This window comes from Antechinus flavipes, chromosome 2 (genome assembly GCF_016432865.1).
Source record: "Antechinus flavipes isolate AdamAnt ecotype Samford, QLD, Australia chromosome 2, AdamAnt_v2, whole genome shotgun sequence".
Classification (NCBI taxonomy): domain Eukaryota; kingdom Metazoa; phylum Chordata; class Mammalia; order Dasyuromorphia; family Dasyuridae; genus Antechinus; species Antechinus flavipes.
The window spans coordinates 113,296,213-113,368,301 of record NC_067399.1 but is presented as its reverse complement, the minus strand read 5'-3'; the positions used below and the strand labels follow the sequence as shown (position 1 = coordinate 113,368,301).

At 35.1% G+C, this 72,089-nt stretch overlaps 1 pseudogene; it reads right to left on the bottom strand.

Moving 5' to 3' along the window:
• Positions 1–12,519: 12,519 nt before the first annotated feature.
• On the bottom strand, positions 12,520–46,054 carry LOC127546471 (SCY1-like protein 2; annotated as a pseudogene).
• Between the last annotated feature and the right edge of the window lie 26,035 nt (positions 46,055–72,089).

Sequence of the window (72,089 nt, the reverse complement as noted above, 5' to 3'; positions counted from 1 at the left end):
TTACTGTTGCCTTCTCTCAAAGAGAGAGAAAGGCAAGAAATAAAAATCTTGGGAAAGTAAGAGGCAAAGATTTAAATTTAGAAACCTTTGTTTTCCTTCTTTCTTTTTTATAGTTGCTTTATAAAGGGAAGAAATCTCATAATCCAGGAAGTTGGAAGGTATGTGAAAAGACTCATCAGAAAACTCATATAACTATTCAAATGAGACAACAAGGTTGTATTTTTTCAGCCCCTTTGCATGAATATCATTACAGGATGTTTATTTTTGTATTACCTGAGCTTTAAAAGCTAGCCAATACAGCTCAGTGTATTGAATACTAGAGTGGTTATAAAGTGCTCATGAATTCAGAGACTGGTGCATCTGTCATGCTTACTCTGCTTTATACAATTAACCCTTTTAGAAGGTGAAATACAGAGAATGCTTATATAAAGAAGGGTCAGACTTGTGTTTAAAATAATGGATGTTAAGAGTTCTCAGGCTCAGAGCAATTTTTTAATTTCCTAAAATGAGAAAGCTATAAAAGTTTAAGGGGTTGCACATTTTTTTTTTTTTATTTGCTTCTCCCCTATCTACTGAGTTCTCAATGGCTCTTAGATCTGAAGGAAAGCAAATCAAGGATGTACTATAGCCAGCTTGGACTGGTTTGAGAGAGCTGATTGTTAAAAATTTATTGTGACCATAGTTTCCACCTCAAAATTCAGAAAATGCAGCAAAACAAGGGATTGATTTATTCTTTTTATTTTTAATGTCTGGATTTAAGAAAGCAATGGAGAAAATGCCAATAATGCAGATTGAAATGAAAAGTATATCATAGGAACATTAGTTCCCTTCCCCTTCCCCATTTTAATCCAAAACCCTGTAAATAGAAGACCATGCTGGTGTAGTACGCCATGCTAGATGCTGGAGAAGACAATCAATTTAATTACAACATAGCTCTCCCACTAATAAAACTTAGAGTTTAGTATAGGAATATGAGCCATATGTGTGTGTGTATGTGTATAAGTATATGTGTGTATATACAATATGCACATATACACACATATTTACATATATTTTATACATACATGTATATATGCACACACATATATACATATGTGATACACATGTGGACATATATAATCAATCTATTGCCTATATTGTAACTATACATACATATATACAGATACACATACCTGTGCAGATGTGCATATCTGTGGGACAATAGAAAAAGCCCTGCTTCTGCAAATCCACCCTCTAACATTTACTACATATGTGACTTTGGATAAATGATTTAACCTTCATGGACCTCAGTTGCATAATCTATAAAATGGCCTGGACTTGATAGTCTCTGAAGTTCAATCTTCTTCTATAATTCTACTTTAGTGAATCCCCTAACTCATTATTATGGGCATTTTCTTTATTTATTCAGACTGCAATCCATCCTTGTCTTTTTACCCTGTGTGAGTCTTATACACATTCTCCTATATGGTCTTCACAAAGTCTTCAAAGTTGGTCTCAACAACCTGGATGCCTTACTCTATATATGTATGCATGCTTGTGCACATATATACATCTGTGTATATGTATATTCCAATGTAACATCAGCTTACTTGTCCATCAGTTATCCCCTCACTTGACACATGACCAGTTCATCTCCTTTTTGGATCATCCATTTTTCTGATTATTGGGTGGTACAGTTGCTAAAGTGCTGGGATTAGAGTCGGAAAGTCCAAATTTGGCTTTAGACTCTTACTGTGTGACTCTGGGTAAGTCATTTCATACCTGTTTGCCTCAATTTACTCATCTGTAAAATGGGGATAATAATAACACCTATCTCCTAGAGAATAAACTAAGATAATAATTATAAAATGCTTTGTACATTCACATAGTGCCTATATAATAGTCTTATATAATAGATGCTGTAGGTTATTCCACTCCTTGCACGTAGGTCGTTGTTGGAGAAATATTGTATCCAGCATGCATTCCTGCACTATACTTTGTGTCAGTGGCAACATTGATTCTTTGGAGATAAAAATGCTTTTCCAGGTTTCACAAACAATACAACACAAATGAAAGGAAATTAGCATTAAAAAGATAGGTCTTTGTATCAGGGAAAAACCTCAGAAAGTAAAAAGCACTACAATTTCCCAAGTAAAATCCAAACAACTCTCTTCTTCATAGTCAATTCAGGGCCTATCTCAAGCAGAAATAATTATCATCCATAATGATATATGATAATCACACTAAAGAGATATCAAAAAGCACTTTCTGGTTTCTGAGGGAGAAAACCATCTCTCAGAACCATATATCCAACTCTAATCACATTGCCAACTATGTGTTAGTCACCTCCACACAATTGTCCCATTGACTTTTAAAACTCAATATATCTAAATCTCTTTTTTTTCTTTAAAACTATCCCTTCTCCAAACTTACCTATTTCTGTTGAGGGTTTAGCCATTCTCCCAATCAAGTACTTTTATAATCTTAGAGTCATCTTTGATCCTTTCCTCTACTTCATCCCAGAAATCCAATCTGTTGTTAGGTCCTATTGAATTTTGCCTCCATAACACTGCTTGCATCATTCCTTTTTTCTCCATTCATATGGCTATTACTTTATTTCAGATCTTCATTACCTCTTACCTGGACTAATATAATAGTCTTAATGGTCTTCTAGTTCAAGTATTCCCTTTTTCTAATGCATTCTTTTTCTTATTCAATTGTCAAAATCATATTTCCAAGACAGGGATCTGTCATTTCCTTGTTCAGAAAACCTTCAGTGCCTCTCCACAGCCTCTAAGACAAAATAGAAATTAATTAATTTGGTGTTTAAGCTCCTCCAAAGTTTGATTCTAACCTTATTCCATGTTCTTCTTTTCACTCTTTATTCTAGCCAAACTAGCCTATTTACTACTTTCTCAACTCTGTAAGTCATGCCTCTGCCTTAATTTCGCTCTTTCATCTCTAGTTTTTTAGAATTTTTACTTTCTTTTCAGGATCATTTCAGAAATCACCTCCTTTCTGAAGCTTTCTTTGATTTAAAGGAACTAATTAGTATTCTCTAATGTCTCAAATATTCCCAGAGTGTTTTTTGGTCTTTCTCTTGTCCTCTTTACTCCCTACCCTGTACCTTACTTATTTGGATCCATGTTGAATTCTCCCATAGAATATGAAGCTATTTCTTTTTGTTTGTTTTTATATATATTCTCAGTATCTTAAATATAAAATAGTGGTGTGCAATAATTTTGATATGGTTCCACTTTGTGATAACAAAGTGTGTACTTCTCCTAATATTAGGCTGATTTAGAACATCTGACCTTAACCAGATGAAACTGGATTGAGCTATCTATATTTCACATCATTAGTTAGTTCTCTGTGAGGTAAGTTCTAAATTTTGTTGTTCCCTTTTGCTGTATTTTTAATTCTTGGATTTTAAAAAATGGATATTAGTTCAAAGAAATATGCAAAAGTTTTGGCTCTTGAAGAGCATAATTCAATGACTGTTAAAAATATTGCAGTAATTGTTGCTGTAGTAAAGTTAGAGATTTCAAGAATTATTCAATCCTACAAGGAAACCAAACTAGTCATAACAAAGTACAAATGTAAATACAGTTGAAAATAAAAAACAACACCAAGAATGACAAACTATTGATAAAAAATACTCTAATTAACCCCTAGAAAACAAACTAAGACCTTCAAAGGAATGATGTAACTGGAAGGGAAGTTATTGATTCTTATGGAGAGCAGCAAATAATTCTTGAAATTAGAACAACAGTAGATTAAAAAACAATCAATAATAACTATTTCTCTGAATAAAAAATGTTTGTCACGGCAAAACAATGGAAAGACTAGAATTAAAAGTTTGAAAGTGGTAACTTTTTACTGATAAACTCACTTTTTCATTTAGGGCTGTCCTAAAATTTATGGCAGAAGTAGTCCAAATCTGGGTATCTCTACAAAAAATAAAGCATCCACCCCCCAAAATCTTTTGGGGAACTTCCACTTGGGCCTGGAAGTCTTGATTTCTCTGAGGGGATGCTGGACTTTGAAAAATATATTGTTATTCTGAGAACTGCTCCAGAATTATGGAGATTCCCAAACAGTGGTGAAACACTACTACATGGTTTCACTCAATGCTACATATCATGCAAGATTGAGAAATTTATTCCAGAGCAGGAGATAACTACACTTTAGTGACTAGAGAACTCTCTTTACTTAAACTCCGTTGCAAACTTTTGGTTTATAATTAAAGCTAAATTTGGAAAATGAATTATTATATGATAAAAGTGTAGTTTCATGTTAAAGAACCAAAAATGTGTCAAAAATTGTGAGAACTTAGTGCCAAGGAATGTAAAACAAATCACTCCAGCAAAAGGAGAGCATATTGCATATAAAAATTGTTTAAAGATATAGAAATTGTAAGGTTTGTTGTAAAAGTACAGAAGTATAAATATTTTTTTTTGTCTCAAGAAATTCATGAACAATTGCAAATGCTTAGTAAATGTCTAATTGAATAAATTGAACTGAAGTACTTACTGTACCAAGGAGTAGGGAGAGCAAGAGAAAGGCTTTAAGAAGGAAATGACATTTTCATTTATCTTTAAAGTAGGAATGAAAATTTCATAGGCAGAGAGAGGGAGGCATTCCAGGAATAGGGATTAACAGAATGAATAACAGCAACAACAGAAAAAGCACAAGGAATATTTAGAAGGGACAATTGTTTGGCTGGAATTTCAAGTGTGTAGAGGAAAGTAATAAGAGATGAACTTGCTTCAGATCTCCCTGCTCATTCTGGGTTGATCTTGGATGTCCAATGCAAGTCCCCAGACCAGGTGGCCTATTGAGAACTGTCTACTCAGGGGACATGGCAGGCCAGAAACCTACTGGTTAACAATCTGGGGGTTGGGCAAAGGAATGGGTTGATTGGATAACCTATGTTGTGGTAAAGTGGGGAAAGAAAGAAGTAGAGGAAAGAAAATTCAAAGTTGGTGTCTGAGGCAAAGCTCAACTGGATGTATGTGTGGGGTGGGGAATTACAACTTGGTCCCAAGAAATAAAAATTGGGCCCAAAGAAGAAGGAAATGCTTATTATAGTCATCTTCAACTAGTTAAAGAGTTATGATATAGAAGATAAATTATTTGCAATCTATCTATACTGATTAAAAATAAGAGAAAATTATTTTAAACTCAAGCATAAAGTATTTAATTCAGAAATAAGCATGAACTTCTTAGGAATTAAAATTATTAATATCACCTTCTTTAGAGGTATTTTAATTCAAATTCTTATTTATAATATGGGTGACAGTAGAAAAAAACACTGACCTTAAAATCAGAAAATTTGTATTTGAGACCTGTATCCTCTTTTTGCTAAGTTACTGGGGAGGTCATAACTCATGGAAGTTTCCATTTCTTTTCTCCCATTTTTTCTCTCTAACTCTCTATCTTTCTTTCTATGCCTGTGTCTCTTTCTCTCGAATTATACACATATGCATGTGTATATGTGTATGTTTTTCACTCCCTTTTAATTCTAGTGCCTTCCCTCTATTGATTACTTTCAATTTAGCCTGTATACAATTCATTTATATATAGGAATATCACATTGTTTCCACCATTAGAGTATAAGTTCCTTCTTGAGAGTAAAGATTGTCTTTTACTTTTCTTTGTACCCCTAGTACTTAGCCCAGGGCCTAGGATACAGCAGGTATTTAATAAATGTTTCTTAACTGACTGAATAATTCTGAATTTAATGTTCTTTACTTTTCTCCTATATATCCCAGGATATATAACCAGCATATATCCTGGGCAGGGACATAGGTAAATTATTCAGAGCAATCATTGTCTGACCTTGTCCCAAATGCCTTCAGAACAATGTTTCCCACAGTCTTTATAATCACAAACTTCTTAATGCAGGCTACGAATCCCTCTGTCATTTGAAGCTTGTTTCCTCTTGTCATTTCCACAATGAAAAGATCACAAATAGTTCTTGTGATATTCCCACATGCAGGTGAAGATTGCTACTGACTTCCTTTAGCATCATCTTTCTAAATTTCTTGTATTTTTCTTCATTGGACCTGCTTCCCAAAGCTTTTGTTGTTTTGGTTGCCTTTGTGATTTTGTGATAAATCTCGCTATTCTTCCTGGACAAGTAGCCTACTCCATCTTCAGCTCTGCCCTAAGCATGTAGGGGCTATCATACTTCTGAAAAGAAATAGTCATTTTTCTCCTGAAGATCACCAATTGCAATATTCCTTTTAATAAAAAAATGGAAAATCAATTTTCTATTGAAAATATAGTTTTGTGGAGCATGAAAGAATTTAATCCAGAGGCCTGTAACTGTCAGAGAGATGAATGGCTCACATATTTGAAGTAGCTGCCAGCAAATATGGAGAGAGTGTATCATTTATTTCTTTAGTGCACTGGCAGGCTTTTCTTTACTCATTGGACATGTTATAGGTAGCTGAGGTAGCTCGCACTGTCAGAAACTGATACCTGGCAAATTGCTAGTAGTATTTCCTCCAGGTTAGAGCTTGTAGCTTGATTGCAGGAGATGATATAGTTGAATGGGCATTCTGAGCTTAGCTGTGCTGGATACAGAAAACTGATATATTTGCCACTTAAAAGGAGAATGTGTGACATTGATTAAATGTAGCCATCACAGACCAAGTCATACTGACTGTCAAGGAAAGATGGAGAAACTTAATCTCTCAGGTGGTATGGGTTCCCTGAGGAGCTGAAATGAACATCATTACCTGCAGTGATGGTATTTATCTGAGCACTTCCCACCTAGAAACTGATGGATATGTCAATGGATTTATGATCTCATAAATGTGGGTAAGTCCTTCCATCAGTAGAAATCACAATTTTTCTCTGTTCCATCTTATGCAATTTGCATCCATGCCTTTCTATTAAAATGTAAGCTCTCTAAAGACAGATATTGTCTTCTTTTTGTCTTTTTATCCTCACTATCTAGTATGGTGCACATACAGGTACACAGCAAGTAATTAATAAATGCTTGTCACTTGATCCTTAATTCTTCCACAGAAGATCTACTGGCTCTATTGGAAACCTTCCATTCTTTTATGGGTACTAGTGCAATAACTGGGCCATCAATCTACTTGCTATCCCTTCTTTTTAATTTTTTTTAAAAAGATAAAAAAATCTTGTACTTTTGTAATCACCTAGATTTCCCCTTTCCACAGAGGCTTATTTTTAAAAGGCAGGAAAGAAAACAAAAGGCAGTGAAATCAATACATACATAGAAAAATCTGATATATGTAATATCTCCCACTTTTGCAAAGAAGCAAGGATAGGTTTCTTCTCATGCAACATGTTTGCAGCCAATCTTTCTTTAGTTTCACAGTATTGAGTTTCAATTGTTTTATAGCTGTTATCTATCCTTTCCCCCATTTATAGTCATTTTTGTACTCATTTTGTGTGTATGTGTACACATACATATATTCATATGTGTATGTATTTTTCTGATTCTGTTTACTTCATTTTTCATTGATTTATGAAAGTTTCCTCATGCCCTTTGCATTCATCACACTCCTCATTTTTTGACAGCACAGCAATATTCCATTGTATTCATGTGTGATGACCACCCATATTTTAAAATCAGCTGGAGTTAGGAATTCAGGTTAGGGGAAAATCGTTCATCTTTATTCTTAGTAGAGGTGAAGAAGGATCAAAGGTGAAGGGGAATCGGAGATGAATGGGGATGGCGATCCCAATGTGAGCTGCTATGTCAAGAAGCCAGCCAGCACTCTCTTTCCTCTTCCCTCTCCACCCCACTGCTTCCACCCACCAAAATCGTCATTTCCTATACAACACATCAGGACTTGCACAAAGAGTGGGCGGGGCCATTCTTTCTCCAAGCATATATATTAATGAAGTATGGTTCAATTACTATTTAGCCTCATGTGCTTGGGACCTCAGTGCATCAACTCGAGCCTCAGCCCATTACATTCATGTATCACGATTTCTTAAACCATTCCTCAATTGATAGGGAACAGTTAAACACTTTTTGTTTCCCATTCTTTGCAACAACAAAAACCCTGGTATAAATTTTATTTTGGTGTATTTGGAGACTTTTTTTTGGTCAATGACCTCTTTCTTTTAATATAAGAAGCAGGGCAGATAAAGTACTAGCCTTGAAGTCAGAAGAATCTAGGTCAACATATTGTTCTTTGACACATATTAACTTTGGATAAGTTGTCTAACCTCTTGCATCTTAAGACAAATCACTGATGCTCTAAATTTCCCATCAGTATTGGTAAAGGGAGTTCTCACTACTGAAGAAATAAAAAATCTGGAACAGAAAAAAACAACAAACACAAAAATGTAGGCTCTTACCTCCTTTCCCACTTATTCAAGTCATTCCTCTCTTTCTAGGATTCTCATACTTTATTCCCTTCCATGAATTAGGCCATCCAGTTATACCAGCTTACTTGCTGTTTCTCACACATGACACTCCATCTCCCAACCATGCACCTCTCGTTCTGACCATCTCCCATGCTTGAAATGCTCTCCTTGAACCTCCCAGCTTCCCCAACTGCCTTCAAGACTCAGATCAAAATCCTCTTCCATAGCAGACCTTTTCCAAACCCATCAAAGATGTGTCCTTTCCCTGCAAGATTATCCTTCCATTTATACTACATAAATTTTGTATGTTACATAGTTATTTGTATATTGTCTCCTGCATTTGACATGAGTTTCTTGAGAGCAAGGTTGTGTTTTTGCCTTTCTTTGTTTTCCCAGGGTATAGTACAGTGCCTGGCATGAAAGTGCTCAATCAATCTTATTGATCAAATGATTCGATGATGATCTTTTATGTTACTTCTCCACAACAAATCATCATTTGTCACGTGCTGTGGTCTATACTCAGCCATCATGTGTCTTTTCATTGTTCATTCTCTGACCTGCAATTTAATTCTTCCAGCAACTGAGTATTCAGCTATATGACTTAACAGAGAGAATACTGTTGTTTAAAAGATAGGCTTTTTGAATCAGGGAACAATTTAGGATGATTGAAAGCATTGTAGAATTCTTTAAATGTAATCCAGCCTATTTTTCTCCTGCTCTTTTCTAAGTGTATGTCATCGTTTATCCATAATGCTTGTCAAAGATCTATGTATTGGTAAATTTATTTGATTATCCCTTCCGACTGCATGACATAATCTGGGCAATATCATTGGGGGGAGCACAGGTGGCACAGTAGATATATTACTGGATGTGATATGAAGAAGAGGGAAGTTTAAATCCCTTCTCAAACACTGTTGACTTAATGATCCTGAATAAGACACTTATCCTTTCTCTATCTTAGTTTACTCACCTTTTTACATAAAAAGGAGATGGTAATAGATGGCAATAGAACCTACTTCCCAAGATCTTTGTGAGGATAAAATGAGGTAATATTTTAAAAGTGCTACATAAATGTTAGTAATTATTATTGTTTATTTCAACTTTAATTGTTATAATGGGAAGAAAAGGTTGTTCTCTTCAAATGACTGTAGATTTCATGGAAGCCAATAGAACCACAAAAATTCTGAGAAAAATATGTGAATATATATGTATGCATGTGTATATACATAACTTATAAGATATACACTCACATGCACACACATATTTTATATATACATACATATTGTGTGTATGTATGCATGTATGTTTTATGGCAAGAACCTTTCTATAGATGAAGAAAACCTCAAATCAGCACAGTTCCCTGTGGAGGTCTTGCTGTATTCTATGAAGTGCTTCAGTCGGTGCTTATCCAGAGCCCTTTGGCTTCATCACTACCCTATTATTAATCCCAAATTTAATTAAGAGTATTGTTTTAAAGAATGAGGCCATGCTTAATTCTGCAGAAAGCCTGAAAATCATTTTTCAATTAATAGAAATGAGGTTGATGTTATTCTTTTCTAGTCTAAATAAAGCTGTGACTTCACTATTTTTAGGAAATTAATTACCACCTAATTTTCACTTGGGGAAACATTTGTCTGTTTTATACAAAATATTCCTCCTACATGGGCAAAATTGCTATTGAGATCCTCCAATTTTTCTACTGTACAAAAAGACTGAGCCTTTCAAAGCTGAATCTGATATTCTGATTTCTCCAAAAAAAATGCTATCTTAAAATTTCTTTGTGTTCTCACATGAACTATGCTTATGTAGGCAATTGATTGAGTCCCTAAATTAGTGCTCAACTTAGGAGCCATTTGTTCTAACCTGCCATGAAAATGAAAGGTTCAAAGTATTTGGAGTTCATGCTAAAAAGAATAATGAACTACATATACCTGTTACTGAATACAAAAAGCCAGGTATGACCTAGTGGTTAGTCTTGTAGTCAAATGGAACCTTATAGTCCAGAAAACTTGAATTCAAATTTTATTTAGATTAGTTATGCAACCCTTCCAGGAAACAGTCAACAAATTAGCATCTCTGCATTGATGAAGAGGGACCCTATACTGATAAAACCATGGGTGGAATAAATGCATCCCAACCAGTACCACCCTACCTTTACCCCCACCATAAATTTAATTCTTGGTAATATGTGAAGTATTATTCATGATGATGCATAATGGACTTGTTTCCAGCATAGAGAAAATAGAAAAAAGAGCCCTGGACTGAGCAAATCAGGAATATATGGGCTTAAAACTTATCTCAGATGCTTAAAGGATCATAGGGATGATGGGCCTTGAGTTGAAAGGGACTTTGGAGGCCATTTAGTTCAATCAACTCATTTTATAGAAGAGGAAAATGAATACTAGAGAGGTTAGGTGAAAGTCACAATTTTCTTTTTTTTTTTTTTTCACTTTACAATTTTTTCTTCACTTGTAAAATAAAGATGTAATAGCAATTTCTTCACAGGATTATTGTAAAAATCAAAGGAGATCATGAATATTTTTTTGTTTTTTTAGCAATCCTTAAAGAATGATAGAATTGTGAGCTATTATTATTTTCTACATAAAACCTCCACCCACTCAGGATGAGCAGTGTCCTGAAGGACTTCCATATAATTGTGCTTGCTGCATATATATATATATATATATATATATATATATATATATATATATATATATATATAATGGGATATGATTCTGTTGTCAGAGAGATGCTGAGCTGTGATTCTGCATATATGCACGAGTGGAGAGGAAATTTTTCAGATGGTTGATGGTCTTTTGAAAGGTAGTCGAGAGGCAGATAGATAGAAAAAATATATAGGGATAGAAAAGGACAGAGAAAGACAGAGACATGGGGGGGGGAGAGAGAGAGAGAAAGTAAGAGAGAGAGAGAGAGAGAGAGAGAGAGAGAGAGAGAGAGAGACAGAGAAAGAGAGAAAGAGAGAGAGACAGAGACAAAGAGAGAGAGAGAGAGAGACAGACAGACAGACAGAGACAGAGAAATAGAGACAGAGACACACAGAGAGAGAAAGACAGAGACAAAGACAGGGACACACAGAGAGATAGAGACAGAGACAGTCAGATAGAAAAACAAAGGAAAGAGATATGAAGAGAGAGATGGGGACAGAGAGACAGACAGAAAAAGGGAAAGAGAGAGAGAGAGAGAAAGAAAAAAAGAGAGAGAGAGAGAGAGAAGCTTAGATTATTAGATTGAATGGCTATTAGTAACTTTGAGCTATAGTCATGTAGGAGAAGTCAGTCCCCAACTATGTGTCTTGATTTCATCTCATCTGTAACCTTAGAGATTCCCTATAGAGAGTGCATCTTTCTTGATGAGTTGGTTGCCTTTCTTCTTAGTTGAAGTGAGATTTTATTTCATTTTAATAAAGGTGAAGAGCACCTTTATTCTTATGTATTCTTTGTTCTAATACAATCTGTATAATACCCTCAATTTCTGTTTAATGTTTTTTAGTTATTTTGATCAAGAGGTATGTGTACTATGGTGATCTTTTGTGAGACCAGTGTTTGCTGGGAGAGAGCTAAGCTGGTGATAGTAAGATAAGCAGGGTAGCTAGTGGCATAGTGTGCAGAGCTCAGGATCAGGAGTCAATAAGCTCTGCATTTAAACAATTACTAACTGTGTGACTCTGAGCATGTTGCTTAATCCTGTTTAATTTACCTCAATTTTCTTATTTGTAAAATGAGATGGAGAAGGAAATGGCTAACTGCTCTAGTGTCTTTGCTAAGAAAACCCCAAATGGGTTCATGAAGAGTCAGACAGGACTGATATGATTGAATAATGAACAGTAAGGTAAGGATTACTCTGTTCTACATAGTGATCAAGGAAAGTGATATTTATCTTAGACCCAAAATAATCACCAGATTGACAATATTAGAGGTACAGAGCCTTAGAATTTGATTACGCCACTGGTAAGATTTCTGTTGAGATAAATGATTCATTGGTAACTTTGGGTTTCTGAGGCCTAAAGAGATTGTCCAGAGCAGACATATAAATGAGTTTATGTTGGTTTAATTGTGATATTTCAGCTGAAGCCCTCTGAGGAGCAAGGCTTGGTAACTAGAAGGTATCCCCAGAGTCTTCTGGAGCACGATGGTATACCTGGACCACTAAAAAGATGCTGGCTTACTCTGGCTGAAGACTGAATGTTGATGTCTGAAAGCCATTTGCCAAACTTTTCTTTATATTATCAACTGATGTGGGGGAAAAAAAAAAACCATACTCAGCCCAATGGAGGGGACTGAAGAGAAGTTATGGAAGCCAAAATTTAGGGAGTGTTAACAGAAAAGCTGGTCACAGAAGACATATTATCCAACAAAGTTTCTGTCAAATCTTTCATCTGTTTGATGAATACCAAGGGGTATAGGCTTGGGACTTCAGCAGCTATTGATTTTTCAACTTCTGGGCCTGTTCCTGTTCCTTTGCTAACTTTTACTTCTTTTTATAATCAATGATATTCTTTTCTGACAATTCTATACCCTATTCTTTTTACTGCCTGATCCACCCACCAGTTAGAAGATTTGCTCCAATATTGTTAAAGACCTTGTCAATCTGACTACCAGTATTTGGAATTTTTGTCTCTTCAGACACATTCATTTGATTGGTGGTATAAACATTCCTGCTATTCTTGCATTATGCACAGTTGTTCCAGTTTGCTTTTTATGTTTCACTTCACTTTATGGAACATTTCTTTGATGACTGAAATAAAAGAACTGAAATTATTTCAATAAAGTTTTTTTCAATTCTCAGAAGAATCAGATGAGGAAATATTTTCCTAGCAAACTGCATTTGATGATTCTCAATTACTTATAAGTAAAAGTATGTTTGTAAACCTAACATTTCTATGAGAACCACAGGTTCCTTGGATGGAATATTTTATAGAAAGAGTAGAATGTCATCAAGTGCAAATCACTTATCCATATATTCCAAACTCTTTCCTAAACACACTAATGAATTTACATGAACAGCAAAGAAAGACATTTGTAAACATGAAATTTTAAATTCTTGATATCAAAGAACTTTTTATGAATGGATAATCTAAGTGGTTTGTAAAGATTATAATGATATCCAAGCAAAGTTTCTGGATTTGAATGGAAGGGGTTTTTAAGGCTCTCACCTCAAATTTTAACTCAATTTCCTCCTTAGATATAAAGGAAGAAGGATCAAGTGCTAGTTATGGTCCACCTGCTCCCCACAGAATTGGAAATGGTAGGATCTTTTGAAAGGGGTTGGACCAAATCCTAGGGCATATTTCTGTCCCTGCTACATGTGAGTTGAGCTATAATGATATATTTGATAGTAACTAAATCCATATATTTTATATGTATTTCAAATATAGGCTAATTCAATTCAGCAAGCATTTATTAAATGCCTACTATATGACAGATACTGTGAACATAAAGACTATGACAAGTAGCTCTTGCCCTCCAGGAGTGATTTCTGGAAGCTGGTGAGGTAACAAGAACACAGAGAAAGAAATACAAAATATTTTCATAACACTGACTATTCTGGCCCTCAAGACCTGAAGGTAGGTAGGTTACATTTCACACCTCCTTCAAGGTTCTCTGGTATCCTTAAAGGGGACTTAGGAGCATTTAGGCTATTTGCCAATGGCTCCATCTTCAAACTGATGGTATTCCTATAAATGTAGGAAATGAACCTTCAGCATCCCAGTTCCATTTAACCTCTTAATGGTTAGACTACCTTTTACAAAGGCATATTTACTTTAAAAGGTACAATCACAAATACATAAGCTTGCTCCCAACATATGGGGTTTAGTCTTCCAGAGAGAACTGTGGAGACTGAAAGTGGATCAAACTATAGTATTTTCACTTTTTGTTGTTTGTTTGCTCCTCCCCTTCTTGTTTTTTCCTTTCTTGTGTTTTTTCCCCTTTTGATCAGATTTTCCTTGTGCAGCATGATGAATATAGGAATATGTTTAGAAGAATAGTATATGTTTAACCTATATTGGATTATTTGCTGTCTTAGGGAGGGAGGAAAGAGGAAAAGAAGAAAAATTTGGAACACAAAGTTTTGTAGAGGTTAATTGTAATGACCGCGTATTTAAAATCAGCGGAGTCAGGAACTCAGGTTAAGGGAAAAATCTTCAGTCTTTATTGAAGTAAAGAGGTGAAAAAAGATTGTGATAGCAATATGGGCAGCTGCGACAGGAAGCCAGCTAGCACAGCGAGAGACATCTGAGCTCTCCTCCCCTTCTTTTTTCACTCCCTTGCCTCCACCCACCAGAATCGTCATTTCCTATACAACACATCAGGACTTGCACAAAGAGTGGGTGGGCCCATTCTTTCTCCAAGCTTATATATTAATAGAGTATGGTCCAATTACTATTTAGCCTCATGTGCTTGGGACCTCAGTGCATCAAATCAAGCCTCAGCCCATTACAGTTAATGTTGAAAACTATCTTTGCATGTATTTTGGAAAAATAAAATGTTATTAAAAAAAAAAAAGAAAGATTGTCTTAGCATGGCCAGTTTTAAAGATTCTGTCTTCTGCTAAACAGGTCATCAAAAAAAAGACTACACTCATCAATATGGAGGGTGTCATATTATCATATTAGGTAATCTGGGCATGTCCATGGCAAATCTTTTACATGAGGTAAATACAAAATAACTGAGGAGGGCAAACAACAACTCTCCTCTGCAAGTACAGGAGACGGTCCTTGAGCTAAACCTCAAAGGGATCTTGGATCAAAATGCTTTATTCCTTCTTATCTCTAGATTGGTTATAGCCCTATTTTCTCTAAGAAAATTTGTCTGAATTAATGCAGGATAATAGAAATAGTATCAATAGAGGGACTTAGATGCCAGTAATCAAGTCCCAAGAGTACACATATGAAGTTTAAGGACTCATTACTTGGCAACTAATTCACTACAAGCTATTCTAGTTCATCCACCATCCCTGATGTTTTACTGCCCAAGTTACCCGTTATCAGTGATGATGCAGCATATCTAAGCAGAGAGGGCAAAGAAGGTCAGAGGCACAGGACACTTAGGGATTTGATTCCTTCCAGTTCAATTTATTAGGCATGTACTATATGTAAAATACTGTACTAGGCACTGGGGAGAAGAACAAAAAAAAATCTAATGAATATATACTCATAAACTAAGTCCAAGCTATTATAAAATATACCCCAGGAAGGTGTGTCTTGTATTCTCATTCTCTATCCCATGAAAGAGAAAGAGACACAGAGACACAGAGATACTCATACACACACACACACACACACACACACACACACACACACACATAAAGAGAGAGAGAGAGAAGAAGAAGAAGAAGAAGAAGAAGAAGAAGAAGAAGAAGAAGAAGAAGAAGAAGAAGAAAGAGGAGGAGGAGGAGGAGAAGAAGGAGGAGGAAGAGGGAAAAGAAGGAGGGAGAGACAGAGAGAGATCTACTTGATGAATACTGGGAAAATCCTAATGAGGTAATAATGATTCACTTTGGCTTGTGGATGAAGATTTCCCTGAAATGAGCCTTTTGATCCTACTTATGCTGTAAATGGTCAGATTAGAAGAAAAGATTCTGAGACTTTTAACTTAAAACATTTCCAGAAAGCACTAGTTCATAGTGGAGCTTTTATGACAATGATACATTTTCCCCAGGCCATCAGTTTAGAATGGCAGGTTAGCTGGACCCTTAAAGGTAGACTCAAACTATCCACCCTTAGAAATGCCATAGTAAGAATTAAAAAATAGTATGAAGTATATCTAATATTGTCTTCCTTAGTTTTTCCTAATTGAGTTGATATTATCAGAATATTGTCATTTGTTTAAAATGATAATAACTGATATTTATAGAGCATTTGTATTACTTGAACCTAACAACAACACTGTGAAGTATTAATAATTCTATTTACAGATGGGGAAACTAAGTCTCAGAAAGATTTGATGTCCATTATTACACAGCTAGTGAGTTCTAGAGATAAAATTTGAGCCCATATCATCCTATCAGGGAATCCTGGGAAAGTTATCTGATCTGAGTTAACAATACACAGAAGTATTTCTTGACAATGTAAGTGAAAGTGGAGCTTCCTGGGTACCTCACTTCTCTAATCTGGGCTCAGGCCCTGGCTCTCCTACCACATTAAAGATTGGAAAGAAAAATCCTTTTAGCTGGCACACAAAGTTCTTCCTCCCAGCCAACTTGAAGAGCAGGTTCTTGGTAAAGTCACAAAGCTCAAATGACTATTGAGAATGCATTTGGCCAGTTACAAGATCCTGAGTCCTTTATACCAAAATAGAAATGAGTGCATCATGACAACTTTTTTAAATCCTCAAGAGGTTGTGCTCATCTCAGTGACAGGGAAGGTGACGTGCAGAATCTTCATGTTAAAGACACAGAATGTAAAAGCATAGGAATTGTCAAGGGCAGTCAGACATGTGCCCTGGATCCATCCAAATCAACACCTGTCTCCAGTCATGGCACCAATGGACATGTGGTAAAAGCATGTGACTGGTCTCTCTGATATCAATCTCAAAAGGTCAGGCAGTGATGAACCTGGAAAAATCAGTTCCTTTCAATAATACTATGGCTCTGCAATGCCTGTTGCATTTTAATCTTTTAAAGGTCAATTGTTCTTTCAATCCATATCATCTTTTAGGGCATAAAATCCCAGAAGTTTACTGCCTAATGTTCAAACCAGTTATTTAAAGAATTTGCATTTGAATTTAACTTTTTCAGACTTCAAGAAGAGCCCAAAGTTCTAGGATTTTATAACTCAGTGATCATGTCACCCCCATTCTCTAAAAACATTTCCAGGATTAAATATAAAATCTTCTATTTGATATTCAAGCCTTTCATAAATTGCCCATTTTCCCAGTTTTTTCACAGTTTATTCTGTCTGGACCTGCTCATGGGGGGATTTCAGAACCAGCCCAAATCCTAATCATGGGTGAGGAGTGATGAGGTGGGAATGGTCAAATAGGAGTACATTTATTCAAAAATCCCTCAGCCTTATATACCTTATGCTTACATAATACACTTACATAACTCTAGGATACTACGCACGCAGGACCACATAAACAATTTGCTATTACATGCAGATGTTTCCTTGCCATGTTAGCATAACATGCTCCAAGTACAACATAGGTTGTCATACCCTCTGACTTCTCAGGAAAATCAAGATGCCCTTAGGGGAGAATGGGGAGCCAAATCAGACAAGTGAGCAGAGTTTCACTGGATTAAAGGGTCTTATACCTCAACCAGGGTTCTCTACTATCTATGGCCCTCTACATTATTCTCCAACACCTTCTCTTTGATCCAATGATATTGTTTCTTGCTTTTTCATAAACAAAATATGTCATCTTTCAGCTCCAGACACTGTCATTGATCGACTTTCATACTTGAAAAGCTTCCATCATCTTCATTTCCTTTTCTACCTTTCCTGGCTTCCTTTAAGTTCCAACTAAGTTACACTTTCAATAAGAAGCCTCTCCTGATCCCTCATAATTCTAGTGTCTTCCTGCTATTAATTATTTCCTATTTATCTTGACAAGGACTATTAAAATGCCAATGTTTGCTGCTAGGGTGCATCCACGAAGTTTTATGGCATTTAGGTGTTTGGTCTGCAGTAATAAGTGACCATTGCTATTTTTGTTTTCAACTCTATTCTTCCCAAGGATTCTATGTCTGATACTCATGGCCTATCCTTGGGCTAAAATCACCCAGAATCTTATTCTCTTTTGGCACATTAATGATGAGGGTCTATAGGTCTTTATAAAATTTGTCTTTGACCTCAGCAGGATTCCTCATGGTGGGATCAAACATACTGATGATGGTGGTAGGGCATTTCCCTACAAGTGGTCATCACTTTGTCATGAACCTTTCATTCACTCCTTTTGGGAGGTTTGCAAACTTGTTGATGAGATTAGTTTTGATTGCAAATATGCACCAGCTTCATGGCTCATTCCATCACTGCACCCATTCCAGAAAAATGTCTATCTAGCTCTGATTCTTCTAGGTTGTCTTTCATTTACCAGCTTTGTTTCACTCACTTATATGGATGCTCTATCTATGGAGTTCTCTCACAAGAGCTATTCATCTTTCAGATTTATTGAAAGCCTTATGTTGTCCATAAGCATGAGCACATTAAAATGGAATCATCCTCTCAAATGTTTTTTGTACATTTTTGGTGTGTGTTTTGACCAAGGGTGGGATCCCCACCTGCTACTGTAAACAGATCAGGACTGGGTGAAGCGATAATTTTTAGGGCACCTTTTCTAGTCCCTTCTTCACACTGGGTGGTGAGCAGTGTAATCCTTAAAAAAGAGGCTGCTTAGACAGTCAAGGGGCTGCCAAATCCCATTGCTGCTCTAGTAGATGCTGTGGTCTAGGCTGCTTGTGTGCAGGGTTGTGACCCAGTGTATCTGCTTCTGCTGCTTCAGCACTTATATACATAGCTTATTTGTACATATTTGTTTACTTGCTTACCCAATGAGTTTGTGAACTCTTCCAGCACAGAAACTGTCTTTTGTCTTTCTCTATATATGTCTTTTCTTTATCCATATACAGTGCCTGGTACACAGAAAGTGTTTAATAAGTATTTATTGACTGACTGAATAAGTCACCTATGACTTTATAAACTTTTGACCACATCCCTTATCAGATCTAGCATATCCTCTTCTTTGTTTTTGCTGTTGTTTTTTCCTCTAGAGATACATCTACCCAATCCCCTGACCACCATATCTGACGAATGTCTTTATCTTGTCATTAGTATTTCTATGAACCTTCCTGATCATTTTGAATTGAAATTATTTCTCCCTCCATTCCAATCTTATTACATTGTATCTAATACAATCTTTGTATCTTCTAATTTCATCACATACTTTCTCTGATTATACATAGTTATTTTGTACTCATATATTATCTACTTTAATAAACTATAATTTCCTTGGGTTCTCTGGAGGTCACCTTGGAGACCTTTAAGCAGAGGCTATACAATTATTTGTAAACATACCAATTGCTTTGGTAGTGTATGTTATAATGCGTTTTTCTTTAATCTTGTGATTCTGTCAATATGGACTCAATCTTATTTCCCTGGACAAGTAACTTAACCACTATCAGTCTGAGTTTCCTAGTTTGTAAAATGCAGATTAAAAAAAAATACAACTAATACCTTACAGGATAAATGAAATATAAATTATTTTGCAGAAAGACCATAAAGTGCTATATAATACACACACACACACACACACACACACACATATATGTATATAGCAACAGCTAATACCTTACAGAATAAATGAAATATAATTTTTTTTTTGCAGAAACACCTTAAAGTGATACATATATTGTTAATAATAATTGTATTATCTTAAAGACTCAAAGTGACTTGCACTCAAAAATGTATGGAATGAATGACTGAATAAACTGACATTCCTACAGAAATAAAATAGTTTCACAGTTTTGATTAAGAATTAGAACTATTGGTTCTAATGGAAAACATGATCATTTTCCTTTTTTTGTTGTTGTTTATCTAATTTTTTTCTCCTTCCATTTTGAACTTGCTTTGTTCTTTTAAAATGTCTTCTACATTCACTTTACAGTGTACTGGAGATTTTTTTCCACCCCAGTTATTTCTGTAATATCTCAAGCTGTGTGAGTAAATTGGTTCAGCAACATTCTTTGCAATGTTTCCTCCCCTAAACTCATGTGCCTTTGTGACAATAAGAATCGGGCCAGAGTCCTTGCTCACAATTGGTATGAAATTCTATAAGTTGAAAATTACAGATGAAATGTTTATTTGGGCCCTAGTTCTACTGCCCAGAATAAATACAAGACATTTATCTAATCAGGGCTAATGGTCTGATTAATGACACTACTTTCCTCCCTTCACATCTCTGGGGCACAGTTTCCAGGGCCCCTTCTTGCTCTAATGTGCTATGAGTCAGCTCAAAATGCTTCTACTTGGTGTATTGCAGAACAGCCTTCAGAGCATTCTACTCATTCCTACTAATGAGCTTAAATCTTTCCTTTTTCTGAGGCAAAATTTCTGGCATGGTATGATAAGGAGATGGTCCTACAGGGAAGTCTTGGGCTAATGCTTGGCAACATTCCAAGAGAGGCCACTCCAAAGCTTTCTCAGGAGAGTTGCAGCTGCTCTTCATGTGATCATCATTTCCAGGAGAGCTTTACTGAACAGTGACAACTGTAGACTTGACTCTAAAAGGAATGGAATTTGGTTTTTTTGGTGGGTAAATGTAAGACAGTCAGTCTGGTAGAATAATCAAAAAGCATATATAGAGTTGAGAACTATAGGTATGAAGAATAAGACCAAAGGCCTAATTTCTTTTTTTTTAATTTTTATTAAAGCCTTTTATTTTTAAAACATATGCATGGATAATTTTTCAACATTAACCATTGCAAAAGCTTGTGTTCCAATTTTTCCACTCCCTTCACCAACCTCCTCCCTTAAATGGCAAGTAATCCAATATGTTTGTTAAACATGGTAGAAATATATGATAAATCCAATATATACATACATATTTATACAATTATCTTTTTTACATGTTAAAATATATATTAAATCCAATACTGTAAACATATTTATATGGTTCTCTTGTTGCACAAGAAAAATCAGATCAAAAAGGAAAAAAAAATGAGTAAGAAAATAAAATGAAAGTAACAACATAAAAAAGAGTGAGAATGTTATGTTGTGATCCACATTCAGTTCCCACAGTTCTCTCTCTGGGTGAAGATGGCTCTCTTCATCACAAGATCATTGGAACTGGACTCAATCATCTCATTGTTGGAAAGAGTCGCATTCATCAGAATTGATCATCATATAATACTGATGTTGCCTTGTATAATGATCTCATGGTTCTGCTCACTTGACTCAGCATCAGTTCATGTAAGTCTTTCCAGGCCTCTCTTGAAATCATCCTGCTGGTTGTTTCTTAGAGAACAATAATATTCCATAACATTCATATACCATAACTTATTCAGCCATTCTCCAATTGATGGATATCCACTGTTTCCAGTTTCTTGAAGACTCCAGTTTCTTAGACTCCTAAAAACATTTGGTTATATGCAGAAAAATATAAATTCATTGAGGACAGAGGCTATTTTTCATGTTTCTTTTTGTATCCCAGCACCTACTACAGTGTCTTACATCTAGCGAGCACTTAATAATTATTCATTGAATCTATTGTGCTTAACTTATAAGCTATTAGGGTCATTATATTAATAATAGGAAACTTAAGAAGAAAGAGCTAATCCCCCTCCTTAAATAAATAACCTTCATTATAAATATCATTCCTCCAAATGGTTTTTATTAGGGTATTTTGGGGGGCAGTAAGTGGGATAGGGTAGTTCACTTCTTGTGTGGGGTTGGGTAGTATAGCTATACTGTTCCTTAGACTAATAATTACACAGGCAGTATAGCCTAGTGGAAGAACTTAAGGCCATAAGAACAAATGGTTTAGTTTTGCTGTCGCCAACTAATTTCAGTTGTTGTTTTTTTCAGTTTGTCAGATGGAAATGAAAATACTTACCCTATTTATATAATATAGTTATTATGAGGATTAAGAGATAGCATATAAAAAGCATTTGCTACCACTTTGATAAGACTTTGCCAGCAAAGGCACAGTTAATTCAATAGGTGCTAGAAGGCATGGCTTACTTCTGTTGCTGTTGGTTTTTTTTTTTTTTTTTAAGTCATGTCTGACTCCATTTGAAATTTCTTAGGCAAAAAAAAATTTGTTGGCCATTTCCTTCTCCAGCTCCTTTGACAGATGAGGCAAGTGAGCAAACAGAATGAAGTGACTAGCCCAAGGTCACACTGCACTAAATGTCTGAGGCTAGATTTGAAGTCGGAAAAATGAATTTTTCTGACTCCAGGCCTAGTACTCTAACCACTGCGCTACCTAGATGCCATTTCTTTATGTACCAAAACATAAAGACACAAAGGCAATCCTAATAACTGAATATTGCTAGTTGGGTTGAACTCTGTGTTGAACCCAAACACTCTCTGCTCTCCTGGCGTGAGAATTTTGTATCTGCCCCCTTCCCCCAGCCTAGACCATAATAACTCTTTGCTGTTGGCCTTGACACTCACCTGATGCTTCTCCTCAGGGACTTCTCCTCCTGCTCCTGGCCTCTTGTCTGACCCTCCAGTAAGTGACTTCCAGATTTATGGGACTAACGTGAGGTTCTGGCAATGTTCCTTTCCATCTGGGAAAAAGTAAAATTTGTGCCATGAGAAATATTCAGGCCTAGTCTATATCAAGTCTTTTCTGTGAGTGAGACAAGGAAGAACAATTATGTTGGAAAATTAAAATGATTCCCAGATTTACATACTCTGGTCAAATCTCTCTGCTGAGTTCCAGGCTCCACAGCCAGCTTGCTTTTCAATTTTTGAAGTGGAGATCCCATAAAATATACCAAACTCAGCAGATCCCATACAAAAAAGATTGACTTTCTTTGAATATGTTCTGTTTTTTTAATGCCCTTACGAAAGTGTGACATCTAGGTAGTACAGTGGATAGAACATTAGACCTGAAGATAAGCCACTTAACCTGTTTCCCTTAGCTTCCTCAAATGTAAAATGGGAATAATAACGGCATCTACCTGCAGAGTTATTATGAAGATCAAATAAGATAATTTTATGAAGCTTCAGTACAGTGTCTGGCATTTAATAAGAGTTATGTAAATGTTTATTTCCTTCCTGTCGTTCATACTCCAAAATGTTGTACAGACACAATTATTCATTGAACTGGACATTTCCCAAAATGTGTTCTGTAGTACTCTACAGAACTCTAATAATGTGAAGTATGTTTCTCAAGGGCAGGGTCTGTATTTGTCTCTTTTTGTATCTTCAGTGATTAACATAATATCTAGCTTATCGTGGGTGCATAATAAATGTTCACTGATTAATTGATTATATTGACATAGTTATAAAAATAAAACTTAAAAACCCAAATTCATAAATGTCAGGTCAAAAATCCCTATTGTAGATAAATATAAGAATAATAGAGAAACAAAAAAAATAGAAACCTAAATATTCTATAGCTTGTTTCCATTGATGATTTGTGTGCAATAAGAAGAATAAGAGATATCTTTGAGGAAATATGAGAAGAAAAGGACTGATCACAACCCATTGAAGAATGGAGAGTGAAGGATAATAGATAGATTTACTTAGTGCTGTCTCTGAAATATTAAAGAATTAGACAATGGATTTCAGCATTTTCTTTAGATCCACATGGACAAGAATCATAAAGTTTGAGAAGGCATGTTTTTTTTTTTGTTTGTTTGTTTTTTGTTTTTTTTGTTTTTTTTGCCATCTATACCAAAGAAGAAAATGTCCATATTGATGAGATCATGGATTCTTTGATGTATATACCAATATAATATACCAAGATATCATCTAAAATAACAGAACTGCTTTATTTTTTATCAACATGTAATAAGTATAATAAATGCTGTCTAATATATTGTAGCTATCATTTAAGCACTATATAAGTGTGTTTGTATAAAGATACACATATATGTATAAAAATACACACATTATATATATGTATATATATGACATATAATTTTGGTATATTTTTGAATTTATACTATTAAAGCATATCTAAGTAAATCAGAGATATTTTATTGCTTTTGGAAAGATTCAACTAATTTCTTTCTTTTCATATTAAAGAAAAAATAAAAAAAAGAGGTCTGTATTTCATGAAAGAATGATAAATGATAGAAAATAAAGTGTAAAATGAATGGGAGATGAAACTAAGGAAATTGAAAAAAATCTTGATTTTCCCATTTTCCCTGTCCCTCTCATTTCTTATCTCCCCTTCCCTATTTGAAATGAATTCCTTGTTTATTCTTTTATTTGTTTTCTTCATTCAGCTTTATGAATTAGAATAAAAGAAAATTCTTAGTTGGTTGATCTAATCTGTGATTTCATCAGCATAGTAAACTGATCTTGTAGAAATTTCTTCTACTTATGCATATCAAAATTCTTCTCTAACTTTCAATGTTGGAAATTTGCCTGGGACAGAGTTTAAGTGACTGGGCTATGGTCACATTGCCAATAAGCATCAAAGGCAACTCCTGAAACCAGGCTTTTCTAACTCCAAGGTTGGCTTCTATCTACTATATTGTGTGAAAACTCTTCCACATCATTACTGGATTTGGCCTTGCACGTCTATGATTTGGACACAATCACTTCAACTTTAAGCTTAAAATTCTTAAAATTAAATTTAAAATTTAAAATTTAAAAATAGTTTTCTCACTGTTTCTAAAAGCTTTGCTATTAGTTTTATCTGTTTTTTCACTTTAGAGTTTCTGCTCTATTTCCTCTTTTTTATGTTTATAGAATTTTGCTTTTAATCAAACCAATTTAACCTTTGACCAGTTAAAGTTGAATTGTTTTCAGTATGACTAGTGTTTTTCATGAGTTTTCTTATCTGTAGGGTCCATAGGCTGTTATTTTAACCTTTAAAATATAGATTTTGGTTGCAAATAGTCCATGTTTTTTTCTTCCCCCTATTTTAACTAATGCCAACCTTCTGGTATATTTTAACAATCAAACTGTCAGATATTTACCAAAACTTTAAAGATTCCACCATTCTAACAATAACAACAAAAATAAAACCTTGGGAACTAAATAAAAAGTGGCTGAATAAATCATGATATGTGAAAATGAAATAAAATTATTTCACTGTAAGAAATTATGAATATGAATAATCTTGGTAAGACTATAATGAATTGATGCAGAGGCAAATTAATTAATGGATATAAAGAAAACAATAGACATAACAATAACAACAATGTACATGAAAACAACTTTGGGCAACTGAACTCTACTTGTCAAAAACCAATCTTGGTCTTAGAGAAAACATAAAGAAGCTTATTTCTCTTCTTTTAATAGAGAGGAAAGGGACTATAGTATAAGTAAGTCATATTGCACAGGGTATCTAGATATAATCATTGATATGTGAGTTTTCTTTAACAGCTCTGTTATAAGGAAAGGTTTAATGCATGTGTTGTTTGTGTCTATGTTTGTGTGCCTCCACAATAGATTTACTATCCTACTCACTACAATGGCTTTTACTTAGTTTTTCTTCTCTCCCTCCCTGATTTTCCCTTCCAACCTTCCACTTATCATCTTAAAACCTTGCATAATATTTCACAAAAAAAAAAGAGTGAGGATTCACAGAGAGCTTCCTCTTATTCTTTTCTGTGGCCTTCTTCCACTATCTTCTTATCTCAAATTGAGAAAATGACCTTTATCCTTTCCAAGGCTAAGTTCTCTACATGCAAAAGTAATCCAATTCTATTCCATTTTGCCCAGGAGACTGCCTACCTAACTTTCTCACTAATCTTCAATAGCTCCCTCTCTACTGACTGGTTTCCTACTGTCTACAAATCTACATATCACTTCTGCATCCTCAAAAAAGTTTCACTTGATCCCCACCAGCTATTATCCTATATCTCTCTTCTCTTTTGTGGCTAAATTCGCTGAGAAGCCATCCGTAATCAATGCTTCCACTTCCTTTTCTTTCATGCTTTTCTTAATTCTATAGTCTGGCTTCTGACTTCATCATTTAACTAAAATTATTCTCTCCAAAGTTTCACGTGAGCTTTTACTTTCTCCTCAATCTTTCTCCTTATTGATATCTTTTGATACTGTTTAGTACTCTTCTCTTCATTATACTCTCTTCTCTTTAGTTTCTACTTGATCATTTTGGTTCTTTTCCTGTCTGACAACTCCCCAGTCTTCTTTACAGGATCTTTATCCAGGGCACTCACCATGGTGGATGTCCCCCAGAGATATGAATTAGGCCCTCTTCTCCTAATCTATTTCATTTGGCTACTCTATCAGCTCCCATATATTCAAATATCATCTCTGTGCTGACAATGTTCAGATCTACTTATTTAGTTGTAATTTCTCTCCTAACCTCTTGTCTTGCATCTTTCATTGCCTTTTAGAAATCTTGAGCTGCACGTCCTAAGACATCTTTTTTTTTTTTAATAACTTTTTATTGACAGAACCCATGCCAGCGTAATTTTTTACATTATCCTCACTCACTTCTGTTCCGATTTTTCCCCTCCCTTTCTCCATCCCTCCCTACCCCTCCCCTCCCCCGATGGCAAGTAGTCCTTTACATGTTAAACAGGTTACAGTATATCCTAGATACAATATATGTGTGCAGAACTGAACTGAACAGTTCTCTTGTTGCACAGGGATTCAGAAGGTATAAATAACTCGGGAAGAAAAACAAAAATGCAAGCAGTTTATATTCATTTCCCAGTGTTCTTTCTTTGGGTATAGCTGCTTCTGTCCATCCTTGATCAATTGAAACTGAATTAGCACTCTTTATCGAAGAGATCCACTTCCATCAGAATACATCCTCATACAGTATCATTGTTGAGGTATATAATGATCTCCTGGTTCTGCTCGTTTCACTTAGCATCAGTTCATGTAAGTCTCGCCAGTCCTCTCTGTATTCATCCTGCTGGTCATTCCTTACAGAACAATATATTCCATAATGTTCATATACCACAATTTACTCAGGCATTCTCCAATTGATGGGCATCCACTCATTTTCCAGCTTCTAGCCACTACAAACAGAGCCGCCACAAACATTTTGGCACATACAGGTCCCTTTCCCTTCTTTAGTATCTCTTTGGGGTATAAGCCCAGTAGAAACACTGCTGGATCAAAGGGTATGCACAGTTTGATAACTTTTTGAGCATAGTTCCAAATTGCTCTCCAGAATGGCTGGATGTACTCACAATTCCACCAACAATGTATCAGTGTCCCTGTTTTCCCTCATCCCCTCCAACCTTCCGCATTATCTTTCCCTGTCACTCTAGCCAATCTGACAGGTGTGTAGTGGTATCTCAGAGTTGTCTTAATTTGCATTTCTCTGATTAATAATGATTTGGAGCATATTTTCATATGTCTATAAATAGTTTCAATTTCTTCATCTGAGAATTGTCTGTTCATATCCTTTGACCATTTATCAATTGGAGGATGGTTTGATTTCTTATAAATTAGAATCAATTCTCTATATATTTTGGAAATGAGGCCTTTATCAGAACCTTTGATTGTAAAAATGTTTTCCCAGTTTATTGTTTCCCTTCTAATCTTGTTGGCATTTGTTTTGTTTGTACAAAAACTTTTCAATTTGATATAATCAAAATTTTCTATCTTGTGATCAATAGTGATCTCTAGTTCTTCTTTGGTCCTAAATTCTTCCCTCTTCCACAGGTCTGAGAGGTAAACTATCCTATGCTTTCTCAATTTATTTATAATCTCATTCTTTATGCCTAGGTCATGAACCCATTTTGCCCTTATCTTGGTGTACGATGTTAAGTGTGGGTCAATGCCTAGTTTCTGCCATACTAATTTCCAATTTTCCCAGCAATTTTTGTCAAATAATGCATTCTTATCCCAAGAACTGGGGTCTTTGGGTTTGTCAAACACTATATTATTAAAGTTATTGGCTATTTTGTCCTTTGAACCTAACCTATTCCATTGATCAACTAGTCTATTTCTTAGCCAATACCAGATGGTTTTAGTAACTGCTGCTTTATAATATAATTTTAGATCTGGTATAGCTAGGCCACCTTCATTTGATTTTTTTTTTCATTAATTCCCTTGAAATTCTTGACTTTTTGTTTTTCCATATGAACTTTCTTGTTATTTTTTCTAGGTTGTCCTAAGACATCTTAAACTCAAGTCCAATCTGAACTTATCTTTTCCTCCAAAACTTTCTATTTTCCTTACTTCCTTATTTCTTGTCAAGAGTATCACCATCTCCCAGTCACCCAAGTATCATCATAGATTCTTCACTCTTTCTCACTCTGCCTTATTCATCCATTTGTCAAATCTTGTCATTTCTACCTCATAACATCTTATGTATATGTCTTCTTTTCTTCTCTGATAGTCACCACATCAATTCATACCCTACCACATCATTCCTGGACTATTGTAATATTGATTAGTCTACCTAGTCTAGCCTATTTTAGCTTTCCCCTCCTCCAGATCAGGGTTTCTTAAACTTTTTCTACTTGTGACCTTTTTTACTTGAGAAATTTTTATGTGATCCTGCATAAATAGGCATATAAAATAGGATTACAAATCACACATTTACTGATAACAAATTACAATTTGTGACCCCCTACATTCAGTTATAAGACCCCCATATAGGGTTGTGAACCACTATTTAAGAATCTGAGCTCCAGACCATCCTTAACTAATCTGTCATGTTGAATTTTCTCAAGTACAAGCCTGACCACATCACTACCCTTATTCAATAAACATCAGGGATTCCCTGTCATCTTCATGATAAAATATTTTAAAATCCTCTATTTGATTTTTATGCCCTTCATTACCTGGCAGTCTAATGACACTGACTTCCATGTTGTTCTTCACACTAGAAATTTCCTTTTCTAATGGTGCATTTTTATGGGTTTTCCTCTATATCAGGAGTACTGTCCCTTTTCTCCTCTGCTTCCTGTCTTCCTTTTAGTCCCAACTAAAATAAGTCTTTTTCCCTGGTCCCTTTTCATGTTAATACTGTCTCCATGTTCATTAGCTCCAATTTATCCTGTATACATCTTTCTTGAATGTAATTATTTGTAGGTTGTTTCTTCCATTAGATAGTGAACTCCTATAAAGTAAGGACCCATTTGTTGTTGTTATTTTGGGCCTGCTATCACAGTTGGCTGAGTGTATGATACCTCAGATGTTATTTATAACTATATCAAAACAAAATCAAAAGGGAAAAATTCCATACTTAATCAATTTCTCAAGGTAAATGGTTTTGAATGATTTTTAATTAAATTAAAGAATTTATCTAGTTGTTTCAGTATAGTCATGTAGTCACGGCCTTTTATACTTCTTAAAGAATATATTTTTATGTATAAACATATATATACAATTTTCTTGCTGCACAAGAAAAATCAGATCAAAAAAAAAAAGTAAATGAATAAGAAAACAAAAAGCTAGCAAACAACAACAAAAAAAGTAAGAATGTTATGGTGTGATCCACAGTCAGTTCCCATAGTTCTCTCTGGGTATAGTTGGCTCTCTTCATCATAAGATCATTGGAACTGACACAATCATCTCATTGTTGGAAAGAGTCGCAATCATCAGAATTGATCCTTGTGTAGTCTTCCTGTTGCCTTGTACAATGATCTCCTGGTTTTGCTCACTTCACTCAGCATCAGTTCATGTAAGTCTCTCCAGACCTCTCTGAAATCATCCTGCTAGTTGTTTTTTTATAGTACAATAATATTCCATAACATTCATATACCACAACTTATTCACCCATTCTCCAACTGATGGGCATCCACTTAATTTCCAGTTTTTTACCACTATGAAAAGGGATGCCACACTTAGCTTCAGACCAGATCTAAAACTACATTATAAAGTAGCAGTGATCAAAACCATTTGGTTCTAACTAAGAAACAGAATAATTTAGGCTAGGTCCACAGAACAAAATAGTCAATGACTATAGTACTCTAGTGCTTGACAAACTCAAAGACCCCAGATTTTGGGGTAAAAATTCACTCTTTGACAAAAATTGCTGGGAAAATCAGAAACTAGTATGGCAGAGACTAGGCATTGACCCACACCTAACACCGTATACCAAGATAAGGTCAAAATGGGTTCATGATCTAGACATAAAGAATGATATAAACAAATAAGAAGAACATAGTGGATCTGTGGAGGAGGAAGGAATTTGTGACCAAAGAAGAACCTGAGATCAAAATAGATAATTTTGATTACATTAAGTTAAAAAGTTTTTCTACAAACAAAACTAATGCAGACAAGATTAGAAGGGAAGCAATAAATTGGGAAAACATTTTTACATTCAAAGGATCTGATAAAGGCTTCATATCTAAACTATAGAGAGAATTAAATTTATAAGAATTCAAGCCATTCTTCAATTGATAAATAGTCAGAGTATATGAACAGACAATTTTCAGATGAAGAAATTGAAACTATTTCTAGTTATATGAAAAGGTGCTCCAAATCATTATTGATCAGAGAAATGTGAATTAAGGCAACTCTGAGATACCACTACATACCTGTCAGATTGGCTAAAATGACAGGGAAAGATAATGACCAGTGTTGGAGGGGATGTGGGAAAGCTGGGACACTGATACAATGTTGGTGGAACTGTGAACAGATCCAACCATTCTGGAGAGCAATTTGGAACTATGTTCAAAAAGTTATCAAACTGTGCATACCCTTTGATCCAGCATGTTTTTACTGGGCTTATATCCCAAAGAGATCTTAAAGGCGGTAAGGGAACCCACAAAACTGTTTGTGGCAGCTCTTTTTGTAGTGGCAAGAAACAGAAACTGAGTGGATGCCCATCAGTTGGAAAATGGCTGAATAAATTATGGTATATGAATGTTATGGAATATTATTGTTCTATGAGAAATGACCAACGGGATGATTTCAGAGATCTTACATGAACTGATGCTAAGTGAAATGAGCAGAACCAGGAGATCATTATACATGGCAACAACAAGACTATATGATGATCAATTCTGATGGAAGTGATTCTCTTCAACAATGAGATGATTCAAACCAGTTCCAATTGTTCATTGATGAAGAAAGCCATAAACACCCATAGAGAGACCTGTGGGAACTGAGTGTTGGCCATAACATAGCATTTTCATTCTTTCTACCGATGTTTTCCTTCTCAGGTTTTTTTTTTCTTTCTAGATCTGATTTTTCTTGTGCAAGATAATTGTATAAATACGTATACGTATATTGGATTTAACATATATTTTAACATATTTAACATGTATTGGACTATCTGTCATGGAGGGAAGGGATTGGGGGAAATGAGGGAAAAATTTGAAACAGAAAGTTTTGCAAGGATCAATGATGAAAAATTAGACATGCATATGTTTTGTAAATAAAACGTTTAATAAAAAAAATTTTAAAGAAAAGGACTGCCACAAACATTTTTGTATATGTAGGTCCTTTTCCTTCCTTAAAGAATATATTGACAATATATTGTATATATACAAAGATGTATGATTTCACATGTGAGGAACTTCCCTCCCACTAAAGCCCATCTGCGGTTTTAAGGTCCAAGTATCTGTTCAAGACTCTAAGAGGTTACATGATTGTCTTATAATCATGGAACTAGTGCCAGAATTTTCTTCCATAGAAGTGTTATTGAAACCAAGTTTTCCAATTCCTATTCCAGTACTCTTTCCACTATATAAAACTAATTCAAGATAATTATAAATTATTATTACCTATTCACTTTGCTCTTAAAGGAAAACATGAGTGGTAAAAGCTTGACCTGATCTAAGAGAAATTTATAAATATAGGAAGGTAAATTATATTGGAAGCATTGTAAATGAAGGACAGACTTCATTAATTTTTATGAAAAATGATTAGCATGAATACATAAATTTAGTGGAAGTAAAAATAAGCATAAAATATGTAGCTCTGAATTTGTTCAGGACACTGTACAAGCTCTAATGAAAAATCTATTAATCAATTAATGACATGTACTATAGCAGAATCCTTGCTTTAATTAAAGTACATTGTAAGACATGAATCTGAAAGTTGCAGAGGAGGCAAGATTAAACCTAGTTTTAGCTCTAAAGATACACAATGATGTATTCTGATCTCAAAGAAAATACTTATATTTTCAGAAGTTTAACCTAAATTTCAGGTCTTAACACCACCAGTAAATGGATTAAGCAGTCACTGTACTATATGATTTTAAGTGGACACAGCTATCTCCTTTAGCAACCCACTGAGGCATAGCTCTATTCTCCTACATTATCTAAATTTCTCAACACTAATTTCTCCTTGAACTTAAACAATACATTTAAGCTATTAGATCAAGATGTCACCTAGATTTTCCTGTCAGACCTCTTCTTAGTCTTCTTTGTTAGAACTTCATTCCCACAAACTAGTTTTCCCCAAAGCCCTGTTCTAGCTAATTTCTCTTATTCTAATACTATCTTGCTTGATGATCTCATTAGTTCCTATAGAAATTATCTCTAAATCTGTATATCTAGCCCTCACCTCTCTCTTGAGCTCTAGCTTTGCATCACCAATTGCCTCTTTATTATCAGAGATAAGATGTCTTATAGGCACCACAAACTTGCAGATAAGTCATTACCTTTTCCCCTTCTACCTCCCCTACTATAATTGAGGGAGCATCTTCCCAGTCACTCAGATTTACAATTTAAGTGTCATACTTAGCTTTGCCCTTTCACTTATTTCATATTCAATCTGTGACTGTTTTGTTTTTTTCCTATTCTCACAACCTCTTTCATATATATCCCCTTTTCTCCACTCACCCAGTTATTTTTGTTGTCCTTTACAAGACAATCTCTTGTCCATGTGCTTTTGAATTTTCATTTCTACCATCAATGCTCTCCCTCCTCACTGCTTCCTTGACTCCCTTCAAATTACAGCTGAGATCTCACTTTCTGTAGAAAGCTTTTCCTCTCCTAATCTCTCAAGGCCAGGGATTTTTCTTAGAGTTTATCTTCCAGTATATTGTGTTTTTCTTACATATTCTTCCCCTCCCCACATTATCTTCCCCATCTGGATGTGCATTCCTTGAGGGCAAGACCTCTTTTTTACTTTTCTTTGTTTCTTTAGTGCTTAGTATTCTGCCTAGAACAATTTCAGGCTCAATGATGATTAGTGGGAAAAAGAACTCTTCACACACATATCTATTATATATTTTTAAATAATGTTAACAATTCCTTTTAGAAATTCTTTTCAGCAATAAAGGGAAAAGACTCAATGCCTTTTTTTCTTGAACTGCATTTAGAAATCTTAAGACAAGAATGTAAAATGGAAAGCCTCAAAACTTCTTAGACTTCAATCTGAAATGTTGTTCTCAATACTTATTCTCTTCTAGTTTTCCATTAGGAATTTTATTATGGTCTGTTGTAGAGTATGGGTTCCCCAGAGGCCTTGGTCAAAGTGAAAGAGGCAGAAAGCAAGTAGAATTCTGGAGTCTGGAGTTACTAACTTCTCTCCTCCTTGTCCTGCCGCCAAGTGACTCTGCCTATCTTTCTCCCCTCCAATCCTTGCCTCTGATTATCTTAACACCAAACATTCACCAAACACCAATAGTGAGAAGAGCCATTTATCCAAATATATGCTAACAGAGTCATTGTCTCACATCAAATAGGTCATTAGCCTTAAGTGCTCAGTTGTCTGATTCAAGCATACCTTTTTGGAGTTCCCACCCTCTACAATCTGTGAAGAATGAAGCTGATTTGTTAAAAATAGAATTTGACCTAGGAAGAGAGGGAGAGTCCCAAGGGTTAATTCTAGACTTTTCTTGTTAGCAAAGATTGAATTATCAGCAAAATTAACTGTCATCTTGGAAAGCACAAAAAATCTAGCTCTACAGTTCTGGGATATTGGACAATAAGATTTAATATTAAAGGGGACTGAAAAGCATTTTTTCAAGAAAAAATTTGGTGAGGCAAAAGGAGCCATTGACTGTCAGGGAAGTCAGGTAAAGATAGGTTTTCCAAGTGGGCGACTGAGACCTATGGAAGGAGGCTTCTTGGCAAGTTGCATTAAAAGAGGAGTGGCAAAGGAATTGGACTTATAAGAAAAGAACATCAAAGAACTTCTCCCATGCTACCATTTTAGCTAGGTCTAGTCCTGCTTTGAACAGTTGAATCAAGTACAAAAGAAAGTGATGGAAAAAGAAGGACCTAGAAAAAGAAGAAAAAAAGAAATAGTTTGGGAAGTTGGATTGGTTTTGTTTGTTTCTTTGTTTTCCAGAAGACCTCAAAGAAAATAGTATGACAAAATTGCTATTTGGATTTGGCAGAAACTTACTAGTTGCATGTAGAAATGTAGAAGCAGCCACAGACAAAAGGGGGAAAGGCAGAAAAATCTTTTTTTTTTTTTTTTAAAGTCACACTGTATACCAAGATAAGGTCAAAATGGGTTCATGATTTAGACATAAAGGGTGATATTATAAACAAATCAGAACATAGGATAGTTGATTTCTCAGATCTGTGGAGAAAGAAGGAATTTGTGACCAAAGAAGAACTAGAGATCATTATTGAACACAAAATAGATAACTCTGATTATATTAAGTTAAAAAAGTTTTGTACAAACTAATGCAGACAATATTAGAAGGAAAGCAATAAACTGGGAAAACATTTTTACATTTAAGGGTTCTGATAAAGGCCTCATTTCTAAAATATATAGAGAATTAACTCAAATGTATAAGAATTCAATGGTACCATTCTCTAGTTGATAAATGGTCAAAGGATGTGAACAATTTTCATATGAAGAAATTAAAAACATTTCTAGTCATATGAAAAGGTGCTTTAAATCACTATTGATCAGAGAAATACAAATTAAGACAACTCTGAGATACCACTATGTTCCTGTCAGATTGGCTAAGATGATAGGAAAAGATAATGACAAATGTTGGAGGGGTTGTAGGAAAACTGGGACACTGATACATTGTTGGTGGAATTGTGAATGGATCCAACCATTCTAGTGAGCAATTTAGCACTATGCCCAAAGAATTATTAAACTGTGCATATCCTTTGACCCAGCGGTGTTTCTATTGGGCTTATATCCCAAAGAGATCTTAAAGGAGGGAAAGGGACCCACATGTATAAAAATGTTTATGGCAGCCCTCTTTGTAGTGGCAAAAAACTGAATGGATGCCCATCAATTGGAGAATGCCTGGGCAAATTATGGTATATGAATGTTATGAAATACTATTGTTATATAAGAAATGAGCAGCAGGATGATTTCAGAGAGACCTCGAGTGACTTACATGAACTGATGCTAAGTGAAATGAGCAGAATCAGGAGATCATCACACATGGCAACAAGAAGACTACAAGACAATCAATTCTGATGGACGTAGTTCTCTTCAGCAATGAGATGATTGAGTCCAGTTCTAAATGATCTTGTGATGAAGAAAGCCATCTACACTCAGAGAGAGGACTGTGGGAACTGAGTGTGGATCATAACACAGCATTTTCACTCTTTCTGTTGTTGTTTGCTTACATTTTATTTTCTTTCTCATTTTTTCCTTTTTGATTTGCCTTTTCTTGTGCAGCAAGATAATTGTACAAATATATATGCATATATTGGATTTAACATACATTTTTACCATGTTTAACATATATTGGATTACTTGACATCTGGGGAAGGGTTTGGGGGAAGGGGAAATTATCCATACATATGTTTTGAAAATAAAAAACTTTAAAATAAAAAAAAAAGGTCATAAAAGCACTTTTCTTCCTTCTTCCTTAACTCCAGGCCCTGTGAAAGATCTCCTCACTCTGTGCTCCAGATAGAGAAAAATCTGTTTTGCCTATGCCATTAGCAATTCAGTAGCAGCAATTCCACAAAGATGTTCTATTCACCTCTTCTGTGCAGAATACTGAGCAGGCTCCCATTTTGTAACCTTTGCCATCTGGCTTTCAATCACAATGGAAACTTCTTTCTCCAGAGGGATCTCTTAATTGCCAGATCTAAAGGCAACTTCCTCGAACCTCATCTTTCTTGACCTCTTTACAGTTAAAACACTGTTGTCTACTCTTTCCCCTAGATACTCTCTCTTCTTTGTATTTGACAACACTGTTTTCTCATAGTTCTCTTACCTGTTTCTCAGCTTCTCATCCTCTGGGACGTAGAAGTGGAATCATGCTCTATATATTGTATTTCCTACTACCAAGAATATGCCAATGCTCATTCAAATAAGCTTATGAGAGCCCATTATAGTGTGATCATCAGTGTGTCTCACAAATTGATAAATGCTACAAATGAGCTTTTGATTTATTATTTTGTTGATTGTCTAGAGTTAAGGAAATGATAGATAAAACATGAATGCACATCAAATTTATAAGTGTGTATGCATTTTCCAGAGAACTGGTCATTAACATTTATCATCACAGTCATATATTTCACATATATTCCAAGGCACTGTCATAGGCCAGTTTCTCTCTCAACTCTCCTTTTGACATCATCAGCTTCTATATAGGTTTAACTATCATCTCTCTACCGAAGAAGCTCAGATTTTATATATATATATATTCCAAGGTACTGTCATAGGCTTCTCTCTTGACTCTCCTTTTGACATCTCTCTACTGAAGATGCTCAGATATATATATATATATATATATATATATATATATCTCCAGGCTAATCTCTCTTCTGAGTTCCAGTCTTACATCACCACCTGCTGGTTGGACATTTTTATCTGGCTGTCCTGTGAACACCTAAACTCATGTTCAAAATAGAACTAATTACTCCTTTTCTCACCAAAACTGAACTCATTCCTGAACTTCCATATTTCTGTCAATATCACTACCATACTTATTGTCATTCCAATTCTCAGTTTCAGTGTTAGGAAAAGAAGATACTCTTTTCCTCACTCTCACTCATTCTACATTTATAATGAATTCTTGTATCTTGTCATTTTAACTTTCACAATATATCTCACATCCCTCCCCTTCTCTTTATTCACCTGGCCACCACCCTCAGGCCTTTATCACATCTTATCTGGACTATTACAGGATTATTGCAGTGAAATATCCAACACTTTCCCTGATTCAAGCTTCTCACTCCAAAGTGATTTCCCTAAAATTCCAAACTGACCATGCACTCATTCCCTAAACTTTTACCTCTGGAATCAAATATAAACTATGTAAGGTCTTTAAAGTTCTTTATCACCTGGGACCAAACTAGCATTCTATCTTATTATACATACTTCCTTTCATATATATTACAATTCACCCAAATTTACCTTCTTGTTTCTTATATAAGACACTCTATTTCCCATAGTTCTACGTTTGCACTAGTTATCTTCCATGCTTGGAATGTACTCCTCAATGCTAATTCTTAAAATCTCTAGATTCTTTGAAATTCCTCTTAAGCACCACGTTCCAAATGGAGTCTTTACTGATCCCTTCAACTTCTAACACATTCCTCCTCCATTGACCTTGTAGAGGAAGTGTAAAATCTTTAGAGGAAAAGATCAACAGTGCAAAAGCAGTGAAACAGAGCATTCATCATAATTCAGCATGTAGCTGTCAAAAGCTTATCCAGGTACATGATACATGATTCACACTAGAATTATGAGTGGCCAAGATTGGTATATGCAAATGACATAACCTATATAGCTATCATGGATATAATGATTTAAGTTTGCAAAGCATTTATGTGTCATTTCATTTGTTATTCACAACAACCATAATTGTTATTAATAAGGTAAGTGTTATTAATATTCTCATTATAGATGTGAAACTAAGAACAGAAGAGGTTTGTTATGGGCCAACTCTGAATTTTCAACGAATCTTACAAAGTGCTAACTCAGTGGAATTGATAAAGACAATAGTTGTTTAGCATGATGCTTAAAAAGTTCTTTAGTTCAGTACATGTACTTAGTACTTATTATAGTTCTACAAGATTCACACCTATGATAAGATAAGCTTGGACAAACTCAGCCAGAATCAGAACTGGAAGCAGAGACCGTGGTGGCGGTTCTCCTGCCTCCCCGACAGAAACCAAGACACATTCAGGAGGACCTCAAGAAGCTGGCAGAGGCAGAGAACACAAAGGACTGGTGGCAGGAGCTCAAACTCTTGGAACCAAGGAGAGAGACAGACCTCTAAGAAAACTAGCAGAGCCCCAAGTGAAGGAGACAAGACTTTGAAAGAGATAATAAAGGATTTGGACTTTAACACCTGGCTGTATTTATGGTGATTACTTAACTGAAAGAAAGGCTGCCTCAGAGACCCCCAAAAAATTGAACAAAAGAACATTACAGAGGTTGAATGATTAAGTTGATTCAAAGATCTGATTCCAATCCAAACTGATTGCAATTTTTGCTTTTTTTGGATTCATTTAACATAAAATTTGCTATGTAGCTCTTTGCTTTAAAAGTTTTCTTGTAAGCAACAGATTGTAGAGTTTTGTTTTTTTACCCAGTTTGTCACTTTTTTTCATTTTATTGGATTGTAAAAGACATTTACATTTAAAGTTTATGAGAACTAGGTTTATATTTTCTTACATTTGTTTCTGACATAGCTTTTTTCCTGATTTAGGATATTTTGTTCCTATATGTCTTCAAGATAATATTTTAGCACTGCAAGGTCTATATCTCAAAGAGATCATAAGAAAGGGAAAAGGGCCTACATGTGCAAAAAATTTTTTTGCAGTAGATCTTTTCATGTAGCAAAATATCAGAAATTAAAAAGTTATCAATCAATTGGGAAGTGCCTGAATAAACTCTGCTATATGAATATAATGGAATACCACTGTGCAACAAGAAATGATGAACAGGTGAATTTCAGAAAAACCTGGAAAGACTTTTTGCGAATCAATACAAAGTGAAATGAGAAGAACCAAGAAAACATTATACACAACATCAGCAGCATTATATGATGACTAACAATTCAGGTCTTCACAACACAATGATCCAAGACAAGTATAAAGGACTCACAAAGGAATATATTATCCATGATGAGATAAAAAAAGAAAAAAACTTATGAACTGGGAATGCAGATCAACTCATTTTTTCCCACTTACTTTATTCTTTCTCTTGCTTACTCCTCTCTTTTGACCTGTTTCTTCTTTCACAACAATGTTTAATATGGAAATATATTTTACATGATAGCACAGTTTAAACAAGATCAAATTTTCTACCATCTTTGGAAGAGTGGAGGGAAGGAAGGAAAAAGGGAGAAAAATTTGAAACTCAAAATCTTGTAAAAATGAATGCTATAAATTTTCTTGTCATGTATCTGGAGAAAAAGTAAAATTTTATTATATAAGAATTTAAAAATAAAAATAATATATTGTCTCTTTAGTTATTTTTGCTTGGTCTACTTTAAGGCAGCCCTATCCCCACAGACTCTCTTCTCCTCACCTACAAAGCCCTCTCCCCTTTACTACTTTTTCCTCTAGTTTCAGAGTTTACTTATTAATTACTTATTCTTTTTTTTATTTCTTTTCTCCTCCTTGTTTACTTTTTTATTGTTGTTACTTATTTCTATTGGAGGGAGGGGTTTTGAGGTAAAGTCCATGGTTTTCAGGCCTGTACCTCCATTATTACTTCTCCTGCTTCTTTAGCTTCTATTTTTCACCTTTATCCCCTTGTGTAATTCTAGAAAGAAATCGTTTCATGGTCGCTCTATTATTATTATTTCATTTTTAAAAGAAAAACATATCTTACTGGAGTCCATTGTTGAATACAAAATAGATAATTTTAATTATATTAAGTTAAAATTTTTTTGGATAAACAAAACTAATGCATTCAAGATTAAAAGGAAAGCAATAAACTAGGAAAGCATTTTTACATTCAAAGATTCTGAAAAGGCCTCATTTCTAAAATATATAGAGAATTAACTCAAATTTATGAGTTCAAGCCATTCTTTAATTGATAAATGGTCAAAGGATATGAACAGACAATTTTCAGATGAAGAAATTAAAACCATTTTAGTTACATGAAAAGGTGCTCCAAATCACTATTGATCAGAGAAATGCAAATTAATACTCTTGAAGTAACACTACACACTTCTTAGATTGGCTAAGATGATAGGAAAAGATAATGGCAAATGTTGGAGGAGATGTGGGAATATTGGGACACTAATACATTGTTGGTGGAATTGTGAATGTATTCAACCATTCTGGTGAGCAATTTGAAACTATGCCCAAAGGGTTATTAAACTGTGCATACCCTTTGATCCAGCAGTGTTTCTACTGGGCTTATATCCCCAAGAAATCTTAAAGGAGGGAAAGGGACCCACATGTGCAAAAATGTTTGTGGCAGCCCTTTTAACCAAAAGTAGTGTGTAGTGGTTAGAAACTGAAAACTGAGTGGATGCCCGTTAGTTGGAGAATGGCTGAATAAGTTGTGGTATATGAATGTTGTAGAATATTATTGTTCTGTAAGAGATCAGCAGGATGAATTCAGAGAGACCTGGAGCTACCTACATAAACTTATGCTAAGTGAAATGAGCAGAGCCAGGAAATCATTGTACACAGCAACAACAAGCTTATACAATGATCAATTCTGTTAGAAGTGCCTCTTTTCAACAATGAGTTGATTCAGACCACTTCCAGTGGTTTTGTGCTGAAAAGAGCCATCTACACTCAGAGAGAGGACTGTGGGAACTGAGTATGATTCACAACATAGCATTTTCACTTTTTCTATTGTTGCTTGCATTTTATTTTCTTTCTCTTTTTTTCATTTTTGATTTGATTTTTCTTGTACCGCAAGATAATTGCATAAATATGTTTGAATATATATTGGATTTAACATATATTTCTACCATGTTTAACATATATTGAATTATTTGCCATGTTGGGGAGAGGGGAGAGGGAAAAGGGGGAAAACTGGAACACAAGATTTTGCAAGGTTAATGCTGAAAATTATCCATGCATATGTTTTGAAAATAAAAAAAACTTTAATTAAAAAAACCATATCTTAAAACCTTAGGTTCAGTTTCTGATGTTTAGAAGGTATGCCACATTCCCAGCCTTCTTCTAAGAAACTATAGAAGATTGAAGTATAATAGAAATCAATCAAGTTGTGGAGAAGACCAAGAAAGAGGACTTCGCTGACTTATCTTCTCCATTAGAATATAAAATCTCTGAGGGCAAAAGCTGTCTTTGTTTTTGTTTTTTTGTTTTTTTAATTTTCAAAACTTAGCACACTGCCTGGTACACAGTAAGTAATTAACAAATGTTTTCTTTTAAATTTTATTTGCTCTCTATGAGTTTAAGTCCAGCTTTTATCATATATTATGTGACCCACAGACAAATTATCTAATTTTCCAGTACTCTAAAAACATATTTTTACAAGTTGTCGATTTCAAGAGGTCGAAGGAATTTTTACACTCAGAGTGCTTTTCAGAGATGAAATCACAGGTCCTGCCCACAAAGAAAATTGAGATTGCAACATTATCTGTCATTAGGAAATGCTGGAAGACAAAAGTGATGAGTGGAAGGAAGATCCCAAAAGGAGAGTAGGACAATAAAAACTAGCCAACATTCTCCACAAGGAAGTGTGTTCCGATTAGCCATTGTAAGCATCTAGTATATTTAGAAGATACTAGCCCTTAATTAAAAGGCAGTATGATGAGAGGTATAGAGTTAGGAAATCAGGAAGGTCTGGATTTGAATTCTTCTGCCAGCAGCTATGTGACCACAAGGAAGTCACTTAATTTGGAAACTCAATTTTCTCACTTGAAAAATATGGAACAACTATGCTGGGTCTCATAAGGCTCAAATGAGATTCAAGTATGTCAAGAACTTTGCAAGCTTTAAAGTCTTATCTAAATACCAGTTATTATATATAAATTGTCTATATTATCTAAAAACACACTGATTTTATTACAAACAGTAAATAGTACCTCAAGCTATAGCTTAAGAAAAAAGATCCCTCACTGATACATTGTTGGTGGAATTGTGAACACATCCAGCCATTCTGGAGAGCAGTTTGGAACTATGCTCAAAAAGTTATCAAACTGTGCATACCCTTTGATCCAGCAGTGTTTCTACTGGGCTTATACCCCAAAGAGATACTAAAGAAGGGAAAGGGACCATTATGTGCCAAAATATTTGTGGCAGCCCTGTTTGTAGTGGCTAGAAGCTGGAAAATGAATAGATGCCCATCAATTGGAGAATGGTTGAGTAAATTGTGGTATATGAATATTATGGAATATTATTGTTCTGTAAGGAATGACCAGCAGGATGAATACAGAGAGAACTGGTGAGACTTATATGAATGATGCTAAGTGAAATGAGCAGAACCAAGAGATCATTATATACCTCAACAACAAGACTGTATGAGGATGTATTCTGATGGAAGTGGATCTCTTCAATAAAGAGAGCTAATTCAGTTTCAATTGATCAAGGGTGGACAGAAGCAGCTACACCCAAAGAAAGAACACGGGGAAATGAATATAAACTGTTTGCATTTTGTTTTTCTTCCCGGGTCATTTATACCTTCTGAATACAATTCTCCCTGTGCAACAAGAAAACTGTTCGGTTCTGCACACATATATTGTATCCAGGATATACTGTAACCTATTCAATCATGTAAAGGACTGCTTGCCATCTGGGGGAGGGGGTGGAAGGAGGGAGGGGAAAAATCGGAACAGAAGTGAGTGCAAGGGATAATGCTGTAAAAAATTACCCTGGCATGGGTTCTATCAATAAAAAGTTATTTAAAAAAAAAAAAAAAGACAATGTATGACAATCAAAATGAGACGCAACACTTCCTGTCTCCCAGAGCAAAAATAAACAAAGAAAAAGGATTAAAAAAAATCCCTGAGTATATTGAACCTCTCTGTTTTGAGCTTATATTTATCAAGACAGTTTGACTCTCTGAGTAGGCTTTCCTGTTGGACAGAAGAATAATGAGTTCACTGACAATTCTATTTTTGAATTGTCTTTTGTATGGTTTATCAGTCTTTTCAGTTGGGTTAGTAGTTTACTAGCTTTACTCTAGGTGATGGATAAAACTGGATTTCTGAGTGTGCAAAACCAAAGGCCAGGATCTGGCCCAAGAGAAGTCCCAACATAGCAGGGCGTGTGTCCGCTTTCCATAGCAACCTACTTTAGTTGATTTCACATATTATCAAGTGATTTTTGTTGCTCCATGGAGGCACCTGCTGGTCATTTTTATTTATACCTTTTGAACACTTGAGCAAAAGAAAGCCATCCTAGGGGCACTAATCTCCAAACTTTTGTGATCTTATCCCTATGTATTTATTTATGAATTATGTAATATATTATTGTACTACTATATGATTTACTCTATAAAATATACAAAATAGAAAGTTTAAAAGGATGAGATAAAAACAAATGATATTTCTAATTTTAAAAAAGTAACACTACCAACAAACACTTTTTATTGTCACTAAAATTATGATAAAGCACTTAAAAAAAATAACCATCACATGGCTCTCTTCAACAATGAGATGATTCAAACCAGTTCCAACTGTTCAGTAATGAAGAGAATCAGTTAAACCCAGAGAGAGGACTATGGGAAATGAATGTGTACCCCAACATAGCATTTCCACTCTTTTTTGTTGTTGTTGTTTGCTTGCATTTATGTTTTCCTTATCAGGTTTTTTTACTTTCTTTCTAGATCCGATTTTGCTTGTGCAGCAAGATAACTGTATAAATATGTATACATATATTGGATTTAACATATACGTTAACATATTTAACATGTATTAAACTGCCTGCCATCTAGGGGAGGAAGTGGGAGGAAGGAGGGGGAAAGTTAGAACAGAAGGTTTTGCAAGGGTTAATGTTGAAAAATTGCCCATGCATATGTTGTGTAAATAAAAAGCTATAATAAAAAAATTGAAAAATAACCATCTATTGAATGAGCTTCATTTTAAAAAAATCTTGGTTTAAATATTTGTGATACAACAATGAAAAGGTCTGGTTGCAAATTTGACTTATTTTGAGACTCACTTTTAAATGGGTACCTTGCTGTAGAGATGTCACAAAGAAACAGCTCAAACAAGGGCACCATTAACTGTCCTTACTAAATGAAAATTATATTAAATTTTCAATTCTATTCACTGATTATTTTTGTTGAAACTTTATTGGTAAATTTTTGTTTTTATTGATAATGATTAGTTATTCTTGTAAACTATTGGAAAGTTGCATTTTTTAAAAGGATACTGAAGTGGCTTCAAAAGTCACTGAAAACTGTTCATTTGGAATACTTGAAATGTTAGACAATTATTTCCAAACTTTTTTTTTTTTTTAAGTGTGAAGGTGGAAGAATATTTATAGTTGATACACATTGTTTTCTAAGACAAAATCTTAATTTTAAATATCTTGCTATTTGTGATGATTTCACATGCTTATTTCCTAGTTTTGATGCAATAAACACCAAGGGAAATTTTCTTTTTTAATGATAATAAAAAATAAATCTGTATTTCAAATCATTTCCTTGATAACTTTGGATTTTAGGACATCTTTTTCAGCAGATCTGATTAGATTGTCATTCTTATCTTAGAATGTGACTGATGAAGATCTCATACTATGAGCAGGAGAAAGAAAAGCTTTATTTTTATTTTGTTGTTCCCTTGTGCTTGCATTATAAGCCTTATTTTCCATCTTAATTTTAGATAAAAATAAATATAAATGAAAATTCTAACATTTTCTTTCTATTACCCAATGGATCATCTTAAACATTTTCCGGGTTGTAGGCAGCCCACTATTGGGGACCACTGTCTCAGGGCACTAATGATGCCAAATGGCACTGGCACAGCTCTTTATTTCTCTCTGTGGTGTCACAGTTAGAAATTTTGAAATTGCAGAAAAGATCCTTTCATCTACTTGGAGCAGTAGGGAAGACAGAAAAAGACAGTGCAATATCTGAGAAAGAAAGGAGAAGAGAAGAGGAAAGAAAAGAAGAAAAAAGAGGAAAGGAAAGAGGAGGAGAGGAAAAGGGAGGGGAGAGAGGGAAAGAAAAGAGAAGGGAAGGATGAGAAGGAAGAAGAGGAAAGAAAGGGGAAGGAGGAGAGGGGAGAAGAGAGACATATAGGCAAAAACTGAAAGAGAAAAAAGGAAACATATCAAACAGACAAAAGAGGATAGTGGAGTTAAAGAGGGAGGAAAATAAAGAAAGAGTCTTGGAGAAAAAGACCTAATTCTGACTAGCTCCTCTGCTGTTTTCCCTTGTGGGTGAATACTTGGTTGTTTCCATTTTATTTTGCTAGAGGATTTACCCCTGGGGGTAAAATGCCTATTGGGGCACGACAAGACTAAAGCCATTATAAGCATTTATTAGGCACCTACTATGAGTCAGTCACTTTGCTAAATTGGCAGGAAATACAAAAGAAGGTAAAAGCCAATGTCTATTCTCAAAGAAATTCACAATTTAATGGAATTTCTAGAAAGTCTTTTTCTGATCCTTTATCATGATTCGAAGTTCAACATGGTACTTAACTGTCTTGGACAGCTCTTCCTGCTTTAACCATATTAGAATGCTTTCATGTATGAGTCAAGTTTTCTTTCCAAGGACCAAGTGTAACAAGCATATATATTTGGTGTATATACCAGAACGTCCCATCCCTTGACTGTTCTAGACTGTCTTCTGCTGCAGGTATGGTTTGAGGGAAGAGAGGCGCTGTGTTTAGAATACTGGACCTGATTTTTAAAATGCCTGAGTTTCAATACTGTGGTACCTGCTTCTATGCAATCCTAAAAATGTCATTTACCCTTTATCTGCCTCCGGTTCCTCAGTTGTAAAATGGGAACAATAATAAAACCTACAACTCAGAGTTGTTGTCAGGATCAAATTAGATAATATGCATAAAAAACTTATTAAAATGCCTGGCACTTAATACATGTTTCTTTCCATTCTTTTGCTTCTAGCAACATTGTGTTTTGTTACTCACAAGGAGGATCATAACTGCCCTTCTCCATTTATGGATGTTTTAGGGAATACAAAAGAAAAGGAATCCACATGGGGGTAAAAGAGATGGTATGATTCAAGTGGAACACAACTTCCCTGCTCTTCTTCATATTTGGTCCCTGAACTGGTTTTTTTTTTTCTTGTTTTGTTTGTTTGTTTATTTGTTTTGTTTGCTTTGTTTTTTACCTTGAGGGACTTCTGGGGTGGCCATTCTAGTCCCTGCAGTGCAGGTAACAGAGACATCACCATGTGGACAAATGGTAGGAAACTTTGGAGATCAAACCCTTGTGTTTCACTTTCATTTGCTGTTATCTTCAGGTCTTCATCATTTTTTTCTTGGACTATTACAATAGCCCTGATTATTCTCCATTCATTGAGTCTCTCCCCTCCTTAATTTACTCTTTACTCAACTGCTAAAACTCAATCTGACTCTATCACTGACCTACTCAGCAATTATAAGGGCTTCCTATTATCTCCAAGACCATATATATAATCTCTCTTTGACATTAAAATGTTTCCCAATCTCATTTTCCTATCTTATTGCTCATTATTTTTCCTCCATAAATTTGGTGGTCCAGCCAAAGTGACATTCTTGCAGTTTCTTACATACAACACTCCATCTCATGCCTCTATCCCGTGGTGCTGTCTATCTCCCATGCCTGGAATGTACTCTCTCTCTTTCTTCCATCTCTTAAAATCTCTTATTTCCTTTAAGATTCAGCTTAATTATTACCTTCTACATCAGTATTTTTCTGATCCCTGCAGCAATTAGCAATGCTTGTCCCAAATCACTTTCCCCTTGGCTATATTGCAATTCCTTGAGGGAAGAAATTGTTTTTACTTTTGTCTAGCATAGTGCCTGCTATATATGGTAGGTATTTTTGGTTAACAGAATTATTTATTGCTCCACCCACCATCCCTGTTACTTCCCAGAGTAAAAAATTGATCACTACTTCCCTATATCTATATCTCTAGATAGATAGATAGATGTGTGTGTGTGTGTGTGAGAGAGAGAGAGAGAGAGAGAGAGAGAGAGAGAGAGAGAGAGAAAGAGAGAGACAGAGAGAAAGAGAGAGACAGAAAGAGAGAGAGATCTTCCAATAGAATGTAACTTCTTTAAGTCCAAAGACTTTTTTTTTTATTTATATAGGGAAAACATAGATTAATGCTTTGCACATATATGTTTAATAAAGATCAAATTGTGAGAACAAGCAACCCAAGCTCTTTCTGTTCAAACCTCGGGCATACTCTTCCACTAATAAATGGAAAGAATGGACAAAAACACAGTGCAGTGATAGTAAGGCACACACTTTACTCCACAAATATCTTAATTAATCCATGCAATAGTGCTGGGAGATAGGTGCTATTATATCCATTTTATAGATGAGAAAACAGACAGACAGGACTTGGTGCCTTGCCCAAGATCACACAGCTAGTAAATCTCTAAGACCAGAATTAGGCACAGATCTTCTTGAGTTCAGGCCAGTACTATATCCATTGTGCCATCTAGTTGCCTCACAGAGGAAACAAGTCATTTTTCTCATCAAAATCTTCATATTGTTCTACCCTTCCTTTACCTTCCTTTCCTTCTCCTCTCTTCTCCTCTTCTCTCCTCTCTTCCCCTCTCTTCTTTTCTTCTCTCCTCTTCTCTCTCTCTTTTAAACTTTATTTTTTTATGAAAACTTTTTATTTACAAAACATATGCATGGGTAATTTTTCAACATTGATCCTTGCAAAGCTTTCTGTTTCAAATTTTCCCCTCCTTTCCCTTGCCCCCTCCCCTAGATGGCAGGTAGTCCAATACATGTATACATATTTATACAGTAATTTTGCTGCATAAGAAAAATCAGATCTAGAAAAAAAAACCTGAGAAGGAAAACAAAATGCTAGCAAACATCAACAGAAAGCATGAAAATGCTATGTTGTGGTCCACCCTCAGTTCCCATAGGCCTCTCTATGGGTATTTATGACTTTCTTCATCACTGAATAATTGGAACTGGTTTGAATCATCTTGTTGTTGAAAAGAGTCACGTCCATCAGAATTGATCATTGTATAATCTTGTTGTTGCCATGTACAATGATCTTCTGGTTTTGCTCATTTCACTCAGCATCAGTTCATGTAAGTCTCTCCAAGCTTCTCTATATTCATCCTCCTGATCATTCCTTACAGAACAATAATATTCCATTATATTCATATGCCACAATTTATTCAGCCATTCTCCAATTGATGGGCATCCATTCAGTTTCCAGTTTCTGGCCACTACAAAGAGGGCTGCCACAAACATTTTGGCACATACAGGTCCCTTTCCTTCCTTTAAGATCTCTATGGGATATAAGCCTAGTAGAAACACTGCTGGAGCAGAGGGTACGCACAATTTGATAACTTTTTGAGCATAGTTCCAAATTGCTCTCCAGAATGATTGGATTCATTCATAGTTCCACCAAAAATGTATCAGTGTCCCAGTTTTCCCACATCCCCTCCAACATTCGTCATTATCTTTCCCTGTCATCTTAGCCAATCTGACAGGTGTGTAGTGGTATCTCAGAGTTGACTTAATCTGCATTTCTCTGATCAAAAGTGATTTGGAATACTCTTTCATATGACTAGAAATAGTTTCAATTTCTTCATCTGAAAATTGTCTGTTCATGTCCTTTGACTATTTATCAATTGGAGAATGGCTTGAATCCTTATAAATTTGAGTTAATTCTCTATATATTTTAGAAATGAGGCCTTTATCAGAACCTTTGAATGTAAAAATGTTTTCTCAGTTTATTGTTGTCCTTCTAATCTTGTCTGCATTAGTTTTGTTTGTACAAAAACTTTTTAACTTAATATAATCAAAATTATCTATTTTGTAATCAATAATCATCTTTAGTTCTTCTTTGGTCACAAATTCTTTCCTCCACAGATCTGAGAGGTAAACTATCCTATGTTCTTCTAATTTGTTTATAATATCATTCTTTATATCTAGATCATGAACCCATTTCACTCTTATCTTGGTATATGGTGTTAGGTGTGGGTCAATACCTACTTTCTGCCTTACTAGTTTCCAATTTTCCCAGAAGCTTTTGTCAAAAAGTGAGTTCTTATCCCAAAAGCTGGGGTCTTTTCTCCTTTTCTCTCTTTTCTTCTTCTATCCTCTATAGGAGAGGTTTTTCTCCAAAGCTCCAAAGTTCCAAAGCTAAATGATCATGGAGATTTGATTTGAGGGAAAAAAAATTGTCTCCTCTTCCACTACAGGGTCCTACTATATAATTCCTAACTTTGACTCCCCAGTAAAGCGCACAATTCTTCTAGGACCTAAAATTCTGCAAAGACTTGTCTAGTGTTTGCTTGTAAAATTGAGATTTCTCTCTAATGCTAGAAATTAAAAATGTTCACACTTCATAAAGGAACTTCTGGTCTTATACTGCATAACAGAACATCTTATTATACTTCTGTTATTGTCTCTGTTTTATGTAATTACAGTAATTGGGGAAGCCTGGAGATGATTGTGTAAAGGGCTTCATAAATTCTTATTGTCACTTTCATTGTCAATTTAATAAACCATATAATCACAAAAACTCCAATTTCCTGTCATATAAATACTGGAGGTTGCATTGGACTGGGAAATTTTCCCAGAATGAGGTGAGTGTAGAGCCAGTGAGTTGCTATAATTCTTAGAAAATTCAGTCGTATTTCATATTAACAAATTATTAATAATAATGATGATAACTAGCATTCATATAACACTTTAAGAGTTGCAAAGTGCGTTACAAATATTATCTCATTTGATCCTCATAATAATCTTGGGAAGTAGGTACTATTAAAATCCCCATTTCACATTTGAGGAAACTGAGGTAGACTTACCCAGTTAAATGATTTGCCCAGGATCACGCAATCACAGAATCCTAGTAGAACTAGTATTCAAACTTTCTGGCTCCAAGCCCAGCTCTCTGTGTACTGTACCACTTAGAGATATAGAACTTAAAATATCTTTGAGAGTTCATCAAGTAAACCATAATGAAACTGAATGATTGCTATAGACATAACTATTATACACAATTGCCCAGAAGTAACATTGATTCATAAAAATTCAAGAAAACTGTCTCCAAGCTATATGAAACAAACAAAAAAACAAAAACAAAAAAAACTCTTTCAAAATATAGAAGAAATTAAAACATGTAGAAGCAGGATGAGTTGCATATCTTTCCTGTCCCACCTGCTATTACAGTAATCCCAAGGAGGTTTTCAGTGAATTTACAGAAGATAGGACTACTTCAGCTACAAAAAAATAATTAATTTATTCACCTGGGCAATAGTCTGTAGGGCATTAAATATAAAAGAAGAACAGGAAGTGATTTGTTCCAAGAAAGTTTCTAACTTATCAAAGAAATTATACTAATACTATACTCTACATTTTAGGCACAAGTTGGCCAGAAACAATTCTCATTAATTTAATGTTATTTTGAGTCCAAGCTTTTGTAGCTTAGAAAGAAAAATGTCCCAGATGACATAGTGTCCTCATACCTTTAGGTATCTTGCTGACATAAGCCCATTTGAGGTACAGGAATCTTGAACAAGGAAAAGGTCAAAATACGATAAAAATTATTTTAGGGTTATTCAACTGTATCTAAAAGAACAGTGGTGGTCAGTCAAATCTCCTAAAATGATTTCTTTCTTTGATCACTCATTTCAGGATAATCAAAAGGATCTCCTCTCTGTCAAATACAGAGGTATAATGATAAATATTTAACAACCAACTCCCAGGAAAAACAATAATATTTTAGGCACTCCTTCAGAATGGGGAATGGAGGCTCTTAGGTGGGTCATGATTCTTATTTCTTCAGAGTATAGGATAGGCAATTATTTTAACTACGTATAAGATATTTCTTGTACTAAATTTGATAACTACCTTTATATACATTCTCTGGAATTGTTCTTGACTTTTTATACACTTTCCTAAAAGGAAGAGGCTGGAAAGGATTTTATACTAGAGAAATGTTTGGTTTTTTAAAAAATATATTTTCAGTTAAATAGGAAGTTTTTAATATGCCTCTATAAAATAAACTGAGATTTTTAATATATAATAATAATTAACATGTACATAATTCTTTAAGGTTTGTAAAGTAATGGATATATAAATATGTTTATATACATATATGCATACTTATGTGTACACATGTATCAGATGCTCTTCACAGTAACCTTGTGAAATAGATACTATTATTCCCATTTTTACAAGTGAGAATATTGAAGTTGAGATAGTTTAAGTAAGTTGCCTAGGCTCACACAGCTAATAACACAGCTCTGTATAGTACAATACCTCCTGTGGTCCTCCATGATGTACCTCCCTATCCCAACTCAAACTAAAGCCTGGGAATCCTGGGGGATGATTATCCCAAGCTTATGGTACTCTGTCAATTTACAGTCCTTAACCTATAGTTCACAAGCTCTCACTAATTAGTCTTTACCTCAAATCTAGTCAGTCAAAGGACACAAATGATTCAAAGAAAAGACATTTGCTGAAATCAGATGGCAAGAACAGGGTCACAAGACATCTCTCCTGTAAATCTGGAGTTCTTTCTCCCACAAATATATAATCATTGGGAAGAATGAGCATATACAGAGTTTATAAGAAAAGAGGTACAAATAAGTGGAAAATATCTATGATAGAGATTATGATATTTAGTTGGATGAACAAACCATATGTAGTGATAGTAATATCCTAATCCCTGCTTCCATTGAAGTCAAGCCAATTTTTTTCTTAAATGGAATTTTTAAGACTTGATGACTTAGGTTGCTGACATTACTTCTTGGTCACCTGCACACAAAACAACTATAAAGATTTCCAGCAGTTCTCTAATGTTTGGTAAACCACCCAGGGAAACTCAGGTAAAAGAGCTACATTCATGGAAATTAACTCAAGAGGTCCTCTATATATTATTGCTTTGGCAAAGTAGATCTCCTTTTGTTAACTATTGAATGACATATGAGTGTTTCATTTTTCCCCTAATCTCCAAAAGAATTTGTGTATGAGGTTAAGTTTAGAATATCATATATAGAATTTATTTGTAATTTCATTGTCTTTGATAGACATTGTAGATGGACAGTGAGCTAGACTCAGAAATGAATGAGAGGAAGAGGGAGGGCTGGGTAATTCCTGGAAAATTGAAAAATGTTTTTAATGACCCCAAGCTTCTCACCAAAATAAAAATTCCTTTTTGACAACAACCTTCAGAGATGCTGTGTGAATTATGGAAAAACCAAGTCTTTGAAGAATTAAAGTTAAGGACTGCTCAAAGCAAGGGCAAGGTGCATGATATGTTGAGTAAGCTGAAACACATCACCAATGGAGAAATGCACAAAGAAAAGTGGTATAAAGGAGGTCACCACAGAGATCTAATATAGGGAACTTACAGCAAGAAACTCTTGCTGTCAAAGCAGGTCAGTACCTTCTCTGTATTTATAGTCTAAGAGAGTTATCTAGTTTGTTTAGAGGTTAAAGGACTTGCCCAGGATCACACAGCAAGTATTTGTCAATGGTGACGCTTGAACTCATGTCTGCCTGGCTTTAAGGACAGCCCACTACATTCTGTATAATGTCCTCAACTATAATCTAGGGAGAATCTAGTACAATTATTTCAATACTTTCATGGATTTTTTATTGCATCAGTGTGGGAACTCCCTTCAAACTTGTCATACATTGATGACTTTTAATATCAGCATGTCTATGTCTTCCTTTCCACAGGGGGAACTTTAGATCTTTTGATATTTCACATATAACAAAAGAGAACCAGAAGCCCATCATAGTCAACACTCAGGTATCCAAATAGGAACATTTTTACTTATTAATTTCCTGATGCTCCTAAAAGGAGAATGGACAAGTTATGATGTTAAAGAATTCCTTTAGGGGAGCCACTGCTACTATTTAGCAACCAGTGGAATCAGGAAGATAAGGAGTAATTGTTATAGGAGGTGTAGTGCATACCTGGAAATCTTGGAATGAATAGAAAATGGGTTTGAGAATTAAGGGAGGATGTTGATTTGACACCCTTGAATCAGCAGGTGCTGTGAATGATGGGGAGGTTCACAATTTGTATTTGTATACGATATAGTGGCTATCATACAGTAGGCACATAATAAAATCTTATTGGTTGATTAGTTGGAAAGTTATACTCCATTAAGAGTCAAGCCATTCTCTTCCCTTCCCCCTTTGAATAAGGAGTATAATTCTAATAACAATAATAACAATAACAACAACAATAATAGCTTTTTAATAGCATTTTTAAATTTGCAAAGCAGTTAACAAAGATTATCTCATTTTATCTTCATAACAACTTTGGGTGGTAGATGCTGTTGTTACCCTCATTTTACAGATCTTTAAACTGAGGAGGGCAGAGGTTAAGTGACTTGCCAGAATCACATAACTAATAAGTGTCTTCATTTCATTGTGAAGACAACTTTTTTGTTTTGTAGATCAGAGATTGTTGTTGTCCTTCACTCTGAAAGAGGACAGTTAATCAGGAAAATGATGCTATGACATGCAAATGAATTGGATTTAAGTGAGGGAGGGCTGTGCAAAGTCACCAGCTTCACTTTCTCCTTCAGAACCATCTGGGTCCAGTGGCAAGACATAGATCAGGACCACTGATGAATGGCCCTGGATGCAATGGGAGAACTTGGCCCTTTTAAGCTCAGGTCTCTAAGAAATCTAAGTTTGACCAATGCAACCAGTTATTTAGTGGATTAAAATGAAAGTGGAAGGATTAGGAAAGTTTAAAGTACAAACTGTGAACCTCCCCACCATTCACAGCTCCTGCTGATTCAAGGCTGTCAAAGCAACATCCTCTCTTAATTCTCAGACCCATTTTCTTTTCATTCCAAGGTTTCCTGCCAATGTCTGAATACTAATGAGTCAGACTAACTTCTTTTACCTATCTTAGCAAATGTTTTAAAGCTTCTTCCCAGAAGGGAATGCTAATAACCTAGTAATTTGTTTTTATGACTTTGTGGTGAAGTTAAGAAGTAGTTTGCAAATTGTCGACTAGGCCTTTAGCTAGGAAAGAGGAAAGAGGGTGAGTGAACAGAGTTCACATTTGCCTAGTAGTTTTAGTCCAAAATAGTTCTTAAGTGAATAGAGCACAGAGTAAGAGAAAGTAAAGGGAATCAATGTTTGGTCAGCTCTTTTAAAATGCTTGTCAATGGGAGAAATGCCACACATTTAGGCAACAGTACCCAAATGTACTTTGAAGGAGACTTTGAGGTTAGCTGAGATACTTTTATTTGTCCCTGCTTACTACGAGGAAATTTAACCAGAAAGGGGAAAAAAGGAGTTCAGTTTTTAAAGCTTTTTTTTTTTTTTTTAAACTTTTTAAAGTTTTAAAGGGGAAAAAGGGCAGTTTTTTTTTTAAGGGGCCTAATATCCACATCAAATATCAATAGACCATATTCTAAGAAGGAAAGCCAAATCATTATTAATTAAATGAATGTTTATTTTGGCAATGAATGAATAGGAAATCAATCTGGAAGCTGAAAAGACCTAGATGCAAATATTGACTTTGACATATTTAGTTTGTGGGCCAATGTTTCTAAGAAAGTTCCTAAGACTATTAGTTGAAGAAAAAAAAATACAGATTTGTATCAGTAGAAGGAATTTTCCCATTTGGGAGTTCTTTATACTAATGAAATCACAGTTCCTACCTTATTGTGGTTAGTGTGTAGGTCAAATTTAGGATACAATATGATCATACTCTTTCCCTGTCTCTGTCTTTGTCTGGTGTGTGTGTGTGTGTGTGTGTGTGTCTGTCTGTCTGTCTGTCTGTCTTCCTCTGCCTCTGTCTCTCTCTTTCTCTCTGTCTCTGTGTCTCTTTGTATCTCTGTGTCTCTGTGTTTCTCTATGTATGTGTGTCTGTCTCTTTGTCTCTGTCTCTGTCTCTTTTTCTCTCTGTCTCTCCCTCCCTATCTCTCCAGCTATATAATGTGTATATGTGTTTGTAATGTATATATATGTGACACACATACAGATACCTACAATATACTTAAATGCAATAGACAATGTTAGGAAGAGATAGATTCAAGGTTGGACTCTATCAATAACAGAGGCAATTGGGCAATTTATCTCCACAGGCTTCATCTATAAAATGAAGATAATAGCACTTTCATTGTCTAGCTCCCTGAGCTGTTATGAAGCTCTATGCAAATCTTTGAAAGTACTTGTATATCAATGAATAATAGAGCCCTTGCAATTTTACATCACTATTATTGTTAGAACTTTTTATACAATCAGTATGAACAATGAGATGAGAAACACAATTTTACTATTTTAAATTAAGGTAATGGTTTAAAGGAACAATTAGATGGCTCAGTGGATAAAATTCTGGGTCCTGGATGAGTTCAAAAACAGTCTGAGACACTTACTAGCTGTGTGATCCTGGGCAAGTCATTTAATTTATCTTTGCTTTAATCCAATAAAGAAGGAAATGGTAAACCACTTCATTATCTTTGCCAAGAAAAACCTTTGGATAGTATGGTCCATGGAGTTACAAAGAATTAGACATGGGGTTACAAAGAATTGGAGATGACTGGAACAAAAACTAGTTTATAATTGTAGTAGTTCTTATGAAGCTCCTTTATCACCTTCATAAAGCTTTTTCAATATGCCCATTGCTAGTGTCTCTCCTCACCCAGTCTTTTATTTATCTTTTTTTATATTTGTGTGTGGGAAAGTTAGGTGGCATAGTGAGTAGAGTTCTAACCTTGAGTTAGGAAGACCTGAATTTAAATCCGACCTCAGACAGATGCTGTGTGACCCTGACAAAGTCACTTAGTCCTGTTTATTTCAATGTCCTTATCTGCAAAATAAGCTCTAGCAGGAAATAGCAAACTACTCCAGTATCTTTGCCAAACCCTCCCCCCCCCCCCTCACACACACAAATGGGGTCAGGAAGAATCAGAAAGACATGACTGAAATGTTTGAACAACAGAAATATTTATATACATATATATTATTTCTTCAGATAAAACATAAACTTCTTGAGACCAGGGAATGATTGATATTTATCTTTGTAAATACAGAGCTAAGCATAATAGCAAGGAATTAATAGATGCTTATAGTTTGATTGTGTTATTGTTATTTTCCTTAATATTGATTCTGTGTAGCTCTGAATTATAACTAGAAAAAACATATCAGAAGCTCATAAAATATCATATTTGGAAGAGAATTCAGATGACTTCTCTTTCAACCAATTTCTGAAGTAGGATCCATAGAAAGAGGATCACCACACTTATTTCCTTTGGAGGTGAGAAGACAGAACATTCCATTTTGGTGTAATTCAATTGTTAGTAAGTTTTTTCTTCTAGCAAGCCAAAATTTCTGTCACTTTTATTCATTGCTCTTATGTTAAAGGAAATAATTCTACTACCTCTCCCATAGGATAGGACATAATTTTCAGAGAGGGATTCTGGTTCATGGAGGTGGAACAGTAAAATCATGGATATTTCTATTGTCACGTTTTTCTGAGATGGAGCAATTTTGCAAATTATGGAAGTTAAGGAACTTGATGAAGCTGAGTATTTGAGGGAATGTCACAATATATACTGTAGCTAACAAATATGAGGATGGGGAATTGTGGTGGAGAGAAACACATGGATGAGGTGAGAATCTATTGTTTTGTTTTTTTTAAACTGTGTTCAGGCCTTGCCCTCAATAATAAAGCAAATCCAGGAAGAGAAAATTTAAAGGAGTTTATTGTAGCTCCCAAAGTGAAAAGTACAGCCAGAAACCAAATTTAGATAAATTTCACAGTAAGAGAGGACAATTCTGACAGGTACATCTTTCTAAAAGAAGATGGGGTAGGCTAGTGTCATCTCAGGGACAAGTTTACAAACTTGGCAGATATACATTTCTAAAAGAAGATCCAAGTGCATCTGGCTGTTGGCATATACTACAGTTGCCCTGTGTTCAGACTGTCATGTGTTGCCACCACTCTTTATGAAAAAAACCAGCTTATACACAGAGGAAAGGGAGAAGAGAAATGATGGGATCACTTGAATTAATTTGGCACTATTGGCTAAATTGTGTACAAATTGAATGAACCTCAACAGAGAAGGGATTGCTGATCTGTTGTAGCAGGTGGAGGATCTTGCAATGGTACTTCCTTTTCCCAGTTAAATTTTCTCTTCTCCAGGCTATCCAACCTCAGTTCCTTCAATTTTACCTACATATAACATGGTCTTTAGTCCTAGTACTAAGAAGTACTTCATCTTGTCAATATCCTTCCTAAAATGTAGTTCTCAGAGCTGAAAAGCAGTATTAATCATGTAGTCCAGGGAAGAGGATATAGGGTCATAATCTCCCTCATTCAGGACACTTTGCATCTATTAAAATAGCCTAATATTGCTTTAGCTTTTACATCTTCTGTACCCAAAATGAATTTGCAGGCTCATATTGAGCTTGTAGTCCAATAAAATGCTAGAACTAATTTTTTCACATAAACTTTGATCTAGCTACTCACCATTCTACCTTGTGTAAATGATTTTAACTCAAATGAAAGACTATACATCTATCCTTAGTTATATTTTATGGGATCTAGTCACTTTCTCTGTACTTTAAGATCTTTATGGGTCTCAAATTATCCAACATCGTGTAAGCTATTCTTTACAGTTTCATGTAACTTGCAGATTTGATGAGTGTCCAGATCTGCTTACTGGAGGATTTGGGTATCATCCTGAATCCTGATCATGGGTGAGGAATAAAGGGATGGAACACTCAAAGATGGTCAAAGCAGGAATTTGTTTATTCAAAATTCTCTCAGCCTTGTATACCTTAATACCCTTACATAACTATAGCACACTGCACAGGCTCTAACTATATACTATGAACATGGGACCACATAAACAACTTGCTTTTGTGTGCAGATGTCTCCTTGTCACTTTAGTGTAACTGCTTTAATTACAACAAAAGTTGTCACACCTTAGGGGGAAAGGGGAGCCAAACCAGACATGTCAGTAAATTCTCTTGCTGGACAGGAGGGTCTTATACCTCACCCAGAGTTCCTCCATTATCTGTGACTCTCTACAGATGAGGATGTCATATAGGCCTTTATCTAAACCACTCATCAAAATATTGAACAGGGAAGAGTCTTATAGCCCTGCTGTAAAGGTCTTCTTCCAGGTGAACATGATTTATTAATCAATATTTTTGGTCCATTTGTTTCATCAATATCTTATATTCTTACCCAAACTAGTAAATATGTTGCCAAATCTCTTACTGTTATGCTATATTCTGACTAATATGGAAGTATTTAAAAAAATGATTATACATGTATAACCTATATTAGATTGTTTTTCTATCCTGGGAAGGGGAGGTAAAGAAGGGAGAAAAAATTTGAAACTCAAAACCTTTCAAAAATGAATGTTGGTATTTTCACACATAATTGGAAAAAAAATACTATTAAATGAAAAAAAAAAGTTATACATATTCATGGCATTCCCTGATCTTCCAGTCTAACACAGGGAGACAGGGAGGTCTTGTGCTTTCCAAAAGATAATTCAAAAATTCATTTTTAAAAAAAATTTTTATTTAATAATTACTTTATATTGACACTTGTTTCTGTTCCAATTTTTTTTCCCTCCCTCCCTCCACCCCCTCCCCTAGATGGCAAGCAGTCCTTTATATGTTGGATATGTTGCAGTATATCCTAGATACAATATATGTTTGTAGAACCGAACAGTTCTCTTGTTGCATAGGGAGAATTGGATTCAGAAGGTATAAATAACCCGGGAAGAAAAACAAAAATGCAGATAGTTCACATTCGTTTCCCAGTGTTCTTTCTTTGGGTGTAGCTGCTTTTGTCCGTCATTTATCAATTGAAACTCAGATCTCTTTGTCAAAGAAATCCCCTTCCATCAAAATATGTCCTCATACAATATCGTTGTCGAAGTGTATAATGATCTCCTGGTTCTGCTCATTTCACTTAGCATCAGTTCATGTAAGTCTCGCCAGTCCTCTCTGTATTCATCCTGCTGGTCATTTCTTACAGAACAATAATATTCCATAACTAATTTTTTCACATAAACTTTGATCTAGCTACTCACCATTCTACCTTGTGTAAATGATTTTAACTCAAATGAAAGACTATACATCTATCCTTAGTTATATTTTAATGGGATCTAGTCACTTTCTCTGTACTTTAAGATCTTTATGGGTCTCAAATTATCCAACATCGTGTAAGCTATTCTTTACAGTTTCATGTAACTTGCAGATTTGATGAGTGTCCAGATCTGCTTACTGGAGGATTTGGGTATCATCCTGAATCCTGATCATGGGTGAGGAATAAAGGGATGGAACACTCAAAGATGGTCAAAGCAGGAATTTGTTTATTCAAAATTCTCTCAGCCTTGTATACCTTAATACCCTTACATAACTATAGCACACTGCACAGGCTCTAACTATATACTATGAACATGGGACCACATAAACAACTTGCTTTTGTGTGCAGATGTCTCCTTGTCACTTTAGTGTAACTGCTTTAATTACAACAAAAGTTGTCACACCTTAGGGGGAAAGGGGAGCCAAACCAGACATGTCAGTAAATTCTCTTGCTGGACAGGAGGGTCTTATACCTCACCCAGAGTTCCTCCATTATCTGTGACTCTCTACAGATGAGGATGTCATATAGGCCTTTATCTAAACCACTCATCAAAATATTGAACAGGGAAGAGTCTTATAGCCCTGCTGTAAAGGTCTTCTTCCAGGTGAACATGATTTATTAATCAATATTTTTGGTCCATTTGTTTCATCAATATCTTATATTCTTACCCAAACTAGTAAATATGTTGCCAAATCTCTTACTGTTATGCTATATTCTGACTAATATGGAAGTATTTAAAAAAATGATTATACATGTATAACCTATATTAGATTGTTTTTCTATCCTGGGAAGGGGAGGTAAAGAAGGGAGAAAAAATTTGAAACTCAAAACCTTTCAAAAATGAATGTTGGTATTTTCACACATAATTGGAAAAAAAATACTATTAAATGAAAAAAAAAAGTTATACATATTCATGGCATTCCCTGATCTTCCAGTCTAACACAGGGAGACAGGGAGGTCTTGTGCTTTCCAAAAGATAATTCAAAAATTCATAAGCTTTGACTGACATATATACATAAAAAACGATTTTGTAGAGAAGAAGAGTGAATTTTAAAAGAGAAATTCACTTAATCTCTCTAGATTCTACAGTGCTCCTATGGATATTTTTTGGGAAGCAGAGACCCTGGAAATAGGTTTTCAGGACATAAGAGCCCCAGGAAGGGTTATTTTCTAACCTTAAGTCAGATAATTTTCTTGGTTCACGGATTTCAAATGAACACCAGACACAGGTTACATTGTGGCGGACTTAGTGGTTTAATTGTATAAACTGGTTCATAATCTCAAGTAGCTAAACAATGAAAACCCAGACAGATGGCAGCAGAGAGCCGACAGATACTGTTAATGAGCTGGGAACCAGTAGATGGCAGCAGAGAGCAGCCAAATATCCAGAGACGCAGACAGTGTGATGCTCCCTGGAGATGTATCATTCAGCACCGAGGATAGAAAATACATGCTATGATAGAAAATGCAATGAGTGAGCAGAGATACACTGATCAGTGGGATACTGCACAGAAGCAACAATGCAAAATCATTTTTGGTTTTTTGAAAATTAAGCTACTTTCTTATCTCTAGTTCACAGGATTATAGATTTGGAATTAGAAGGTACTTAATAGACATTGAGTCTTAGGATCATAGAAACCTTAGGGGTCATTCAGTCCAACCCTCTCATCTGAAATATGCAGAAACTGGAGATGTTGAGAGTTTGCGTGACTTGACCAAGCTCCCATGGATAATAAGTAGGAAGCAGAGTTGTATTCTGACTCCAAATCCATCCCTGTCTCCAAACTCCAGAGCCCTGGGACATTCCCCCCTTTGTCTATGATATTTCAAACGTCACCAATAGAGATTCAGCAATTCATCCTCAGTACCTAAGGATATACTTTATTTTGGTTTACAGACTAGAACACTTTGTGGATAGATTGGGGCTTTCCTACTAACTCCGGAGGCTCTTTCAATTTCCTATTTATCATTTTTGACCTTTTTCAAACCAAATAGTATTCTCCTTAATAAAGGAAATAGAGGTAAAGTATGAGTTTGTGTTGCCTTTCTCTGGTATATATTTTCACTGCTCTGCTATGTACTTTCAAAAATAAATTGATCAGCACATATTTATTAAGCACCAAATAGTACTTGCTCTCAGGAAGCTTTCATTCTGTGTTTGATACCTGCATGTAAGCATAGATGCATATTTGTGCATGTATATTATACTAGATATATATTGTATATACAACTATATACTTGTATACATTTATTCATACAAGTATATACATACACATACACATATAAATACACACACACACACACACACACACACACACATATATATATATATATGTTCAATGTATAGAGAAGGTAGGGAGCCAAGACAGAACCTTGCAGGATGTACTCATTAAATAGTGAGCCAAATTCAGTAAATATTTCTTTAGCACATATAACACCAGGTGCTTAAATACTTTGAAGTCAATAATAGGTAGTTGAAAGTTGAAGAGTAAAAGAGGCTGAATTTTGGTTCGGGATCTACTATTGGCTATGTGGCCTTACATGATGATGATGATGATATACATATAAACACACACATACACACCTATATATACATGTATACATACATGAGCCCACAGTACATATCCATGTGCACACAATACACGAACACACACAAACATGCAACAATGCATATCTATATATACAACACACATGTGCATTGTGTGTGCACATATGCAGGTACATCAATATGCCCATAGTTATAATATATACATGCATATATTGTACACACATACAATGCATATGCATGCACATATACATACACAGTACATATACATATACACACATACACACACATCCACTAGATGGCCCAGTAGATAGAATGTTGGACTTGGAGAAAGGAAAGACCTGAGTTCAAATCTGGCTTTAGACACTTAGTAGTTATGACCCTGTTGCAAGTGACTTAAATATTATTTGCCTCAGTTTTCTCATCAGTAAATTGGGGCCAAATAACAGCCCCTCTCTTCCTGGTTTGTTGTGAAAATAAAATAAGATATTCATAAAGTGTTCTATAAATGCTAATTACCATATGAAATATATTCAAAATAAATACAAGGTAAATTTTTGGAAGGGGGCAAAAATAGTATTGGGTTGGGGGCATCAAAAAGATGTAACATAAAAGATATCACTTTAGCAGAGTTTTAGCAGAAAAGAGATTCTAAAAGGCATGGGAGAGGTGGAATATATTCCAGGCAAGTGCAAAAGCATCAAGATAGGAGATGGAATATGGAATATGAGCATACAGTAAAAAGGCCAGTTTGACTGGAGGGAAGAATATAAGAAGGTAGGGTTGGAGCCAGGTTATGAAAGGCTTTAAAAACTCAATGGAAGAGCTTATATTTGATCTTAGAAGCTATAGGAAGTTTTTTTGGGGGGTTATTGAGTAGAGTAGAACTTTAGGAAAATCATGTGGGTAACTATTTGGGTGTTTTATTGCAATAGAACAAGACAAAGCAAGAAGACCAGTACTGGAAGGATATGAAAATAACCTAGGCAAAAGGTAATGAGAGCCTGAAATAGGATGGTGACTGGGGACAGATCTAAGAGATATTATGATGGTACAAATGACAACTGTTAGATATATGGAATAAGGGGCAATGAAGATTCAAGGATAATGTCATGATTAGGAAGCTAGGTAACCAGAAAAACAAGGAGTCCTTAATAGAAAAAGGGAAGTTTGGAAGAGAGGTAGACCTGAGGGGGAAATGATAAGTTATGCTTTGAATATGTTGAATTTGAGATGCCTTCAGATCCAATTTGAAATGTTCAGTGTATAGAGAAGGTGAGGATCCAAGACAGAACCTTGCGGGATGTACTCATTAAATAGTGAACCAAATTCAGTAAATATTTCTTTAGCACATATAACACCATGTCCTTAGATACTTTGAAGTCAATAATACTACTGGCTAAGTGACCTTACATGATGATGATGATGATACATAACATTTATATAACATATAGTAGTTTGTAGAGTTGTACAAATGCTATCTTACTACTCACACCAATACTATGTTGTTATCTGTTTTAGCAATGTTTGAACCCTTCATGACCTCATTTGGAATTTTCTTGCAAAGATATTAGAGTATTATGCCATTTCCTTCTCCAGCTTATTTTACATATGAGGAAACAGAGGCATATAGGGTTAAGTGACTAGTGCTCAGCATATACAACCAGCTAGAAAGTGTCTGATTTAAACAAGCCCTGTGCTCTATCAACTGTGACATCTAGATGCCCACTGTTAATTTTATTTTATTTTATTTTTTCTTTTTTTTTTTTAATAACTTTTTATTGACAGAATCCATCCCAGAGTAATTTTTTACACCATTATCCCTTGCACTCACTTCTGTTCCAATTTTCCCCTCCCTCCCTCCACCCCCTCCCCCAGATGGCAAGCAGTCCTATATATGTTAAATAGATTACAGTAAATCCTAGATACAATATATGTGTGCAGAACTGAACAGTTCTCTTGTTGCCCAGGGAGAATTGGATTCAGAAGGTATAAATAATGCGGGAAGAAAAACAAAAATGCACGCAGTATAGATTCATTTCCCAGTGTTCTTTCTTTGGGTGTAGCTGCTTCTGTCCATCCTTGATCAATTGAAACTGCGTTAGATCTCTTTGTTGAAGAAATCCATTTCCATCAGAATACATCCTCATACAATATCGTTGTTGATATATATAATGATCTCCTGGTTCTGCTCACTTCACTTAGCATCAGTTCATGTAAGTCTTGCCAGTCCTCTCTGTATTCATCCTGCTGATCATTTCTTACAGAACAATAATATTCCATAACATTCATATACCATAATTTACTCAACCATCCTCCAATTGATGGGCATCCATTCATTTTCCAGCTTCTAGCCATTACAAACAGGGCTGCCACAAACATGTTGGAACATACAGGTCACTTTCCCTTCTTTAGTATCTCTTTCGGATATAAGCCCAGTAGAAACACTGCTGGATCAAAGGTGCACACAGTTTGATAACTTTTTGAGCATCGTTCCAAATTGCTTTCCAGAATGGCTGCATGTGTTCACAATTCCACCAATAATGTATCAGTGACCCTGTTTTCCCACATCCCCTCCAACATTCTGCATTATCTTTCCCTGTCATTCTAGCCAATCTGACAGGTGTGTAGTGGTATCTCAGAGTTGTCTTAATTTACATTTTTCTGATTAATAATGATTTGGAGCATATTTTCATGTGGCTAGAAATCCACTGTTAATTTTAATCACTGCTATTAATTATCTCAATTTGCCAATGAAGAAACAGACTGGTGGAGGTTAATTCATTTTCTCATGATCTTTAAGCCAGGTTTCAACTTAAAGTCTTCTCAACTAAAAGTTTAATACTCTAATTACTACATCACCCAGCTTGTCTGGGCAATTCATGTTCCTCAGTTTCCCGTCTATAAAATGGGAATAAAATTATCAGATATTTCTACTTGACAGGAAGGGCCTGAAATGAAGCTCAAAGGAGATAGAACAGTGGTTTGAAAATTTCAGTTACATAAATATAATTTAAAGAATATTTAGCACATAATAGTACTATGCACCTAGTTAATACTCTGAAGGGTTGAGACTTCCTATTTGTGCCAGTGATTTAGTTAGTGGAGAGGCTTGTCAACATTGAGAAAAGAGTATTTAGTGATTTTCTCAGGCTCTTCTAACATTCCAAAGGCTGGGCCTGGGGGTGGGGACAGTGGAGTTTGAAGTTCAGTTCATGACGCCAGCCTTTATCTCCTCCTGACCTTCTCCCCTTCTCACAATGCTACAACTTTATGGATGATATCAGTGCTTATGATTCCCACCTATAGGCCCTCTTTTTCTTTTTCTGTTTTCCCAGTTCATTTCTTTTTCTTTTTCCTGTTTCCTTTGTTTTATTTCTCCTTTCTCCTCCTCCCCCTAATCCTTTTGTTTGCCAGCAACACCCCCAAGCTAGCTGAAGTAATTGCTGACCTCTGCTATTTACAGTGTTAACACAGTCCAAAGGTATCCCGGTTCTTAACGTCAAAAGCCCTCTCTGACTAACTTCCTGTGTTTGACACTAATATAGGGCAGAATGTTGAGCCCTTTCTAGTAACCAAAAAATCAGCAAAACTCACTTTTCTTTCTTTTTCATCATCTCTTGACTTGGATTATTACAATAACCTTCTGACTGATCTCTCTGCTTCAAGTTTTTCCTCATTCTGGTCCATCTTTTATTCAATTGTCCAAGTGAGCCTCTTAAAGTATAGGTCTAATCATACCACCCCATTCCTCAATAACCTCCAGGGTCAAATAGAAAATCACTAGTTTGGCTTTGAAAGCCCTTCATAACCTGACTCCTTCCTGATTTTTCTTGACTTCTTATGCTTCATTCACACACACCTACAAAGACACTGGTCTCCTTGCATACCTGGAACAATATACTCCATCTCCTGGCACCAGGCATCTTCACTGATTGTACCCCATGCTTAGAATGCTTTCCCTCCTCATTTCTACCTCCTGGCTTCCCAGATTTCCTTCAAGGCTCAGCTAAAATTCTTCCTTCTGCATGAGACCAGTCCTTTCCAATTCCCTTTAATACTAGTGCCTTCTCTCTGATTTTCTCTCCAATTTCCTTGTTTTCCTTACTAGATCATGAGTTTCTTGAGAATTAGAACTATCTTTATCTCATTCCCCAAAACTTAGTACACAGTCTTTAATCAATGTGTTTTGACTTATTTATGCTTTTTTTTGCACACTTTCTTTCTTCCTCTTTTCTTCTTTCTCCACTCTCATACTTGTATACCTATATTACTACAACCTTCCTCTTTCGTTTTTCTTATGATGATATGAAATCTCCTTCCCTGATATACTTTATGCTAATTAATGTTGCCACCTTCTGTCAAATCTCTTATTTCTGTGCTTCAGTGCAATTAAATTCTTTATTTTTAGGGTTAGTAGAGATGTAGAATCTGTATAATTACAGCCCTGACAAAGCTAGGTAAACCTAGGAAGGCTGAAATTCTTGAACTTTGGATTCAGTAGTGGTTGAGTACATGAAGAAATGAAGATTGAGTAATTGTAAGATCTGAACCCCCAGAGAGTTTTCTGTACTATGTTACTCATTGTAAATACTGGTTTTTTAAAACCCTAATAGTACCTATGTTATATTGTCCTGTATCAAAGTATAACATTTTTAGAAGTTGTGCTTTTTGTTCCTGAGATATCAGAGAAAATGTGAACCTAATCTCACAAAAGACTTTAGTGAAATTCAGTAATTTATAACTTTAAATATTGAATTCTTCAGCAAAATATTTGAAGGGCAAGTTCTCTTTTGTCCAGCAAATCCTTATGGTGTTGGATTTGCTTGGCTTGCTTTTGTAACTATAAAATGAATGGATGCCCATCAATTGGAGGATGGTTGAGTAAATTGTAATATATGAATGTTATGGAATGTTATTGTTCTGTAAGAAATGACCAGCAGGATGAATACAGAGAGGACTGGCGAGACTTACATGAACTGATGCTAAGTGAAGTGAGCAGAACCAGGAGATCATTATACACTTTGACAATGATATTGTATGAGGATGTATTCTGATGGAAGTGGACTTCTTAGACAAAGAGACCTAACTGAGTTTCAATTGATAAATGATGGACAGAAGCAGCTACACCCAAAGAAAGAACACTGGGAAATGAAGGTGAACTATCTGCATTTTTTTTTTCTTCCCGGGTTATATTTACCTTCTGAATCCAATTCTCCCTGTGCAACAAGAGAACTGTTCAGTTCTGCAAACATATATTGTATCTAAGATATATTGTAACATATCTAACATATATAGGACTGCTTGCCATCTAGGGGAGGGGATGGAGGGAGGGAGGGGAAAAATTGGAACAGAAATGAGTGCAAGGGATAATGTTGTAAAAAAATTACCCTGGCATGGATTCTGTCAATATAGAGTTATTATAAAATAAAATATTAATTTAAATATTATATAACTATAGTTATATATATGTATATTATATATATATATATATATGACTATATATGATACATAAATAGCCTCTCTTTCCTTTTAGAAATATGTTAGCACAAGATGGAAAAATTAAAGCGAGTATAGGTCCCTGTAGGCCTGGAAGAGAAAACTTGCTTTTATAGAGGTAACCCACATAGTGATATGGGAATCATTTTGCCTGATGAATCAAGGGACAAAGTAAGGACAATTACTATTATTAGACAAATAGCCAGAAGATATTAGGGGAGGAGCCATGGTAATTGACAGACATGATTGAAAACTTCAGACCAATCCAATACTTTTATCACTCTCTCTTCATGTTCTTCCAGTGGCTTTCCAAAGACAAAAAGACCTTTGTTATAACTACTTCAATATTTGAGCCAATTCCTGTTTCCAACCACTTTAACCATCAGCTGTTGAAAAGTAGCTGGTATCCCCAAGGTACCTTGGGGGCATGCACTTGAACTGATAAAATAAAGCAAAGCAAATGAAATCAATCCTTTCTTTTTGTTTCTTTGCCATATGAATTGGATAATATCCATGTAATAAATCAAACACTAAGAAGCACTATTCTATAGATAATCCAGGCATGGTATGCTGTATGTTAGCTCTTTTGGTAATCTGTGCCCACTTTTATCTTCCCATTCTTTTCCCAAAAAGTCATTATAGATAATAATAATAATAATTATTATTATATATATATGTAGGTGTATATATATACATATATATACACACATATATATATATATACATATATATATACGTATATATATATATATATATATATATATATATATATATATATATATATATACATATATATCAGTTCTTCCTCTGGATGCAGATAGCATCTTTCTTCATATGTCTCTTATTGTTAATTTAAGTATTTATAAAGTCAAAATGACTTATTCACTCAAAGTAGTTCTCAAAACAATAATGTTGTAGGGATGCTCATCAGTTATACAAGCTGTGGTATATGATTGTAATGAAATATTATTGTGCTTAAGAAATGACAAGTGGAATGATTTCAGTAGAACCTGGAAAAACTTAAAATAACTGATATGAAGTGAAGCGAACAGAACCTGAACATTGTACATAGTAACAACAGCATTATGCAATGAACAATTATGAACGACTTAGCTATTCTCAGCAATACAATGATCTAAGACAATCCCAAAGGACTAATGATGAGGCATACTGCCTGCTTCCAGAGAAAGAACTGTCATGGTTTAAATACAGAATGAAACATGCTATTTTTCACTTTCTTTCATTTTTAAAATTTTATTCTAGTTTTTTTTGTACAAAATGATTAATATGGAAATGTTTTCTGTGATGAATAACCTATATCTGATTGTTTACCATCTCTAAGTAGGGAAGAGGGAAGAGAGAGGGAATGGGATAGAATTTGGAACTCAAAACTTGAAAACTTGAATTATCTTAGCATGTAATTGGGGGAAATAACATGTATGTATATAAATATATGTTTAAAAACAATGTTGCTATTATTGTACACAATGTTTTCTTGGTTTTGCTCTTTTGTTCTTCATTATTTCATACAAGTCCTATGTTTTTTAAAATCAAGTTCATTTCTTATTGCACAATAGTATTCCATTATATTCATATACTACAACTTGTTCAGCCATTCCCCAGTTGATAGGCAACCCTGCAGTTTCCAATTCTTAACCATTACAAAGAGAGCTGGCATAAATATTTTATACTTTTGCTTTTTCCCTAATCAACTTTGGAAATATACCTAGTAGTGGTATTGCTGGGTCAAAGGGTATAGCCAGTATAATAACTTTTTGGGTATAATTCCAGATTGCTCTGCAAAAATGGTTGAATCAATTCACAATTCTACCAACAATGAATTAGTGTCTCAATATAGAAAATTCTCTAATATATGTCATCCCCCACCTTTTTTTAGCCAATCTGATAGATGTAAAATGTTATTTCAAAGTTTTTTTTAACTTTTCATTTTTTAAATCAATAATACTTTATAGCATTTTTATATGACCATAAATTACTTTGATTTCTTCACCAGAAAACTGCCTAATCATATACTTTTGACTATTTATCAACTGGGGAAGGACTTGTATTCTTACAGACCAATCTTTCCATTTTTCTAACTGGGCAGTCATACTTCTCTGGATCCATTTCTAAGAGAATTTCAATATTCTCATAATGTTCCTTGCTAGTGAAAAAAGGATACTCCTGTAGACACAGGATATATAGATGAGTAACCACCCAGAGGTAGCATCGAAGTGGTGTTATATAGACTGAAAGGAGGAAGAATATATATTTCTAACCTTTTCGCCCTTATCCTTCCCCAAGGAAGACAGACTTTAATTCCTTCCAGGAAGGGAAACAGGAGGTTGGGGCCAGAAGGAGCTGAGCTATACTTATATCTACTGATTACTTAAATATTATTATGTGATTAGATTTCTTTATCTGTCTCTGAAGTAGCTTAAATTCAAATTACAAAAGCAAAGGACTTTCTTCTCTTGTGCTAATCAGTGGAGTGCTCAAATGTAGCATGCACTTCCTGTCATTGAACTTTCAGAAAAAAAATGTGAATGGATGGAAGATTATAAGAAAGCTTAACACAAATTCATTGATATAAGTTTAAATTCTAAATCCTCTGATGAAAATGTCATAATAAGAAGCTCTTACCATTTAAAAATGATCAATTAAACAGATTCCTGTAGGAAGTGGTCCTATCCTTTGCCAAAAACCTCTGTACTAAATAACCCACTTTACTGACATTTATGTCCATGCACATTTTGTTTTTAGGTTTCTGTTTTTTATAACTTTAAATTGCAAGAGTTTTTAGTTACTATTTATTCCTTGCTATATATGATGCTATTTTCTAGTGAGTTTAGTATCAAAGGGAAAAGGGTGTGGCTAATTCAGCCAATGACTATTCTTCCTACTTGACTTGGTTAGAGATAATGAGAAAATGTTTTTCTACATTGCATCATAAAAGCACAACAAACACCTATTACTGTTGTTTAATACTCAATGATCCTGGAACACATTACCTAATCATTGCTGAATACATACAAGGTGTCACAGGTCACTGGATGTTATTGGTCAGTAGCTGGCTGAAAGAAATCTTCTAGCACTTCAAAGTGATATATTCTCTCTCCTATTTCAGAGTCATGGTGGTCACATATGACTTTGGTATTTCAAGGGATATCTGATGTCAACACATTCAACTTTCTTATCATGCTGGTCCACCTCTTTCAAATTCTCCTTGAGAGATTCACTCAACATGCTAAACATCTCCTTCTAGATCTTAGAGGATATTGCTTCAGTAGTTGGGCTGTCCATCTGATATTCCTTTCTCTATATGATCATCCCATCTCCCTTCCTTTCTAACCATGGCACCTTTTACATCTAAATGTACTTGTTAAGTACTTTTCATTTGACCTTTCAATTAACTCCACATTTAAACATGATCCCTGCTTATTGGAACCTTTCTCACAGAACTATCTCCATTAATTCACAAAACAAATTAGAGGGGAAAGATATAACTCCAAAAGAAATGCAGAAATATGTTTGGGGACACAGAAGAATGATGATATAGTATTTGATTCTTTTATTAACAGGTTTCTTTGAGGTTCTTCCATTTATATGGTCCCATAACTGTGCTAGGTTCTGTGACATAGCCCAGTGCCTTTCTAACTATCTCAGATGTCTACATCCCAAATTCCTCCAATTCAAATTCCTTTAGCTCTTTTTGGAGCAGGAATAAGACAACATGACTATAGCAGGGGAAAAAATTAGCAGTTTCATCAGTTAAGGCTCTATTTAAATTTTTACTCTCAGGAAAATAATTTGCTTGTTTTTAAGTAATATGGCTCATTTTCTTTGTAATTCTTAATTCTTAATATAAAGTATAAAAAAGCCAAAGCAGGTTTGAGCAGACACACTCTCGGGGGGAGAGGAGGAGGAAGGGGAAATGAGGTTACTGGTCCATCTATCAGAGATATAGCTTGCAGCCTGTACCTTTCTTATTATTGGCTGAAGATCCTGAAGATCTAAACTGCTCTGATATCTCTACTGCTCCTTTCTACAACTCTAAATAGGTCAGTTGAGGGGCATTTTGGTGGCCACTTGTCCTAGGGAACACAAAAACAAAAATCAATGCAATACTCTCTCTGGAGACTTGGTGGGCTGAGGGACTGTCTATACACAGAAGCACAAAAATTACCCAGGATAGCTCAATTTTTCAGGGATTTTTTACTTTGGAAGAAACTTCTCTCCTCCCTGCCAGGAGTAAATCTATGAAGGAATAAGGAGAAGGAAAAGGAAGAAAGGAAAAGGAGACTCATATCCTTAATGCTTCCTCTAATCTGGCAAGGAAAGGGAATGAGACTTGGTTGATTCTACACAGAAAGTACAGGTGATATATAATAGGAAAGGTATGATGACCAGGAAAGAAGAGACATGATAAGAAAACAAACAAACAAACAAAAACAGTATTTTAAGAACAGTTAAGAATAGAAAGCAGAGGGAGATGAACTAGCAAGATCATGATTAATAAAACTACCAGGATCAAGTCCACAGTGCTTTTCTTCTTTCTTCTTATGTGGAGTGTTGCTTGGATCACCTTCCATTTACCTGTTGAACCACTTTACTTCTTCTTGTTACTAGTGAGGAAGATTGGTGGGATGGTAAAGAGATTCAAACACCTGGATCCAATCCTTGGCTATGCTTTATTTTCAGGCTAATCTGCAATGTTTGAAACCTCCACTAAAATCCCTGACCACAAACAATGATTTTGTCCAAGTCTTGGAGTGCATAGTTAGAGACTGAAAAAGGGAAAGTTTACACCAAAGAGAGGCAATATGCCCCAGTTCAGGTTGAAGTAGAGGGAGTTGAGCCAATTAGAGAGAAAATATCTGAAATATTAGTAGTCTCTAAAACATCCATCACCACTTAACTGCTTTATGAATTGGGAAAAAAGAAAGAGGGTGGGGAAAGAGGAAAGGGGAAGGGAGAGGGAGGAATTGGGGAGGGGAAAAGAAAAAGAGAAAGAGAGAGAGATTATTTCATTTATTTATTGCAAAGGCAATTGGAGTTAAGTGATTTGCCCAGGGTCACTCAGCTAGGAAATATTAAGTGTCTGAG